Consider the following 72,089-nt stretch of genomic DNA (forward strand, 5'->3'; position numbering starts at 1 on the left):
GAAATACAGAGGGATCAAGGAAGTTGGTCATCAGGGTTTTCTGTGACAGCAAGATTTCTGACAAGTATTATGTATGAAGAAAGTATAGCAGGAAGATTTCTTCTTGTGTGGAATCCAACCTGGAGCTCACTTGAGCTTCAGCATTCTGGGTATATATTTTGGGGAAAGTAAATAAATAATATTTAGATCAGTTTAGGTAATTGTTTTTATCACTCAGTTGTAATGTATCTCTAAAAGAAGTTTATTTCCTGAAAAGTGTCAATATCTTGTATTTTAATATGCTATGAATGACATTGTAGGTCAACAGAAACGAGAATGCACTGGTAAAATATTTACTGGAAGAAAGGGACAGCAGCTTAAAAACCACATATCTCAGCTAACATATTACTCTCATAGGCATAACTGTTGATAATAACCATAAATGGTCCTAAACTGGACATAAGAATGGAAATTTTGACAGTAAAACCTGTACCCAATGATAATATCTTACTGTAAATACTGACATGAAAATAAGAAAATTTACCATATATATGGGTGAACAGTTGCAACCAACCCATGGGGTCTCATCAGTGTTAAGTTCTGTCAGATTCCTTCCTTCTCTTCCCTGTCTGCCCCGGTAAAAAAAAGGGTGGAAAAGAAACGGTATTAAAGTTCAGCGTATATGAGTTTGAACAAGTGACTCCAAAGTCAACCATCAGAGGACCAGGAATCTTCAAAACTTGACGGGTGCGGAGTCATTGAGTTATTCTTATAAATTAAAGATGAAGCTGTCTTCCTGCTGTTGGAATAGCCTTCAGGTTTCCAATTCCTCAAATTCTGCACTGTTCCTATGATTCTACTTGTTTTGCCTATTTCCTCCATTGCTATCTTGTGTTATGAAAAGAGTCTCACCTTAAATAAATAAATGAGGCAAAAGCAAATTAGTGAGACCATCAGACTAGCAGTCCCTCGATATATGAGTTGAACCAGGCACTGAGAGAAGCACGGGTGGTACCGCTGGCAGAGGCCCTCACAGCTGTAGTCAGAGGTGCCTCCTGAAACCCATGCCTCTGCAGGAGGGAGGAATGCCTGTTCTGTGGCGTTGTCCGTGGGATTTCTCAAAAGCTTTTGTCTCTGGTGAGCTGCCTGTGAGTCACTTTTCTGTAGTGTTTTGGTAGTTTCTTTCTGGTGGCTTAGTTTCCAACAACAAAAAGAAAAGAAAGAAAAAAAAAAAAGATAAGACCAGCAGTGAAGTTTCCAGTGAGTTCAGTGTGATCTGTGACTCCAATCTCGATGAGTACACTTTGTTCAGACACTGATAGATGAGGGGCAAATGGGACTCTCCCAAGACACAGCACAGGGCCCAGGCACTGGGGCATCTCCTTGGGGACAGGGCTGTGGGTAGCTGTAGACCAGACCCACAGCCCCTGGACATGACTGAGGACCTAACAGTCAATCCTGTGCCTTGGGCAGGACGATAAAGGCCTCAGTGGGGCTGGAATGGGTCTCTAGTACATGGGAGAGCTTGGCAGAGGCACAGATCGCTGGGCAGCAAAGCTAGTGAATGCCTTCAGGGCCCTGACACATGCTGTGTCTCCCTGGGAGCCCTGTCAGGTGAAAGCAGGCTTGGCGGTGTTCCTGCTTCCGTAGCCATGTGAGTAGTGCCAGGATCTCAGCGTTTTTTTTTCAGCTCCTCCTCAGCAGTAAGTTAAAAACTGTGCAATGTGCCTGTATGAGGTAGGGATGAAGAGGTGTCTGATCATCTGCCTGTAGGAAGGCTTGGAATTCTGGTGATTATTTTAAATGTAGCATTACCAATACTGAGCTGGATTCACACAGCGTGTGTGGTCTGAGTGACCTTTTCAGTTGTGGTTGTGCATGTGCATATTCTTAACTTCTAGAAGCACTGCTGACTCCTTCTCAAAATACAACGGGTGGGTAGTCAACCACAGAAGCTCAATTTTGAGGTCAGCGCCTTAGGCATCACAATTAATTTTGTATTTTGAAGCTTTAAAACCAAACTTAAACATAATGATTTGTACTACTTTGGCTGCTGCCAAATTCTGTAATGACTGTTGTTCAACAAGCACAATTATCTTTTGTTTTGGATTTTCAAAAACCTAGAAATCTAATGCAACTGTCTCTCTGATGTTCTCCTCGCATGTTTAGGAGCCTAGAGAAGGATGTCGAAAACAACTTGACACCTCAACTTTGGGTTTTAAAACTACATGGCTTTCAGAATCTCTAGCACTCAATGTTTTGGGAGCTTTTTGCTCCTGAGGGAAATGAGTATACACATTAAACATTAAAGCCATACATTTTATCAAGAGGTTCTAAATGCAAATTAAGTCAGACAATGGCATTTTAATAATCTGGTGAGGTTAGCATCACGTTAGTAAGAGTATTTTAGAAATCACATTATCTTTGGGCAATGTGGTTCTCAAGAGATTGTCTGTGAATGTGTTAGAGGGATTGTAGGATTTATGGATTCATTTCATGGTGGTTGTGTTTGTTTGTTGTTGTTTAGTCTGTCTGTTTTCTTTCCAGGCTTCCTCTTCCGCTTTTGAGCTAATGGTTTTGATAACTCCCTTCTCACCTACACCTTCATTCCCCCTCTTTTTTTTTTTTTTTTTTTAAGTGTTATGTGAAAATTTAAGGGATTATGGAATGTGTTTTTTATTAAGCAAATTAAAAATAGAAGGTAGTGTTGCTTGATGTATGGAAAGTATTGTTTTAGCTGGTAATGACTGAAAAACAGGCAAATCTTGCTTTATCTCCTTTGCTTGGGTTGTACATCTTCCCAGTGTATTAACATCTGCACTGACAATACTCTTCCCTGGTGGGTAGGTGGATCTTTCTGTTCCGTGTTCCATGCAGACAGTGAAGAAGAAAGACACACATTGTGTTTCAGTTTCTTTTGATATATGAGCTCAGACTGCCAGTTTCTGATTTTCTTCATCTTTGTAAAATGCTCAAATTTTAAAGAAAAAATGTGGGAACGGTAGGGCAGAATTCCTCACCACATTGGTTCATCTTGCTTTCAGCACGATACCCAGCAAAAAACATAAAATAGAAATCCATGGAGCTTTGCCTGATGTTTGTTCCTCATAACAGCATAAGATTAACCTTGTCTATGACTTGGTGCTACCTTTGTGAGATAGCTCCTGCTGACATTACAAGCTAGAACCCATTAGAAAGTCCTCATTAGATTTTAATCAGCAGCAATTAGTGATTTCTCAACTGCTCCTTCTGATTTGTAGCAGAAAGGTAGTGTTACTGCTCTAAGATTGTCCAGACGAAAGCCAGCATCGAGGATGCCTTCTCCAAGCATCAGCGTATGAAAGAATTGTGGCTGCTGCAGGTGGGATGGTGATGTTTTTTTTATCTCTTGAAGCTCTCAGCATTCTATTTTTCAGAACTTCAGGTTTGCTCTCCTGGTTTTCCATTTTGTAAGCTGTCCTGAAGCTTCTAAAAGAGACACTGAGCTGAAAGCACTTTGTGATGGTGTTTCTAAAGGGTCTGAAGTTTTTCGGGGGCTGGAGACGGGGGGAAGAGAGATTTGTGTGTGTGTGTTGTTTTTCTTCTCTTCCACACAATGGAGCTTTCAGAGAACCTCTCTTAAAAGGCATAGCTACAGCCTTTGTGTTGAAGGGTGTGTCTGCTGGCAGGGTTTGCTGATGCAGACGGGCTGGCTGGTGATTAACAAAGGTCATTAGACTTTGGAATCTGACAGGGGAGAGGGGTGGTGTGTCTTCTCCGCCGGGCAGGAGGGCTCCCTAGGGACTGGAGGCCCCCCGGCCACCTCGCCCCCCCCCGCCCCGAGCCCTCCTCCTGCTGGGAGGCTCGGCTCTGCTTTGCCTTTGCCTGTAGGACAGCTTGGACCAGAGTCTTGATGCTGTAATGCCGTGTTTTTTTGATTGAACTGTCACATTTGTCATCCATGGGACAGGGAACCAACCGTGGGAGATACTTGCTGGCGGTCTGCTCAGGGAGAGAAGGTGCTGCTTGGGCAGTGCAGGGGGACGGCAGCGACATGGTTTGGGGTGCAAGGCGTGCAGGAGAAGTGCAGCTGTGTCTTGGGGATGCTGATTTTTCAAGCATCACTCAAGGAAGAGGAGGAAAAAAGGGGAAAAAAAAGAAGAAAAACAAACGTGGTGTGCTTGAGATGAAGCTGAGATAAGTGAGGCCATGTTGTGCACGGGCGAGAAGCTATGAGCCTCTCTTTGCTGGAGTTGTCTGAGCTAAAATGGCTGCTTCCAAAGCTCAGAGGACTAGGGCAGCTTAGTGAGTCTTAAAGCTTCAGTGACGCAGGGCCTCATATCTCTTGAAAGTGTGATAAACACATTCAGCAGAGCTGTGGCTTGTTTGGCTGAGATGAAAGGACTAAGCTTGGGGGGATGGGTAGTGAAAACTGGATGATCTGCTTTTCTGTGAAGTGCTCTAAATGCAGGAGTTGTCTGCTCCATGGAAAAATTTGTTTTCAGGTCTAATGGACTGTGCTAAAGGAGACGTGGGGTGGGGCTTCACTCACTGCTGTAATTTGATCCAGAGCAGATAGCAACCTCTTCCACACAATTTGGTCTGGTGCTTGCACATAAAGGCTCGAGTATCTCGATTATTGTAACTTTGTTATCCGAATAGAAGCTGGTACAGCGTTCATTTTCTATATTGGTGGTGGGAGAGAGGGGGGTGGAGAGGGAGGAACACAGTGCAGCCTGCAAAGAACCGTAGGTAAATATGTGGAGAGCCTGTGTGCTCAGACTCTCCAGAATTTGACTTACTAGAAGTTTACTTTAGCAGGCTATCAGAAGAAACATTCTTTCATATAAAATCCTGATGCAATATCCTCTCTTATTTCAGTGCATTAATGTTTTGGAGCCTTCTCACTGTAGAAGTAGCTCTGTACTCTATACATGAAATAGACATGAAATTTTTAGAGTTTTGGGCTACTCTTGTACCTTGGACCTCTGGAATGACCGGATTATCCCCAGCCCAGCAGAGCATGTGGAAACTGAAGAAGTAATTATTTTGTTAACATCGGAGTATGTAGACACCCATTGCTCTGGTGCCTAAGTATTGCGTGAAGTAGGAGAGTCTAAGGCTTTTGTGTTGCTTGTGCTTTGTGTTTCCTCACCCTTATGGCAGTGCTTAAATATACAACTCTTGACACAGGATTAACTGTTTTACAAGCTGAACCTCTGTACTTTGTGTTGCCATGGCTTATGTTACTTGGTACTTCAAGGTACCCATGGCATATGGATAAATCAAGAAAGCCATAGTGTTTCTGGGATAAGTCTTTGTTACATGTTTCTATTGTATTTCAGCAATATCCCTATTCCTACTGCCTTCCCTATCTTCCTCCAGTCCTCACCTTCTCCCAAATATCTCACAAAGGTGATGTCTCCAGAATATGCTCAAATGAAGCAGTATACTTTTTACCAAAGAACAGAGATCACAGAATGGTAGGGATTGGAAAGGACCTCTGGAGGTCATCAAGTCAAACCCTTTCCTAAAGCATGTTCCCTACAACAGTAAGTTACACAGGAAAGTGTCCAGATGGATCTTAAATGTCTACAAGGAAGGAGACTCCACAGTTCCTCTGGCAGTTTGTTTCAGTGCTCTGTCACCCACACAGCAGAAATTTTTGTTCACTTTCAGATTGGGATCTCCCATGATCCAGTTCCTACCCATTGCCTCTTGCCCCATCGCTGAACGCCGCTGAAAAGAGCCTGGCCTTGTCCACTTGACTTTCACTCGTTAGACATCTATATACATATATGAAATTCCCTGTCATCTCTCACAAAGCCTTGGTGGAGTTGAGGCAGAACAAACCATTCTACCTTGAGTTCACAGAGTAGCTGTATCTCACCTTGCATTTGTGTCTAGATTTTCCACCAACATCAGTACTATCAGAGTGTTGAGCAGAAAGGCAGTTTTCTTTCTCTGGAGGCTTTTAATCTTTTGAAAGTAAAGCAGATGGTGCTTTTTCATCTTCCAAGATGTGTTAGAGTGGGACATAGATGCACAAGCCATTGTTTTCTGAATGTAATTTTGAATGTGTGATTGTTTAGAAGTAATTTGCTTTTTCTGTAGTGTACAAGTTCTGGTCTTTGAACAAAACAGACTTCTGTCTAGTGTAATGGAAAAGCCAAGGGAACAAAGTCCATTGAATCAACAGTTATTTGTCAGAAACTTGACTGTAGTGTTTAGTCAGCAACTTGTGAGCTACTTAGGTAGGACTTCATGTGAATCCTAACTGATTCCTTTTCTTGTAGTAAGTACTGATTGAGTTTTACACTTAAGTAGTTATGGAATCTCTGGAAACTACTGTCTTTACAAACATGACCTTACCTATTCTTAGAATTCCTTTAAATGGCACTACTGTAAAACATTTCTTCTTCACATCTTCTCTCTCCTGTAGAATTTTCTCATGTAAAAGATCATTCTTGAATCATGGAGGTGCTGCAGTGTGATGGCTGTGATTTTCGAGCTCCATCTTATGAAGACCTAAAAGCTCACATCCAGGATGTTCACACTGCTTTTCTGCAGCCAACTGATGTCTCTGAGGAAAGTCCTAGCCAGCCAAGGTCTGGTTCCATGAATGCTAGTAACCAGACTGAAGTTGAATTTTCTTCTGTAAAGGATGAATTTACAATTGCAGATGAAATAGCAGGTAAATCTCAATTCTAACCTCCTATTTCACATGTGGCTTACTTCAGTGTATATTTAGCTAATACTTTTAATTTGACTGTAAAACTTACATTATCCTTACTGCTGTGGCAACAAAACAGGTATTTAGCTTCAGGCATGTTGGTTCTGACCACAGCTTTTTCTGCAAGTACAAATATGGAGGATAGTTTTATTTCTTAGCTGTTCTTCATCTGTTGCTTCAAAATGCTTTTGTTCGTCAATTTTTCATTGCTCTTCATCACCATGAAGCTCCTCAGAGTTTTCAATTTTATTAGTATACTAGATTTTTTTTTCCCCCATAGAAGATGATTTTGGAAGTGGCCTATCCCAGCCTGCGCACAGTATCATATGTGTGTACATGTTCTGCACAGTCATCATTTTTCTGAACATTGCCAGATACATAGATCTCACCATAAATCAGTGAGAGAATCCTGGTGTGATTATTACCTGTACAGAGTGCAGTTGTATTCTTAAGCATACAGGGTGGGTGGAGAAAAAGCCTCTGTTTTTTTTTTATAATTTATTTATATATTCACCTTGATTCTCATTTTAGGGCAAAATGCAACAAGTCAGATGGGAACTGGAAGTTACTATAGCCAGAGCCAGACTTTCTATGGTCAGCATATGGCTCCAAATCCTAAACCAACGAACAAATTTTTCCAGTGCAAGTTCTGTGTGCGTTACTTCCGTTCCAAAAACCTCCTTATAGAGCATACACGCAAGGTTCATGGAGCACAGGCTGGGGGGAGCTCAGTGGGGCCACCCTCCGCTAGTTCCTTAAATTACAACATCATGATGCATGAAGGGTTTGGCAAAGTTTTCAGTTGCCAGTTCTGCACCTACAAGTCACCCAGGCGTGCAAGGATTATTAAGCACCAGAAAATGTATCACAAAAACAACCTGAAAGAGAGTTCAACTCCCCCTGCAGCTTCCACTGCTATATCTGAATCGACATCTGCTTCTGTGCCAGTGCAGGAACCCTGCAAGGAGCTGCCTGCAGAGGTGGTGGAGCGGAGCATTTTGGAGTCCATGGTCAAGCCCCTGACAAAGTCTAGGGGCAACTTTTGCTGTGAATGGTGCAGCTACCAGACACCTCGAAGGGAGCGCTGGTGTGACCACATGATGAAGAAGCACCGCAGCATGGTGAAAATACTGTCAAGCCTGAGGCAGCAACAAGAAGGAACCAGTGCACCTGATGTACAGAATAAGAGTGCCCAGAATGCCTCCCCAAACTCTAATTATATTTCCATGAACACAACGGGACGTGAGATGTCTAATGCTAATGTCTCAAACTTCAGGAGCTCTATGGGCAATTCCCTTATCAGGCCCAACTCTTCTACATCTTCCAAGTTTTCTTCTGTGTCTTACCCTCAAATGAAGCCTAAGTCACCTCACAACTCGAGCATAGTTAATTTGTCTGACAGATCCCGCTATGGAATTGCTGATATGACAAATTCTTCTGCTGACCTGGAAACAAACAGTATGCTAAATGACTCCAGCTCAGATGAAGAGCTAAATGAAATGGACAGCGAGAATGGCTTGAACTCCATGGATCACCAGACCACAGGAATGTCCGCAGAGCAGCTGATGGGATCCGATGGCAACAAACTATTGGAGACAAAGGGAATTCCCTTTAGAAGGTATATGAACAGGTTCCAGTGCCCTTTTTGCCCTTTCCTGACGATGCACCGCAGAAGCATTTCCCGTCACATTGAGAACATCCACCTGTCAGGGAAGACGGCTGTATACAAGTGTGATGAATGCCCTTTTACTTGTAAGAGTTCATTAAAACTTGGTGCCCACAAGCAATGCCATACAGGTGCAACATCAGACTGGGACACTGTGAATTCTCAGGCTGAAAGCATTGCCTCTTCTTTGAACGACAGCACAGTGTCATACGAGAGTGGAAATGTAAATGGTAGGAAGTCTGCTGGGATGATGGAACCAGTGCAGCAGCAGCAACAGCAACAACAGCAATCACCCCAGCCCCACTCACAGCATCCATACAAGTGTACAATGTGCAACTATTCCACCACAACTTTAAAAGGCCTCAGAGTTCATCAGCAGCACAAGCACTCATTCTGTGACAACTTGCCAAAATACGATGGACCACCATCCAACGCACCGCAAGAGAGTGAGGCAGATGCTCACACTTCTGCCAGCACAGTGAAAAAGAGCCAGACCTCAATCCTTGGGCTCTCATCTAAAAATAATTTTGTTGCAAAGGCCCCTCGGAAGGTGTCAAACGATTTCCCTTTAGATCTCTCGCCAGTGAAAAAGAGAACTAGAATTGATGAAATAGCGAGTAATCTGCAGAGCAAAATCAGCCAAAATAAACAGCAAGAAGATGCTGTGATTAATGTAGAGGATGATGAGGAAGAGGAGGAAGACAATGAGGTGGAGATAGAAGTGGAGTTAGACAGAGAAGAAGAGCAAACAGAACCAATGATAGAAGTTTCCAGTTCTTATGCTCCACAGCAAATGTGGGGAAGAGAGGCTAATGATTCCCAGAAGGAGACAAACTTCAGAAGCTTGCAGCATGATTACAATTCTGCTAATGGAGCAGAGATTGAGCTCACTCTATCAGAAGATGAGGAGGATTATTATTCTTCCGTCAGCATGAAGGAACATCAGAGCCCTAATGCCTCTGTTCTGGGGGGCCAGTCAAACATGTATGGTACTGATCAGAACAACGAGAATGCAGAGTTCAATGACTCTGGCAGGCTTTACTATTGTAAACACTGTGATTTCAGCAACAAATCTGCCCGGAGTGTTAGCACCCACTACCAGCGAATGCATCCTTATATTAAATTCAGCTTTAGGTATATTTTGGATCCCAATGATCATAGTGCAGTATACCGATGTCTTGAGTGCTATATTGACTACACAAACTTTGAAGACTTGCAGCAGCATTATGGAGAGCATCACCCTGAAGCTATGAATGTACTGAACTTTGATCATTCTGATTTGATCTATCGCTGTCGCTTCTGCTCTTACACAAGCCCAAATGTTAGAAGCCTGATGCCACATTACCAAAGAATGCATCCCACAGTGAAAATTAACAATGCAATGATATTTTCAAGTTATGTTGTTGAGCAGCAAGAAGGACTAAATACAGAGTCTCAAACACTAAGAGAGATCTTGAATTCTGCTCCAAAAACTATGGCAACTTCTACCCCCGTGGCTCGCGGGGCTGGTGTGCCAGCTGGCTTTAACAAAAGTGCTGCCAAGAGTTTTAGCCCTGAATGTGAAAATCAAAAGGAACCTTCAGTCAATAGTGTGGTTGTTTATGACTGCGATGTGTGTTCATTTGCAAGCCCTAATATGCATTCAGTTTTGGTTCATTACCAGAAGAAGCACCCCGAAGAAAAAGCATCGTATTTCAGAATTCAGAAGACAATGCGTGTAGTCTCTGTTGATAGGGGCTCTGCTCTGGCCCAGATGTCTTTTGAGATGGGAACACCCGTCTCCCCAAAATTGTCCAACTTGGCTTCTCCACCTCCCCCACCACCACCCCCAGACCTTGCTACTGAACTTTACTATTGCAAACACTGTTCATACAGCAACCGCTCAGTTGTGGGAGTGCTTGTCCACTACCAGAAAAGGCACCCAGAGATAAAGGTCACTGCCAAATATATCAGACAGGCACCTCCCACTGCAGCAATGATGAGGGCTGGTGAGCTGCCACCTGGTATACAGAGGCCACCAGTGTCAATGCAACAGTTGAGCCGAGGTGGTTCTGAAACCTCTGTGAATCCTCCCGAGAATGAAATGTTTTTCTGCCAACACTGTGATTATGGAAACCGAACCGTGAAAGGAGTGCTTATTCATTATCAAAAGAAGCATCGTGACTTCAAAGCTAATGCAGATGTGATTAGACAGCATACAGCCACCATTAGAAGCCTTTGTGATCGCAGCCAGAAGAAATCATCTGGCAGCGTGTCTGCTCATACCTCTAGCACTGAACGGGACAAGTCCAAGCTGAGAGCCCTCAAGTGCAGGCAGTGCAGCTATACATCACCTTACTTCTATGCATTGAGGAAGCATATTAAGAAAGATCACCCAAATCTGAAGGCCACGGTTACATCTATTCTGAGATGGGCATTTTTGGATGGCTTGATAGAGGCTGGTTATCACTGTGAGTGGTGCATTTATTCACACACAGAGCCAAGTGGTTTGCTTGTGCATTACCAAAGGAGACATCCTGAGCATTATGTTGACTATACTTACATGGCCACTAAACTCTGGGCAGGTCCCGATCCCTCCCCTCCTGCCCTAGTGTTGCCAGCAGAAGCAAAGACCTATAAATGCAGAGACTGCATTTTTGAAGCATCTTCCATTTGGGATATTACTAATCACTACCAAGCTTTTCACCCTTGGGCTATGAATGGGGATGAATCTGTGCTGCTAGATATCATCAAGGAGAAAGATGCTGCTGAGAAATCTGGCACGCAGTCTGATGAAGCTGGGGTCAGGATGGATTCTGAAGACCAGATAACAACCTCACAGATGGACCAGGAAGCAGAGTGTGCAGAGGATCCCAGCCTTTCCCAGGAAAAAACTGTGCAGCTGGCTTCTGCAAACCCCGCCATCTCCTCTACTCCTTATCAGTGTACAGTTTGCCAGTCTGAATACAACAACTTGCATGGACTTCTGACACATTATGGCAAAAAACATCCTGGCATGAAAGTGAAAGCTGCAGACTTTGCTCAGGATATAGACATTAACCCAGGGGCCGTGTACAAGTGTAGACACTGCCCATACATCAACACACGCATTCATGGTGTTCTCACACACTACCAGAAGCGGCACCCGTCAATAAAGGTCACTGCTGAAGATTTTGTGCATGATGTGGAGCAGTCAACTGATATTACTCAGAATGATGTGGAAGAGACGAGTAGGATTTTTAAGCAAGGCTATGGTGCTTATCGATGCAAACTGTGCCCTTACACTCATGGAACACTGGAGAAGCTCAAAATTCACTATGAGAAATATCACAATCAGCCTGAATTTGATGTTTTTGCCCAGTCACCACCAAAAGTATCTGCTTCCCTGGAGCCAGACATGGTGACTGAAATCAAGGCCTCTCCAGAAATTGCTGCTGAGGATGTTGGAGAAATCTCTGTTGCAGCGCCTCATTTCTCCAGTTCTCATTTAGTGTCTCACACAGTTTTCCGGTGTCAGCTCTGCAAATATTTTTGCTCTACCCGGAAGGGGATAGCCAGGCACTACCGCATCAAACATAATAATGTCCGGGCACAGCCAGAGGGCAAGAACAACCTCTTCAAATGTGCTTTGTGTTCCTACACCAACCCTATTCGCAAAGGGCTTGCGGCACACTACCAGAAAAGACATGACATTGATGCTTACTACACTCATTGCTTAGCAGCCTCCAGGACAGTAAGCGACAAACCCAATAAAGTGATCATTCCATCTCCTCCCAAAGATGACACTCCTCAGTTAAGTGAGGAACTGAGGAGAGCTGTAGAGAAGAAGAAATGCTCGCTTTGTTCCTTCCAGTCCTTCAGTAAAAAGGGCATTGTGTCCCACTACATGAAGCGTCACCCTGGTGTTTTCCCGAAGAAGCAGCATGCAAGCAAGCTTGGGGGTTACTTCACTGCCGTGTATGCTGATGAGCATGAAAAGCTGACTCCAGCTGAGGAGAGGAATGAGTTTGAGAAGCCTGAAGTGGAGAGTGAGACTCAGGAAATTGAGTGGCTTCCCTTCAGGTGCATAAAATGTTTCAAGCTGTCCTTCAGCACAGCGGAGCTGCTGTGCATGCATTACACTGACCACCACAGCAAGGATTTGAAGAGAGACTTTACCATACTGGGAAGTGGCACCCGCTCTCAGAATGCTGTCTACCAGTGCAAGCACTGCGATATGAAATTGCATAGCACAGCAGAGCTGACTGCACACTTGAATGGTCACAATGAGGAGTTCCAGAAACGTGCCAAACGTCAGGAGAGGAGGAAGCAGCTTCTAAGCAAGCAAAAATACGCAGATGGTGCTTTTGCAGATTTCAAACAAGAGAGGGTAAGGATCTGTGTCTGGTCTCTTTCCCTGTTCTCCCTTCCCTGCTGAGAGAGAAAAACAAAAACACTACCCTTCTGCACCCCAAGAGGCTGCCTGTTACTAATGCCCACTTGCATGTTCTGTTTGACAGCCAAATGACCACAGGCTAATGAATGACTCAGCTTGCCAGTTGAGCTCCATAAGTCAATTACACATTCTGCTTTAATTTCCTCATCCTTTCCTTCGTTTTCCACCCCTCCCTAGGTTCCGTGGGAGGCCCTGAGCTTTCTAACTGCTTCCTTCAATATTCTCCTTATCTTACTTTCCTCCTACCCTTCTGGAAGGCCATCTGGATCTCACGGTTCCTTGTTCTTTTGTTGCAAGGCAGCCACGTATTAGATTTTTTATAAAATGTCCCATTCCCATTTTAAGTGTATCACTGGATAACACTTTAGTTTACTTCGCAATCATGTTTATTATAGTAACTTTCTTTTATAAACCACTAAATGCTAGTATGACAGAAATCTGTCTGATGACTGAAGCTTTGGACAAGTGTCCCATACTCAGAAAAACAAATTGTGCTCTTTTATCGTGCTCACACACTCCATTCTTTCTGCTTTAGTGAGGAATACAGTTGCTGCAGAAAATATCTTCGCAGCTGCTGGGGAAGTAGAGGTGTCATGAAAGAGCACAATTTCAGGTCAAATTGCATTGTCTTCTGGAGTACTACTGTTATGCTGAAACTGAAAGTTTCAGTTGCGCAGATGTCCATCCCTGTTATTATGGAGACATTAATAGACATCAGCAAAAATTGACCTTGCTGTTTCTCAAGACTTGATTTGTACATTAAGCATAATTTCTCTCCAGCTGTAAAATCTAGTCTGTATTCCTAAAAATGAGATAGCAAAGCACTTCAGTGTATGAATTGATCTGTGCTTGTGTACTCAGGCTTTTGGACACCTGGAAGATGTTTCAAAACTTAAAGAGCGGAAAGTGGTTGGTTACAAGTGTAAATTTTGTGTGGAAGTCCATCCAACACTTCGAGCCATTTGTAATCACCTCCGCAAACATGTCCAGTATGGGAATGTCTCTTCTGTGTCAGCTACGGTAAAGGTGAGAATTTTAAAACTGTGACAGTGACTTTTTGCATTGTTTAAAATTAAGGACTCATTGAAAAGTTGTGGAGGCCTCTCGTGTAGTTGACTGTTATTCCAATTCATTCCAGTTATTCCAGTTCAGAATGATTTTTTAATCTAATTCTTGCAGTGCATGCTGTTTATTTTAAGATGTTTTAACTTTTTTCCACTCTTGATCTAGGGGCACGAAGACTATTTAATTCTCATTTCTTCTCAGCCGCAAAGGAGTTGATGTCGCTGATGACCGAAAGACTTGGTTTATGAGCAGGAGGCTTTCTCTCAGCTATTGTGGGCTACTTTGCTACTTAGTTAAACCGTAAAAGAGCTGTTTTTTTGTTTGTTTGTTTGTTTGTTTGTTTTTTTAAAGAAGAGTAAGTGTGCACATTCAGACGGATGAAGTTGCTTATGGTATGCCTTTCTACAGGAAATTTCCTTGCTGGCTCCAAACAAAACGTTCAGCTGGCCAGCTGACCCAGTGGTACCATTCAGGCTATTAGCTGTAAGAATGTCATTCCTTTCTCCCTGTGAAAAAAAGTTGTCTTCTGGAACATCTCCAAGGATATGCTTTGCATCACAGCCTGATTTCTATATATCATCAGAGACAGAGCAAGTACAATAAGGCTGTAGGAAGTAGCTGTGTATTCCTTCTCCTTGTGCTGCAGTTTGGTAAAGATTCCTGCTGCAAGTCTCAATGACTTAGGATGCTTTTTTCATGACACCAGCTATGATTTGTAAGGAAGCAGAATCCTTCAAGGCCTAGCTTATGCTTCCTCCAGAGAGCTTTCTTTGCCCTACAGCTGCCCTTCCTTTACTTTACCTGACAGTATTGACAGACTGGGAGGCTTCTCTCCTTTCAGACAATTTCCTCTCTTCCCTGCTTCTCATATGAATTTGATGTGGGATCAATGACATCTTTTGAATGAAAAGATACTATGCAGCTGGGAACAAAATCTGAAATCCAAGGCTAAAAGAACATGATACATACTCTTACAGGTTTTTTAAAGTTGCTGTGAAAGTATGTGCTTTGTTCAGAGGAATGAAAGGACAGAAGAGTTAAGAAAGTGAATAAGAAAATACTTAGGTTTATTTTTTTAAGAAGATTTCTAGAATCTTAGAGCACTTTCTTGTGAATTTGACTCTAATGGGCAACTACGTAGTAAAGCAGAGTAGACTTAGTTTGTAGAGTAGCTATACTGTAAAGCTATGTGAAAATGAGCTGAAGTGAACTTACTCCGTATCTTAGCAAGTTTTCACTGATCAGGTCTAGAAGATTCATGTAGAGATTATTGAAAGTTGATTCAGTTTCTTGTCTTTTTGCTTTATTTGACTATCAGGAGACTTTTATTTTCCCTCCAAGAGTAGGCCCATATTTCAGGAAGCCATTAATAGGGATATATTTAGAAAAATAGTGTAGTGGGAAAGCTAGGTATTAAAATGAGCACATGGGAAAGCCTGAGGGGCAGAAGGGAGAGAGAATTGATGGCTTTGGGGTGGTATGTGTTTTTTAGCAGGAAGCTGAAGATTCTTCAAACACAACTTTGGAGGGTTTTGAGGGAGCCAAAGACCCTGGCATTCTGGAATTTGCAGAAGCTGAATCTGGAGCATTCTTGGAAGATGAAACCAGACCTGGGGGCTACCACTGCAGCCAGTGTGACCGGGTTTTGATGTCTATGCAGGGTCTGCGATCTCACGAGAGGAGTCACTTGGCTTTGGCCATGTTTACCCGGGAAGACAAGTACAGCTGCCAGTATTGCTCCTTTGTCTCTGCTTTCAGGCACAAGTAAGTTGTGGCTTTTTGTTTTGTTTTCAAAAGAAGCACTGACTAGAACTACTGTTTCATAGGTTGACACTGAAAAGCACCCTCAAGCTGATTTTGAGCAACACTTGTCTCAGCATTTGGGTGTCTTCTGCACTATCTTTGTGTGCGTTTGCTTATAAAAGGACACATCTATATAGCCTGATTTTTTTTTTAAAGCCCCTTTCTGCTGCATGTAGAAGAAAAGCATGCAAGCAAATAACACAGCTGCTTTCAGCAGGTAAACTGTGAATCCCACCACTTATGAAACCCTGCCAAATGCATGTGACTTGGCAAGTGAATAAGAGTGAAGTATATTTCTTTTTAATCCTTAATATATAGTGAACTTCTGATGTGCACAACTATATTGTTCACAATGACTACAACTTTCTGACAATTGAATTTTCATTTCTCATGTTAAATAGCTATCATAAACTTTCCTTTAAAAATTGACATTTTTCTTCCTTAAGCATGATGTGCAGTTTTCACTCTACAAACATTTCAGTTTCATACCAGCATGGCATATGTGACTTCATCAGCCTGTTTCCTTGTCTCATTTTGCATAATGAAAATATGAGGTCATAATAAATAGGCAAGTTCCTTCTGATTTTCTTCCTAGCAATTGACTTTGCCATCAGCTTTATAATTGTATATAAATATATATAATATATATAGTATGTATAATTATAAAGCTCATATATATATATATATATAAACACTCATATATATATATATATGAGAATTCAAAAAAATATACGTATACGCCAAAAAGGAGGTAAAAGGGTCTTTTCTGAAGACATTTAGAACTGACAGTGTTTCCTCTGTGACACATCATACATGTGACAAACATTCTGTAGATTCTGGGAAGAGAGCTGCTTCCTTACTATCTTAACAGAAATACTCCACGTGGTCATTCACTATAGGCATTCATAACACCATCAGATACATTCTAAAATTTGGTGAATACTGCAATTAAATGCATGTGGGAGGGAAAGCACAGTAAAATGCATTTTTATACACCTTACATTAAAAACGGAGATTTCTTTTGGTATGCCATGGCAAGCTGATGACACAGGTTGAAAAGATCCATGGGATTGAGCAGTCAAGAGTGACAAAGGGGATGGGGGGGGGAAGGGAGAAAGAGTGGATACTACTGAGCATATTTCACCTTGCTTTGGCCAGGCTGACACTGAGAACGACCTCAGTAGGCCTGCTATTTGCCTAATCAGCTGGTTTGCTTTCAAAAATCAGACTTGTTTTTTGAGTTTTTAGACTGTTTCCTACCTTAGGAATGAATAAACTATTGTCCTATGAGTAGAAGGGTTGGTAAGCCAGGAAATGGTGAATGACTCACAGTTGTCGTCTTCATTTGATAATAAGTGTTGCTGCTGTTGTCAAGGTGGTCTTCATCTTTTATTTCTGATGCAATTACTCTCTTGGGAAATAAAGTTTATGAAAGAAACCAAATCAGTATTTAATTCATCTACTGTTCTTCTAAATCTTACCAAATCTTAACCTGCCTTTGGAAGAATGGTGCTGGCAATGTGTGTGATCATGTATACAGTTTTAAGTATTACTATGTAAAACACTTGAAGGTATGTATTACAGAATAGTTTGAATATGTATTGTACACATCTTTGTCAGATTGTTTAACTGTTCAGTAAGATCATTGGCTACTTAAAACATGCTTTTGATTTAAACAATAGCAGGTAATAAAGAAAAACTGGCTTAGCCCTTCCAACAACCAGTACCAGCTCAAGAGGAGCGTAGTTTTCATCCAAAGAGATACTGCAAGGCTCCACCCCTTCTGGTCTCTCATGTGCACTACTTGCACCTGAGCTCCCTGGATTAGCCACACCTTCCCACCTGTTGCTCAACCATTGGTTCAGTCTGTGACCTGGAAATTCTGCAACTTCAGATGTTCAAGTGTCTTAATATCTGGGACATTTATTTCCCCATTTGCCTAGAAAAGCTGTACATTTTGTCTTCCCACAAACTTCATCCTCAGTTTTTTAAAAAACTTATATTTGTATAAACTGGCCCTGAAAGGAGACACAAATTCATTTATTTATTTATTTTTTTACTGCCATCAAATTTTTGAATACAGAGACTTTAGCACTCTCGTAAACAGGGATTTTCTGTCTCAAGTGCTACAGTGTGGTACTAAAGATCCAATGACAATCTGTAGTGAGAGTAGGCTGGAACAGCCTACGCTTGACTTGCATGTTGATCCTTCATAAAAACATGATGATCGAAGTAAAGCAGAAGGAAATAAGCCTGAGGCGTGTCTAGAATTAAATTGGTAAATGGGGGGATAGTTTTTTCAAACGATCAGTTCTCCAATCTGCACTACCTTTTCATTCCATCACCACACGTAAGGAGACTGAAATTAACCATAATAACAAAACAGTAGTGTTTTCAAGGAAGAGGCTTTACTAGAAAAGTTTACAAAACAAGCTGAGGCTACCTGCCTACCACCTTGAGATTGTGAACTGAGGACTGTGATCCAAAATGTGGGAGCTGAAGAGCTCTGCAGGACTTACAATGAATTTGTTCTTTTTTTACAAACTGTGGAAAGTGCCCTTTTTCCTTTCAAAATTTCTCTAAGCTGTTACAAGAAGCTGTGGAGAGACTAAGTTGCGATCATACCCCTATATTCAGGCTGTCAATTTCTGTGAAGAAAGTTGAGGCTGCTCATGGTCACCCCTTCTTCTCTTGTTGAGCTTTGTTCAGGATCTCCCTCACTGTTATTCCTGAAACTGTGTTGCCTTTTAATCCCGGAACTCATCAACTGCAGCCTGCTGGCATCCTCCCCAGAGTAGGATCGCTAATCTGCTTTTGCTGTAACAAAAAGAAGGCTTCCTCATTAAAGCTGGTCAAAAATATCTTTTTTTTTATCTATATACCATCAAGAGGACAGAAAAGAGGCGTATTTTCACAAAAATGTCTGCCAGGAAAATAAATCTCTGTAGTGATAATTCTACTGTTCTTGTACACTTCTTGTTTCTATCAGCTGGTCTCTTAAGTCTGGATCAGGTATAATTTAATTTATACTAATCTTGTCCTAGAAGTTTATTTAAGTGGCTTGCTCTCTGCATAACAGAATTGGTGTTAGCTCTGCTTCTTTTCTTCAGATTAAATTCTGCTTTATTCTGTAGGCAGAACTTTGAGTTTAAAGAGATTACAGAAGAGCTTCATATTCCTCTTATTTAACTTATTATTGCTAAGTTTTACTTTGCATTCAGAGGAATAGCTTGAATGTTTTACTCTTTTATGTTTCCCTTTTCTGTCTTTCTCTTTTTCAAGTCTGGATCGTCATATGCAGACCCATCATGGACACCATAAACCGTTCCGTTGCAAATTGTGCCCATTCAAGTCCTCTTACAATAGCCGCCTGAAAACCCATATACTCAAGGCTCATGCTGGTAAGTTTTCTCTCTTAGTTTAGCAGTCCAGCAACAGAAATGGCCAGTGTATTCTTGTTGCTCATCAGAGATGCTGGTTTGAATCCCGAGTTTTGTCACCAAATTTGGGTAAGATTTTTATGGCAAGTCAGGATTGGCCAACCTATGCACTTACTGGAATTGGTGAAAGTTTGAATGTTTTTGGAAAGACAAGAATTTTAAACAAGACAAATAGTTCATAAATGGCCCATTCTATTTTCATTGTTGTAAATGATAAATGAACTTTTTCAGTCTGCTTACACCAGTGTCTTAACTTTGCTCTTTTATATTTATGTTTGTGCTTTACTTGGGAAAAGGCTTGTGAACTGAATGTTTTTTGGGGAGACTCTCACGTGGCTTTCATAGTAAAGCCAAAGACTGCAGACATCAAGTCTATATACAGCAGAACATCATCATTCTTTTACCACACATGGTAGTTCTCTGTGTTGTGTTGTAGAATACATGAATGCAAACATGGTGCTGATGAACCAGAATTGGGAAGGGGATGTGTCATGCAGGATAGGTCATCACAGAGTATTGCACCTTTGATTATTAAAAAGCTTGAGACTCAAAATTTCCTGGTAGATGTCTTGTCTCCTGTCCTTGGCCCTACACTCTTGACATCATCATACATCATGTGCTGAAGGCTTATTAGAACATTGGAGTCAAGAACTGCTGTCTGTGTTCCCTATTGTTGCATCTTTCTGGTTAAAAAAGATGAAAAAACTTTTCCCAAACTGCAGTCCAAACATGCACTTCAATACAAATAATAGGATACTGACTGATCTAAAAAGAACACGAACTAGACCAGTTGTCTCCGGTTACTCAGACATAGAAACTACTGGAACAGATGACACATGGGTAGAAGTATGTTCCTTGTCTTATTATTTGTCACACTATACTCTATACTCACTATAGTTGGAGTGGAGGAGGAAGGTATGAAAAGGGGTAGAAAAGGCAGGAAGAGTTCATAACTGTCTACTGATTATTTTTTTTAAAGAAAACTATCACCCCCTGATTCAAGGCATTTTTTGTTGACAAAATGTAGTGGAGATTGATGATCTTGGTTGCACTCAATTTCTGATACTGGTTTCAAATGTCGCAGAGTTAGTGCCAGGACCCTTTTCTGTACTTCAATGGGTGTTGTTGATTAGCTGGTCTGTTACCAGCCTCATTATGTATGGGACTATGGCGTTCTGTACTTTCTAGGCAGTCCAACAATATGCAGCAGTTCTTGTTTATAAAATCCCACATCCTGTATGAAGATGACACAGATCTTCATCTTCACCAAACAGAATGTTTCCTTTATGCTGTTGTAAAGTTGGACTTTTTGCATTACCTTGTTTGAACCTGCCTGAATTTTAGAGCCAAAGTTTGTGCACAACTGGTACTTATTTCATACTCCTCTTCATGTATTGTTTTATTTATTATGAATTCATGCTATTGAACTTGACTAGTGGACAGTCCTTGAAGGACCATATTTTGCATCATATGAGAACACAATTTCGTGGTTGCTTGGATAGTGTTTTGCACAATGACTTGTGTAATAGAGTTTTCAAAGACTTATGATCTGTTTCTGCCTCAGTCCATTTCTACCAAACAAATATTCGCATCACAGAAAATTACTTGGATGTTTTTCACTCAGTTTTGCTTTGTTGTGTTTTGAGAGTTAGTCCTTCAGAAATACATACTACTGAATAACACACAATGAAGAATATTCTTCAGATTCCCCAGTTTTTCAGTGATGCAGGGGTTTTCAAAACCTCTTTTGTTGCCATTTTTTCTCTTGTCAATCATCTTATTATCAGTTTATTTAGAAATAGAAATTTCTATATCCCTTCATTTATTTGTCTAGAGTCTCCTGGAGATCTTTAAAGTTCAGAAAAATTCTAAAGGCCAGAGTATTGTGGCCCTGCTCACATTCTGTGAAATCTGGAGCATAATACTCCAAATATATATCAGGTGTTGATACTGTCCTCTCCCCTCAAATTTCTACATGCATTTATTTGTGTGTATATTATTATGATTATTTTTTAAGTGCAAAACTAGCAGTTGAAAATGCACTCTAATGAGCAAAACTATAGTCTTGCCTCTAGAATAAAATACATCCTTTCATGCTGATATTCTGCTGAGCTGTTTTTGATAAGTAGTGGATACATGTATTAATTGTGTCCAGACTTCATAATATATAATCATCCTGTATTCCTTTTGATGTCTTCTGATGCTTTTAAGCTAATGGTTGGTGCTCACTGTTGTCCCACAGTTTCTTATTCTGACAAACTGTATTTCACTAACCATATATACTTTGGGAATTTCTTGTGGCCTTGTATTATCCTGTTCCATTAAGTAAGTTTTTGTATGTGGTATGCAAAATGTGGTGGTTTTTTTTTTCTGTTTGTATAAAACTAATATGTAACTCTGATGTAATATGCAGATGAGGAATACCATTTGAACACACACGAGACAATTTCTCATTTCGTCAGTTTGGACTCTTTCAGATGTATGGAAAGAGGCTTTCTGAGAGTTTGTGTTTTATCCCAAAAATTAGATTAATTTTTCTGGAAGAGAGATCTGAGTGCTATGTTTTTTGTATAATGGTTGCTGATCTTTTCAGGTGTGCTTACTCCAACTTGCTTCAATAAGCATGTTTACACGTTCCCTTTTGGTTCAGGTATTTGTGGTTGTCGGAAATGATGCTGTTTGAGAATCATGTTTGCTAAATTTATTGAGAGATGGAAAACATATTCTGCCTCATTCATTACCAGAGCTCTTGTTCTTCTGTTACTGTTCATGAATATTTCACTCCAATATTAGTTTTGGCTCTTTGTGTACAACTCATATGTGGCCAGTGTTACTCTTGTACACGGAAGTGGCACTTCCGAAACAATAGTTTGGCACCTGTATAAAATCACATTGTTTCTGCTGGGACAGTTTCACTTTGTGTTCCAATTGCCTCCATGCTTAATGCAAAACAAATCTTATCTAAGGATTTGTTTCCTTTTGTTTGCTGTCTCTGTAGCTTGGAATGTGTTCAAAATTAAATTCACTACCGTTCATTACTTCTGTTCCTTCACTTCTTTTGGTGCTTTTTCATAACATGCTTTCACATAGCCTCGCAGATATGCACTTTTCTTGGTATTGCCATGTTTGCTTCTTGTTGTGAACCGACCTTGACTTGGTTACCAGTTTTGTGCAGATTATTCCTGCGTAGTGGCAAGTTTTTTGTAAGGAAAATGTGTCCTTTCCCAAATGTAAATGCCTTTTTCTTTTTTCTTTTGCACTTCTTTTTTTTTTTTTTTTTTTTTTTTTTTTTTGAGGGACCTCTGTTAGCATTTTCTAGTCCATCTTGCTTCTTTAAGCTGCATGCAGAAACAAATGACTTCACCTTCTATAGTTGCTGTGCTCCCCAAAACGTTTGGAAAGGCTGTAGTTCAGTGACTCCATTTTCATCTCAGTCTGTTTTCTCCTCATACCATGCAACGCAGGCATGCTGCTACTTTGGTCTCTATTTTTTGGCATCGACCACTTTACAAGGATCTACAGCTGTCCAAGAAATGGAGCAAACTCCAGATTGTTCCTGCAAGGAAACGCACATAGCTTGTTCAGTCAGGGATCAGTCTGATGCTGAAGGAGTCCGTGTGAACTTTACTGCCAAGTTCAGTAGAAGTATGGGGGCCCCATTTTGTTTCTTTTGTGAGCTGATGACTTGCCTGTATTTCGCTCACCCAGGTGAACATGCCTACAAATGTTCCTCCTGCTCATTTTCCACCATGACAATCAGCCAGCTGAAAGAGCATTCCTTGAAAGTGCATGGGAAAGCACTGACACTACCAAGACCCCGCATTGTCAACCTTGCAGCCTCACACGCCCACCACACCTCCAAGAACCACACTCCTGCTGAAGAAGTGGAGGACTCTAATGGTAAGAGGTGCCTCAGAGCAAGAATTTAATTTCCTAAGGTGCCACTTAATATATTGATTGAAAACAACAACCAAAAAACTCCCCCCCCCCAGAAAAACAACATAGAGCAGGCAGCTTGTCCACAAAGCAGCTTCATTTGATTGTTAATAAAAATCAGAAGTTGCAGCAAAAACAGAAGTATGCATGGTATTTTAGGATGATTTTTAGATCCTCATTCGTGCATATCCCATTAACTTGTCCTGTCACCAGTTGAGTTTAGAATATCTCAGTGCTGGCTTTACTTCTTAACAAGATCTAAATTGCAGAAAATTTTCAAATGCAGAGCTTGTACTGGTAGCCAGTGGGAAAAGGATCATCTAACTCCATCCACACTCCTGAAAAACAGCCCTTTGTCTTGTTAGAGAACTTCAATGAAATCATAAGATTAAGATTAAAATGTGAATATGTAATGATAATAAAAGTAATTATTCCTCTTGCTCTCACTACAGAGGACAAAAAAAGTACATCTAGGTACTAAGCTACATCTGCAAGAAGGAGAATTTGAGAACTGTTTTCTTTTGTATATTTTCCTTGAAAGCTGTTAACACTTAGTGCTAGATGAATACCCAGAAGATACTTAGAAAGCAGCAAAGGGTGCTGTTAACAGGCAAAATGCAAACTCATAGAAGAGATTTTGTGTGGTACCATATGAAGTGTATAGACTTTTTAAGTGGTAGGTAATGAGGTATGCTTTGGATATCAGCTCCTGCCTAACAAGAAGAGAGCAGGTCTTTAGGCAAGAAAAGTATTGATTCCATACATGGAACTGTCAGACAATTGCAAAGACAATCAGAGAGCTGGAGCACCCTTCCTACGAAGACAAACTGAGGGAGCTGGACTTGTGCAGCCTGGAGAAGAGAATGCTCCAGTGGGACCTCACTGTAGCCTTCCAATATTTAAATGGAGCTTATAAATAGAAGAGGGATTGTGTTTTTACATGGCCTGATAGTGACAGGACAAGGGGGAACTGTTTTAAACTGAAAGAGAGGATATTTAATTTATATATTAGGAGAAAATCCTTTATTCAGAGGGTGGTGAGGCCCTGGCACAGCTGCCCAGAGAAGCTGTGTTGCCCCATCCCTGCAGGTGTTCAAGGCCAGCTTGGATGGGCCCTGGGCAGCTGAGGTGGTGGGGACAGCCCTGGTGATGGCACGGGTTGGGGCTGGTGGGCTTGGAGATCCCTCTGAACATAAGCCATGCTAGGATTCTGTGATTCATGGATGAGAATGTAGATGAAGCTGAAAAAGCTTAGACCTTTCTATGTTTGGGGAACTGCAATGTGTTAGAAATGGGGAAAAAACAATTCTTCCCAGAAGTGTGACAGAAGTTTTTGGTGGATTTTTTGTTCATTTTGTTTCTTATTAAAAACTATTTTTGTTTGCTTGTTTCTGGCAAAGTGAGGGAGTGTTTTAAATAGTATCAACAATTTTTTGTGGCATTTTTGGACTCCCATCTTCCCTTCTTCCCTATTTTGCCCAAAAAATAAGTGTAAAATGAGAAAGAGAGGAAGATAAGAAGTAAATGTTGCATAAAATGGTGGAAAGGAATTTGAAGAAAAAACTAATCAGCAAAGAAATACTTACTTGAAGAGAGAAATGAATAATATTTTTGTGGTTATGCAAGTCATTTCTGGAGTCAGAATCAGAATCTTATCAAAAGATTTTGACCAGCTGTTCTCGGATGCCTTTTGTGAAGAGGTTGTGTGGAACGGTACAGTGAAGACTTACTAACTGAGCTTTTATTTTTGCTAATGATAGCTTAAACTAATCCAACAAGCAGGGTACATCTTGTGATTGTATTCTGCTTTTTATTGCTTAAAAAAAAAAAGTTACACTGCTGACTTTCAATAAGCGGAGAATAATTTTTAGTGGCCGTTCTTTCCTATATGTTAGTGATCTCTGAATAGTAATAGTGGTGTTGAGACATAAAGAAGTACGATATTTGAATTTGGTAACAATAGTACACTTTCTTCTTTTCTTGCTTATCCCAGGAGCTCAAAGGCATGGTTAGTGAAGTTAAAAATTCAAGCGCGGATCTCTGTAGAGGATAATTTTATGGTCCTCAATGTAAATTATAGAGAAAAAAAAATCTGTTAACAAAAACACCTTAGGAGATTGACTCAGTTACCTAGATATGTATTGGAGCCAGAAATGAAGGCAGAGTCTGTCCCAGGTAGCTTGGTCGTCCTTAAACAGTTACTGGTTAAGACACTGACAGTAATTGAAGCAGCCCATTGTGGAGCTAGTCAGATGAGGTGTTTTAATAACAGTGTTAATGTTTTCAACCTTGTTTGAGGAAGGCATAAACTGTTTTAAGTATATATTGTTTTTTTCATGAGGAAGTTGGCTTCGGTTTGTGGTAATGGTGGAGGCTCTTAGGTCATAATTTATTTTGAATAAATCAAACTAGATAAAAGACTTGTCTCAGTAATAGGAAATGCTCATCTGTTTGAGCAGCTCTCACATACAGTTGGAGATTACTGGAAATGAGACTTAGAGTAGTGTAGCTGGATTTTGGTTTTGTTGCTGTGTATAAGTAAACTATACATTATAAATTAATTAACTTGGGATGTGAACTTGAGTTAGGGATGGGATGAGTGGCAGACAAAAGGATGCCTTGCATTGTTATGGGCCTGTTTTGTAGGTTGGTAGGTATGAAGCTGCTAGTATAATTGAAATGGCTGTAGAAAAGATTTGGTTCTGTTTGTGGATGAATACTGTAGTTGAAGTAAGAAACAGAGCAGGATGGCTTGGAGAGATTTGAAGAGAGAGCAGAACTCGTCGTTTAATGAGATAAAAAAGGGAAAGGGAATCAAATTGTAAAAGAGTCCATGTCTGAATGGAGCTGTTCTGGGATAAGATAAAAAATTGTTTGCCAAAGTGCCTTTCTCAGGACAATCCTTTTTTTTTTTTTTTTAATTTAATTTTAGATTTTGTCAGATTGATTCATTTATATATGCATTTATATATTATAATATATATAATATATTTCAATTTCTTTACCTTCTTTACCTTAGTTCTCTGTTGGTAGCAGTAAGCATATTTGAAGTGCTTATATCCTAGATGTTTTGGACAACACTGTCATTACAAACTGTAACAGCCACTTATATGCTTTTCTCAAGGCAGTAGTATAAAAAGGTGTCTGTGTCTATCTCAGTTGTATCACCTGTGAAGGCTTTCCTAACGGGGCACTGTTGGAAGATGCTGCTTTTTGTATCCCATCTGGTGTTCCGCATGTTGTGTAGTTATTTCTATATATGTAAGATACCCTGTTTACATTGTGTCCTAATCTAGGTAGATGTAAAACAGTCAATTATTTTTTTTTTTCTTTTTTTTTTAAATAAATGCCATGGAAGATCAGCAAATGCAGCAAATGTTGACCACTAGTGCAAGTTCTCTCTGTTCTTGAATAGTGTAGTGGCACTGAATGGTTTGTGGTATCCAATCATTGTTGAAACTGTTGCTGTTGGGGTAAATTTTTCTTCTGCTCCCCTAATAATTCATAGGTATTTTTCCTCTTTAGGAAAAAAAAAAAAGAGAGAGAGAGAGAGAGAGAGGAAAAAAAAGGTTAGCTATGATCTGACTACTTGCAGTTGTATGGTTGGCTTTTTTGTTTGGATTTACTTACATGTTTGCTCTTTACAGTGACATGTGGCTTTACAGTTTTGCAATCTAAGGGAGTAAAAATTAGATAGAAATTGAAAAACTGCAAACTGTTGGGAGAAAGATTGAGTAAATCACCTAATAAGGCCTATTTGTGTGTTCTTTCATGGTCTTTTTGAGAACGAGATTATATTCATGTTACTCTCTGCCCAGAAGAGCTATATAGAATTATTAATAGTACTGTCATGTTGTGGGACAGTGTATCTCACAGATAAGGGTTTCCAGTACTGTGCTGTGCAGAGTCAGCTCTGTTCTGTTGACTTGAGTGCAAGGCAGTGTAGTTTCAGTGTCTGCATTGACAAATCATATTAAGAGACTACTATCAGTTTCAGTAAGGAAGAAGTGAAAGCAAGGCAAACACAAAAATTGTTTAAGAAAGCAGAGTAGCAAATGTTATCTGCAATGTAATCGTCCCTAAGGAGAAAGCACATATGGGCACAGTTTATGTGAATACTGAGGTTATGCATGTCAAGAGCTACGGAGATGGTGGACTGCCTGCCTACCTTGTAAAAACAAGAGAAATCCATGAGTGTAGCCAGTTCTCGTGAAGCAGAATGACTCTACACGTTGATAAATTGTTTCATGTTGTCACTTCATGCCTAGCAGTAGCTTTTGGGAATATGTAGAAGAGTTGCCCTAAACTGACCTTGCAAATACTATTGCTTTTTTAAGTATATCTTTATTTTTATAAAAGAAACAACAAAACTCTTTGGCCTAGCTACTTTGTAGAGCACAGAACTTCTCTATGTTCATGTGGCTAGCAGATTTGAAGCCTTGTAAGTTTGTTTGCATTATGACTGTGTGCAGTAGATCAAAATAGTAGGTTTTTAGTTTTACTGATGAAGAATACTGAGTTGCAGAAATGGCATGTAAAAGATGTGGATGTGGCTTCTGGTATCTTCTCAGTCATGCTGCCTTTGTATCAGACCATTCCTTTTCAGTAGTAACCAGCTTTTGAAATGTAGAAAGCAGCACACTTTATGTGTACCCTTGAAATTCAGTAGTCACTTTTCACAGTAATGCAAACCAAACAGTATCTATCACTGATACCAGCATACATGGAAGGTCTGAGCTAGAAGATGTTTTTAGTTTCCTGGTGCATGCTATGTCAGTAGTTTCATCACATTGAATTACTTGAAGGATCAAATGCTTTGAAAATTGCTAAGTGGAACACCTATTGCACTGTTAAAGCTTCTTCTGAACTTTAGGCTTTGCCATTGGAAAAAACTGCTTCACTTAGAGACTGGAATAGAAATCTATCTGGTAGCTTTGATGGAGCTAAGTAGGGTACAAAACTGCTTGACTAAGTAGTGTCTCTGGGACTGTTGTATAAGAACTATAAATCCCTTCCTATTCTTGTACACTTTTCCAAAATAGGTAATGGGTAATCAGGATGTGTGTTTCCTATGCTGTTTGTCAGATGAAATCCTGAGGGGTGCTGAGCACCTTGAATAGGTTTCCTGAAACAATTTAATGTACTACTGGAATGAGAAGAGATATGTGAGGAAGGAGGCTTTTTAAGAAAATTCTCTCAGCTGGTACCAATGACAAAGAATTATTACAGTGGTCCACTGAGCCTAGAACCACTCAGCTTCCTCTTCCATCTCAAAGAAGAAGCAAAAACTTTACTTATCCTTACACATGCTACCCCTTACGTGTGCATATATTAATAAATATATAATTTTTTTTTTAATCCATACCTTAGTTTATACGGCCTTGCAGTTATATATTCATGTGCAGTGTTTCATTTCATAAGGGTTGTTTTTCTAGCCTCCTAACCAGGGCAGAAAGTCCCTCTTCAGCTTTGTTGCTGTTTCTGTCTTGTTGCTATTGTGTCTTATTGTTTTATGGCTACCACTGTTAGGGGAAATTACAGCATGTTAGAATCCTTACATCCTGGAAGCCTAATCTTAGTTCAGAATGGCCTTCCCTTTGTATGTAGGCTGAGATTTGTGGAATTTTGTTTTGAAATTAGGGAGGTTGGATTCTACTCCTTTGACGTTTGAGATCCTTCTACTTGCCTGTTGTCTGGGGAGGTGGCCAGCCTGCAGTAACTTCAGTGACTTCACACAAAACTTTAGTGCCTAAACTATTTAATTGCAAGAAAAGTTGGAAGAATAGCATCCATGTTAAATATGCAAAATGGTGGTCTGCATACTGCTGAAAAGATGCTTGTATTTGTGTAGTTATGGTCAAGGTTGCAGGGATGTTTCCCTGTTCTGCCTTTTTCCCTGGTTTTGTGCAATGTGTTAGTAGCACTGAATGCCCATCTTCTCTCTTAATTATCAGATTAATGTTTCTTTCCTGCAGCCTTGTTCTTTTTCCAGCCATGTTCTTTCTTCATCTGACCAAGAACTGGTTTTTATTCTCTCTCCTCATAGTTATTCTTTTAGGGGTATTCTCAGTGGCCACAATGCTTGCCAATGCTTGTTAAAACTTTCAAGCACTTGTTCGTTTGTCTTTTTTCTTGTGATCAGCATTAAACTAATTACCAAATGTGGAATCACACAGGAGGTTTTTTCCTGCATCAGACTGACAAGGACTGGTGGAATAAGTAAAGGGCTTGTTCACATCCAAGTTTACCAAACAAAGTCCCCCCTATTTCAAGGACTTAGGGTAATGGTTATGCCCTTGTTCTAAGCAGATTTCTTCCACTAGTGTATAGTTTTTTCGGCTGCATAGTTTTCATGCAGCATATTGAGAAGTTCTGTAGCAGATGCTTGTACTGTCATCAACTGTGTTTAGTGGGGAGTGTCAACTTGCTGTTTGTTGTGCTCCGTTCTAGCCCTTACCTTTTTGTATAAAGGCTGTATTTAGTTTTAATGGATGGAAACAAGAACCAGACAGCTGGGTGAAGAAGGTTGCTGCCCGTCTTTGAATGGATTTGGCCAGTCCACTGTGATAGAATTGATGTGATACTGAAAGACTTACCTAGGATGGAGAGAAAATGGAGTAAGTTGTTTGAATGGATTTGAGTAATTAATGAAGGAATAAGCATCTCTTAGATTTATTCATGTTAGCCATAGAAATAGACCCCTTTGTACATACAGGAAAGAGCAAGATACATATGTAGATCCTTGTATTTATTTCCTGAGGTTTTTCTTTTTTTCTTCATTCTGATTCTTGTGCTTAGCATAGAGGATGAAGTGGTAGGTGACACTCTTGTGTCCTGTCCCTGCAGAATAAATAGGATGCTATTGCTCTGAGGGGATATGTGGTATGACTTGACCACCGCTGTGCAAAAGAGCATTTCTTCAAGCTATCATTCCTACATGTTGGTAGCCTTGATGCGTAAGCAAACTGATATTCTCTCAGTCTACTGAGACTCCAGTTGTTTTCTGTTGATCTAAAGCCTGCTTGAGGGATTTGATGCTTGACAGAGAGGCAGAATTTCTTTGTTCATTTTAGCTGTTTTGAAATGGGCATATGTTTTGGCATCAACATAGTTGGCAGCAGAAGGTTTGACATTCAAATTGCTGCTTTTATTTTTTCTTTAAGGAACATCATTACTACGTTTCAGCAGGAATGTTTGAAAATGCTGCCTGCAGTGATCTGAGATCACTCAGATATGGGATAGAGATGAGGTCTTATGTTGGCAGCAGTAGTAATACTAATTTGTATTAGTCTCCAGAACATTCTAGAACTTGCCAAGCTCTGTGATTTTAATATGATCTCTCCAGAATATTTATTTTATAAAAATATATGAGATACATATATTACGTAAAGTTGGAGCTTGAGTTTAGCAGCAATTTGTCAAAGAAGTCAAACATTCAAGTCTTGAATGGATCATCAGCACCTATGTATCTTCACTGTAATAATAGGATCAGTTTTGAAGCAGAGTGCAAAAATGTAGCACTTGATGGGACTGAACTTTTTCCCCTCTTCATTTTAAGCTAAAGGGAGATGATAGCAGTTTCTTGTATTAATACTTACATTGAACATGTTTGTGATGGGAAAAGTAGGCCTTATAAATTTGGTATCCTTTTATGACAAGGTTACTCACCTAGTTGCAGTAAATGGTATAACAGCCAGTTGCTAGCATGTTCCTGAGGGCAGATTTAAGTCCTGTTTTTATGAGCGACTTGGGCAAAAAGTTGAGTGGACATTGAGTATGTTTACAGGTAATGCTAAATTAGGAGGTGCTGTTGACTCTCTTGAGGGTAGGAATGCCTGCAGAAAGATATTGATAAATTACTGTGCTAGGCAATTTAAAAAGTGCAAGTGCTAAATTGTGCACTTGGGATGGGGCAGTCTTCGATTATAAATAGATTGCAGGACAAATGGTTGGAGTGCAGCCCTGCAGAGAGTGGTATGTGATGTTCTGTTGATAGCAAGCTCAGTACGAGTTAATGCCTATGGCAGCCAGCCAAAAGGGCCAACCATATTTTGGGGTGCATTAAGCATGGTATAGCTATCTGGTCAAAAGAGATTGTCCCACTCTACTCTGTGCTTGTGTGGCTTGACCTTGAGTACTGTGTTCAGTTTTTGGTGTCACAATTTAAGGACACCTTAACTACTAAAGGGTGTCCAAAGGAGAGCTATGAAGATGGTGAAGAGGGCAAGATGTATGAGAAGCGACTGGGGTTGCTTGGTTTGTTCAGCCCATAGAATACAAGGCTGAGGGGAGGACCCATGGTGACTAAAGTTCCGCATGGGGAATGGAAGGTAGCACTGAGCTCTGCTCGCTCTGTCAGTGACTGGGCCTGAGGGAACATCATGGAGCTGTGTCAGGGGAGAGCTGAGTTGGGTATTAGACTGTAAGCAGGCAGTGGAACAGAGTCCCCAGCAAAGTTGTCATGAGCACAACTCTATTGCTATTAAAGAAGTTTGCAGTGGTTTAATGTGGGTTGCACTGTGTGGAGTTGGGTATTGGACTTGATCTGTATTCCTTTCTTCTCTTAGAGAGAGCACTTCCATTTATGAGATGTAATTTATCTCAACAGTGTAAGGAACAGCTAGAAAACTTTTCAGTTTATTTCTTTTTGGAAATTGGTAAACACATGAAGATCCCAGTGTTTGATGGGTAGAGAGAAGTCTTGATCTTAAGTGCCACCTTATACTTAGATTATGATATTTTATTTTTTTAATAATGCTTGATAAGAATATAGAGTTGAAAAGTGGCAAGTAACTTGAACTTTTTGGATGGCAACAGTCTCAGCCTGCAGTATTCTTACTTAAAACAGACGGCAGTGGATAAACAGACATAGAAGAACATGAACGCCCACAGCAGGAAAACAATGCACGGAACACATAGATCATCTCTATATTGTAATGGAAAGCAATGGGTGGGTTTGTACACTATAGTTACTTGGCACTATTGTTTAGGACATTTAAAATTGGTTGATCAGCCACCAAAGCAACACAGGCTTTAAGAAGATTTTGTTTATGACTATTAAGTGACCAAATCACCTGAAGAGCTGCAGAAAAACTTGAGATGAAGGCAGCAAATAAATCCTACTGGTAGTGGTGGAACAAAAGGGATAAATATAAATTAAATAGCTGTATGATGGAGGGTTTCTTGACACCTAGAATGGATCTTTCCAAATCAAAGCACTGATTGAATATAGTAAGAATTCAGGCAGTGTTTGTGGCCATGATGTGCCTTTCCCATTATCCTTGAGGATGTTAGTAGGAACTGGTAGTGTTGGAAATTCAAAATCAGAATGACACAGACTGATTGAGATTGAAAGGGACCTCTGGAGGCCATCTGGTCCAACGCCCCTGCTCAAGCAAAGCCAAGTAGAGCAGGTGGCCCAGGGTCTCGTCCAGATGGCTTTTGAATATCTCCAAGGAGGAAGACTACAACTTCTCTGGGCAACCTGTGCCATTGCTCAGTCACCCGCACAGTAAAGATGTGCTTCCTGATGTTCAGACAAAACCTCCTGTGTTTCAGCTTGTGCCTATTGCCTCTCATCCTGTCACTGGACATCACTGAAAAGAGCCCAGCTCCAACTTCCTTGCACCTTCCCTTCAGGTATTTATATACATTAATGTGGATATTAATTACTTCTCTAAAGAATCAAGTGTTAAGTAATGTTTTTGATTATGTATGACGTGAAGCTCTTGAACTAGTCCCTTGTTTGAAGGAAGGAACATGGTATAGCTTATTTAATTGATTGCATTCTTTCTTCATAAATTGTATATAATTCCTACCTTTTTTTCTTTGCGTCTTATTACACAGAGTATTATAATCACTTTCTTCTTGATCTCAGCTGTGAAATTTCAAGGTTCTTCAATAGACTCCATAAGAGTCTGCCTATGTGAAGGAGTTCCTAAGATAAAATTCTTTATTTTCTTCTTCTTAGGTCAAACTCTTGTCCCTTCTAAATGATTCTGACAGTAGCACAAGAAGCTGCATAGTGTTTATATATATATATATGTATATATGTAGAGTGTGTATATATATAGAAAGAGTATACAGGATATATATATACGCTATATATATATATCCTTTCTCGGTCCCATTCAAATATAGGTGCATAAAGGAGAATGCAAAATTAAAGAAGCATGGTTATAGTTTCTCTTCTTTTCTGAGTGAGAAAGACTATGTAGTCCATATATCTTTTCTTAAGCATGGACATATACTTATTTTTCTCTTAAATGCAAAAAATAGTCCAGAGTGACCCAAAAGAGGCTTTTACATGTAGTACTGAAATAAATTCCTCTGACAAGGCATTTTTAAAATTTTAAATGCTTAAAATACATATCTAGAATATTAAGTGGGTTCTTCTCTTTCCCTTGTGATTAGTGTTTGCTTCGATGTATGTGAATAAGGTTACAAATTTTGTTTCCTCTCAATCTCATTCATAACATCCCAGCAGTGTAAAGGTTTTTTGGTAAAAATCAGAATTAGGTTCATACTCTGTTTGTAAACGAACAACGAATTAATCTAGGTACAAGATTTCCTTAGCAGTAGATTGCCAAAGCCTCCTCATGAATATTTTTATGCATCCCTCTGAATCTTGTTCTGTCTTCCTCTCCCCTCAGTTAATGTATTGCCAGAACATTTCACCCTCCCACATATTCTTCCTTCCAGGTCAGTGCTGTATGGCATAAAGTGAACAAATGTGTGTAGTCTTGACAATCTTTGTATGACACTTTACTTTGTCACCTTCCCACTTTTCAAGCTGTTGCCATTCATGACTATATTCTTTCCTACCATTCCTGGAGTCAGTAATTCTGAGTAGCATTATGTTTCAGAAGGAACTTTGTTCTTAAATCTTATGAGCTTCACTCTTAGCCTTCATAATGTCTTGGGTTGGAAGAGACCTTAATCTAGTTCCAATCCTTCTGCCATGGACAGGAACACCTCCCGCTAGACCAGGTTGCTGAAAGCTACATCCAACCCAACCTCAAACACTTCCAGGATTGGATCCACAACTTCTCTGGGCAACCTGTTTCAGTGCCTCACCACTCTCATAGTGAAGAATTTCTTCCTCATATCTAATCTAAATATGTCCTCTTTCAGTTTAAAGCCATTACCCCATTGTCCTATCACTACACTCGTGAGTCATTCCCCAGCTTTCCTGTCAGCCCTGCTTTGGTATGGGAAGGTTATTATGATGTCTACCCAGAGACTTCTCTTTTCTAGACTGAACCTACGAGCCATAATTTAATCCTTTTAAAATAATTTTGACTAATAGTTTGATATTACTTGCTTATAAACATATGTTTTGTGGTTTTGCTGATTTTTTTTTTTTTTTTTTTGTAGTTTTGCATCTTGATGTGGTTTTTCACAAATACATTTCCATATGTTTACTGTTTTTCTTAATTCCTTGGAATTTCTCTGTCTTCCTTCATAGAAATCTTCCTTAGTGTGAATTAATTCAGAATAAATTAAATAACATTGCAATTATATTCTTTTTGGTCTGCTGAGGAATTCACAGGTCTATAATGTCTTAGGCCTATATTGTTATGCAATAATCTTTTTCCCCCATAGAGTTATCTTACTTAGTTACACATTCTATTTCAGACATTACTTTCTGCAGTTTCATTTATCTCTCGGAAGCTGATCTCTTTTGTCTTTGATGTTTCCATGTGAGTTTACTAGGAAAACAAGATGTCCTCATTTTTGTCTGCCTCTATCTTGAACTAAACATGCTTTCCAGTGTAGTTGAACAGTTGCTTCTCTTAGAACAATGCTTCTCCCTTCATCCCTCTTCCTGGTACACAAGCATATAAGTAGTTGTATCTAGCTGCATCTAATTTTGTTCACTCTGAAAGAACGAAGCAATGGTTGGATTTCTTTTCTTAAATAGGCAATTTTTCTTTCATTTCTCAACAGTTGGTCATTGTCTGTTGCATAGACTTATTCTAAGTTGTATTCTTATCTGTTTTTTTTTGTTTGTTTGCTGCAGTTGTCTTGTTTTTGTCCATTTTACTGTTGTGTTCATAGTTACTGATAATTCTGAAAATACTTACAAATAACTAAAATATCATTTTATTGCCAAGTAAGTTTATGTAACTGGATCAGAACCTTTATTTTCTTTTCCTTTCTGAAAAAATTTCAGTTTTCCTTTTTTAGGTATCTGAAACACATTAGATGCTGCAGAGGATCCATGAAAATTGGGTTTTCATTTTGTTTTTGTGGTAGGTTTTCACTGTATGTATTTCCCCCCTGTATGGTTTCAGAATATGCCGTATCTATCAAGCTGAACTTTCACCACTGCACTGCATTGTGATGTGGACTGCAAATGCCATTTAGGACAAGGCAGTAACTTTCAGTAGAGTTGACAAACCCTTTGTGTCTGCACTTTGGGTGAAGTTTTCAGAATGGCAAAATCGCTTACCTGCCAATGAAGCATTGTAGGCACTTCTAGAAATGCTGTCTTTCTTCCCCCCTTGCAGAGACAAGGAAACTCTTACACATTATAACTAGCACATGGCAGTAATTTAGATGTGGCTTTGTTGATGGGACACCATGCAGACAGTCATTTCTCCTGCTTTTCTTTCAAGTAGTCATTTTCCCATTTGGATATGAGAATGCCATTCTACAAACAGTGGATTTTATGGTCTTTTGGATCCACAGGTGCTGGTGTGAAGTCAAGTACTTGCTAACCTTGTTACTGTTCCTGTGCAGGTAATCTGTAGGTAGATGTGTTCAAAATTCTAGTCATGAGACTTGCAACATTGCCACTGTTCAGTTACTGTTAATTTTTTCCTCTTGACGTGACTATAGATGTCCTTTCATTTACTTCTGAACATCCCATGCTGTTAGCTTGCTTTCGGAGTTGCATAGCAAGGTCCTTCCATTCACTTTAGACAAAATTATTTTTAAATGCGTTCAACATGTGTATGTCCTTTTTCTTTTAAGTTATCAGGGCTATGTATTGTCATTTACTTTCTTGTACTTTGAGGCTGTTGCAGAAAAGAGAAAACATCATTCTTTTCGTTAACATGTAATCAGTACTTCCTGCCGTTTCATTTTTCTTCATTTTCTCTGCTTCTATGTGTTCTTTTTGGCTCATATTTTACATTACTTAGTTAGTACTTTACATTACTCTTCCCTTTGTTTATTTTAATGCCTTTCTTCTGTTTTCTGACTTTGATGTAGTCTTATAAATCCATTTTACTTTTTTCACACATGGATGCATAGGCCCAATTTCTGCTTCCAACCAAGCTTGTTAATGATTTCCTGGAGTGCTTCCAACGCTACGTACAGGAAAAAGGCTGAGGTGGGACAAATGTGTACATATAGTCATGCTTTGGTTATTGGGTATTCTGAGAGAAAAACTCTCTTCCTCTTTTGTTCTCCAGTCTTAACACCCAGACATCCTGTTGTAGCAGCAACACTGTCAGGTGTCCATCAGGTTGGCATGCCAGCTCAAGGCCTGAGTAGATGCAAAAATGCTTATAGGACTTGATTAACATCTAAGTCAGCTTTGCACCAAAGTACGCACAGAGCACTTTGGAGTACTAGCCTACACTTCCAGCAGAAATAGAGTAGGTGCACACATAGAAATGCTTTGCCAGTTTGAGGCAATACTGCTGTGCTCTTTGTTAAAAATCACTGTACTGTTGCTTCTTGGCTGTTTGTTTTTGTTTTGTTTTTTCATTTGCCTCCCTAGCCCTTTCTGCAGTTGCTGCTTTTGAAAATAAAAAATAAATATCCCAAGGCCTACATTGCCTTGTCTGTTAATTGCTCACTGTCCATTCTGTTGCTATGTGCTAAAAGGGGTGGTTGTAGGAAACTAAAGGAAGTGTTTCACTCCCATACCTTCACTCATTTTGGAGTGAGCATATGCACTGTGGTTCAGTGCTTGGTGAAGTTAGTAGGAAATCTCCCATGCCTTTAGCCAGCTTTGAAATTTGGATGAAGTCTTCCTGATGAAGCCGAGTTGCACATCCATGCTAGGAAAGCTGTCTAACAGGTTGCTTCTAAGAAACCAACAGAACGTCTATATATGTGTTAATATTGGTGTTAATCTTCAGGAAATGCTAAATCTTCCATATTAGAAGTATTGCAAAATAATGAATGCTTCTGCAAGGCAAAAGGGAAAGAATATACAGGCAGAGCCAGGGACCTGCGTCCCACCTTCGTTTAAGACTCTTCGTAAAAGCTCTTGAGTTGACTTTCTTCTGTAAATTTCATAACTACCTTTGTAAAAGAGCAATCCACTAAACACTGTAATGTGTAGCAATTTTGAACCCACATTGAAGTAGAGTTAAGAATTCTTGCACACTAGACGTAGAATTTGCTTTTCTCTATTCTGGATGACAAGGAGAGCTACCTTGTACTTGTGAATAGTCATATATTCCTTCAGTTTTCACATACCAGATTCCATAGAAGTAGGTAAATCATAGAATCATAGAATGGCCTGGGTTGAAAATGATCATCTAATTTCAACCCCTTTGCTATGTGCAGGGTCACCAACCACCAGAGCAGGCTGCCCAGAGCCACATCCAGCCTGGCCTTGAATGCATTCAGGGATGGGGCATCCACAGCCTCCTTAGGCAACCTGTTCCAGTGTGTGACCACCCTCTGGGTGAAAAACTTCCTCCTAATATCTAACCTAAACCTCCCTGTCTCAGTTTAAAACCATTCCCCCTAGTCCTATCACTATGCACTCTCGTAAATAGTCGTTCCCCTTCCTGTTTATAAGCTCTCTTCAAGTACTGGAAGGCCACAATGAGGTCTCCCGGCAGCCTTCTCTTCTCCAAGCTGAACAATCCCAATTCCCTCAACCTTTCTTCATGGGAGAGGTGCTCCAGCCCTCTGATCATCTCAGTGCCCTCCTCTGACCCACTCCAAGAGCTCCATGTCCTTCCTGTACTGGGGGCTCCAGGCCTGGACGCAGTGCTGCAGATGGGGCCTCACAAGAGCAGAGCAGAGGGGAACGATCACCTCCCTCTCCCTGCTGACCTCCCCTCTTTTAATGCAGCCCAGAACACAGCTGGCCTTCTGGGCTGCAAGCACACACTGTTGGCTCATGTCCAGCTTCTCATCCGCCAGGACCCCCTTCTCTGCAGGGCTGCTCTCAAGGAGATCTTCCCCCAGTTTGTGTAAATGCTTATTTGCAAGCTGAAGCTGGAATAATAGACACCAGACATCTTTTTTTAAACCTGCAGTTTTCTTTGGAGTAGACATCACTGAGGCCTTGGGTGGGAACACTGATGATGTGGTGGAAGTTTTTGATGCCTTTGTGGAGCAGAATGTAAATTACTAACTAGACCTTAATTTCGTGGGGAGCCTGCTTCAAACAAAGGGGAAAAGAAAAGCTTGATATTTGAGTGGGTGGAGCTCACTGTGAGCCCTCCATGGTGGGGAAACCTGCTGTAGAAGTGGTGAAAACAAAACATGATAAAAGTTGTATTGTAATCCAGCCTCTGTTCATGAGGCTTGGATAGGAAAGACAAAAAGGTATTTCATTTAAAAGAATCTTTCATGTTTGCTTTTGTTTTTGCTGTTCACGTGGAGATGAAGCTCAGGGAGCTTGGAGACATTCATTTCTAGCTTGTGCTTTGTTGGTGTGTTTGGATTTTCTGTTGCTGCTGGTTTGTTATTTGTTTCTCAGGCATGTATGAACTAAACTCTGTTTTGTGATAATTAATAAATACAGTGAGCATTTTGCTCATCTGAAGACAAATGGAGGAGTCCCCATGCTGAGTGCTGTATAGGACTGTTTGCCTTTTGTTTCTTCTTACTAATTGGTTATAATGGATGGTGTGTGTATATATATAGATACACATATGAGAATTCCTACATATCTAGCCTCAGGGAATTAAGCTTTGGAAAATGAGGTACCCATCAAAGTAGGAGTTGGCTGGTACAGTTTGTTTCCCAACTTCTCTTCTTTTTCTCTCTTCTTTTCTTCCTTCCTCCAAAAAGCTTAAGAAAAGTCTTTTGTGTTCTTTTCAGGAAAGTTACACTGAAATTCATCTGCTTTCATTTGTGCCATTCATGGGCAGCTGTGGGTTATATAGGACAAAGGAGATGAATTCCTGACCTCTACATTCAAGCACTGTATTGAGAAAGGTTCAGCACACACCCTGTCCTTTTTGTAGGGTCCAACTGCAGTATTACAACTTCTAGTTTCAGTACTGAGTTATCTCTGGGCTGTATTTTTCCACATGCCATTGAAACGGTATGATAGAGTTTACTTGGTTTTAGAAGGGATGTGTCTGTACAGATATATCCATAGAAAGAGGTCTTTTTCTTAGTTTAGCAGAAGTTAGTAACTTTTGAGGAAATGTGGCTTAGAAGTTCTCTTTACTGGAATCTGTGATTAAATATGTTTTAATTTTTTAATGATGACTTGATTTCAAACATCCTGAACTGAGAGTACTTGAATTTACTTTTTGTGAAGATGTCTTAAAATGTGACAAAGTAAAATTTTATCATTTTGTGAGTTAACTTTTGATATCTCTTAAATAATTCCGTGAATGAGTAGGGATGAGTATCAATTTATTTTTTTAATATTTTTTTTTCCGTTTTAGGTAGGATACTCAAATGTATCCTATGCCAGATCTTCATCTAGTATTAACTGGCATAAAATATTCAAGTGGATCCGGACAGATAGATGCGTGAAATGCCTAAACACTCAGCCATACAATTAGTATGGTTTACTTCCACAAATGAAAAAATCTTAAAGGAAGACTTCTTTTCAGACTACTTTTAAGTTAAAGCTGTCATTTCTTCTCCCTCCTTCTCCAATCAGATCTAAAAAACAGAATTTATACTGATCACCTTTCATACAGTAGAATTCACATTAGATTAGGAGAAGTGCTACACCTCTGCTTCTTAATCGCTTTAGAAAGTTGTCAGTGGATTTCAGTATGTTGGTCAAACACTTGTAAAAGTCAGTTGGTACTGAGAAGACCTTTTCAAATTTGCTGATCCACAACTTTTCTCTGTTTCTCTGCAGACTCTTCATACTCGGAGCCTCCTGATGTTCAACAGCAGTTGAACCACTACCAGTCTGCAGCGTTAGCCAGGAACAACAACGTCAGCCCAATCCCACTTTCAGGGAGTGCTGCAGGAATGGAAAAAACGGAAGCCATCCTTAACTGTGAATTTTGTGAATTCTCCTCGGGTTACATACAGAGCATTCGGCGTCACTACCGTGACAAGCATGGAGGGAAAAAACTTTTCAAGTGCAAAGATTGTTCCTTTTATACAGGCTTTAAGTAAGTACTGTGGAAAACAGATAAACTGAACTCACAAGGGTGTTTTAGCTCTTGAAAAGACTTCTGAGATTTTTGAGAGCTGGCTATAGCAGCAGAACGTGGCCACTGCTGACCAGAGAGAGGAACATAGGAAATGCCAGGCCAGATCACAGCAGCATCCATGTAATCCATTTTCCTCTCTCCTACAACAGCCAGTACCATCTGCTGCAGATGAAAGCATTGCAGCAGCTTTTCCTTGCTGGAAGAGATGGAACAGGTAGTGCTTTTCTTTAACATAAGCAGTTAGAGGTTTTTCTTTATCCTCAAGTATGAAAGTATATTCTACAAAAATAAGGTCATTTCCTGGATGCATAGGATAAGTAAGGGAGATAGGGAGATGGAAGAAATTACATAACCTTTCTCCCTTCTGAAGAAACTTCTCTCATGTAATTTTATTTCTTCTACTATTTATCTAGCTAGAATGCACTCTCCAGAGTTACTGATAACATAGAAAGGCACTTCAGCGAATTCAATTAGATGTTGCAGAATTTAAAATCTCAGCTGTCTTTGTGTGTGTGTGTGAGCTACTGTTCTCTAAGGAAAAACGTCTTATGCACCTATGCTCTTCACCATTTCCTCTGATGTGCTGGACCCTTGTGCTTATATCCCCAAGTTAGAATTCAAGGTCTCAGATATATCAACTTCTTAAGAGACTAGTGACAATATATAGCATGATTGGATACAGGAACAAAATGTTGAATAAAATGTTGAGCACAAACCTTCTCTCAGCAAGTGAATCCACACAAGAGCAATTTCTAGCTAACGCATCTGTAGCCTTTGTTGCTTCAGACCCTACCTGCCTCAGTGATACTGTTTGCTGCTTATGCTTTATGTACTGATTGCTATCTATCTTTGAGATTGCCAATGATCAACTCAATTCAATATGCTCACATCTTGTGCATTTTCCCAAGATGAAATAAAATCCTCTTAAATCAAGTGCCGATTAAATACGCTCATACTTACAAAAAAGTTGTATAGTTTCATGTGGTGTCTCAAACATGGCAAGGATTATGTCTTCTTTTGAAAGTGTACCGTGTTTTCTCTCTTAAAAACAAGGGCAGAAAAGCCCTTACAAATCCCCTCTTCAACTCACTGTGGAAACTTGAATGCACTGAGGTTAGTAGGAGTACACCTGTACAATTCAGACATCACTGGATTGTGCCTGGAGCCGCTTGTGTTAGTAAGCTATTTCATGCTCAAACTGACAAGCAGAACTTCAGTGTGGCAAACTCTCCACTCTCTCTTTACCCCTATTCTAAGCAAAAAAACTGACCACTTTCCCCAAGTTCACAGACATCTCTCATTTCAGTAGTTGAGCTAGCAGTCAGGTAAGTGTATATTACTTTCCTCTGTATGGAGGAGGAGTTACATGCCTCTTCCATCTTTTAAGTATGCAGCTAAGGTAATGTCAGCATGAGATTTTTTGTTCAGAAGTGCTGTATTCATTCATTCTTCTGCCTTAATAAGTGGAGTATTCTTAGTCTTGGATTTTCAAGTCCTCATATCTGATGCTTTAAAACAGATCACCTGAGCTCATGTGTGTTTCATTTCCTGAGTCCAAACATTTTAGCTGTTTTGGGAGTTATCTTACAAAGATAGAGGTGGCTAAGGATAAAAATCTGTATTTACCTCTGTAAGTTCAGAACTGTTAATAGATTTTATTCAAGTTACTAAAAGTTGAATGCGCAGAATATTTCCACTTGAAGATAAATAATGAGCATGAAAGATGGGGATTCTTTTGTTATCTTAACTACAGCAATGTGAGCTATAGAGCAACCCAAGCAAATGAACGTCTTGTCAGAATGTGTGTCAGTTATTTGAGGATACAAGCCTGCAAATACTCATGTGTTACTCATGTGAGTAGCCCTGCTGAAATGCCAAGTGGCACTATGAAGACAAGGCAGAGAGATATCTGTACTGTTTTACACAACACTTCCCTTATAGAGCTGTGACACCTCATCGTTCACGGCACAACTCTTCTGACTTCTCCCATCTCTCTCTCGTATTTCACAGATCTGCTTTTACTATGCACGTGGAAGCTGGGCATTCTGCAGTTCCTGAGGAAGGACCCAAAGACCTTCGCTGCCCTCTTTGCCTATATCACACCAAATACAAACGCAACATGATTGACCATATAGTTCTGCACAGAGGTAATGTGTGTCCTTTATGTGCCTGCCTGATGAGAGAAATGCTGAACAATGCCCTTGTCTTTCAGATTGGTTTCATTAAATTTTCTCCTCTCTACATATGCACAAGTATGTTAAATCAGCCATCAGCCATTCCATATCTTTTGTTCATTTCTGAGTGTACATCTTACTAGTTTCCTGTAGAGTTCAAAGTCAAGTGGTGCTGAAACAGGGCAGATTTAACCTCTCTAGAGAAAGACCTTAAAAACAATTTTAACAGTCTTCAAGCACCCACTTACTGAGAGTAGCAGTAATATGCAGCTTTGATCTAAGCCAAAATTGTTTCCTGCTTTTGTCTTTGTTATTGTATAGTCCTTGCTATCATAAACTGTGGAGAACACTGTATCAACTAGCTATCAAGTCCGCAGAATATCTCCTGATTGCTTGTTTGAATTTTTTCTCTTCATGATGTGTTTTATTGTTCTTAGGATCAAACCAAGAATTATCTTATTTTCATTTTTCTTTAAGATGTCAGTTCCTTCTTCTCTTCTCCCTTCTTTTTTCAACCTAGCTAAAAGTGGGATTAGGGATTTCTATACTATATTAACTACAGGCTTCCTAACTCAAAAGAGAAAGCTATTTGGGCTCTGTGGACTGGGATTCCTGCCCATAGCTATCACATTTGATGCTTGTAGATGGTCTATTGGCTGCCAAAATCCTAATCCATGTGGTGGGATGGCATTCTGCCTGCTTGCAGGTTGGGCAGAGTTTCACAGTCGGATACTGGTGGTGTACAAACACAAGTTTTGCATGCCGTCTTTTGCTGGAGGAGATCCTGGTGTGACAAGTGCTAATGTAATTCCTTGTAACATACAATTTCCCAGTATTGGTTACTTAAAGTCCTTCTTGTACCAAAAGAGTGATGTTGGCAGACTTGATGCAAATTTTTGTCTGTTAGCAGGGCCCTTGTGAGGAAATGTCTGGGAAAAAGTGACCTGCCAGTGATTCCAAATGCACATTACAAAGCTGCTTTGTTTGGTTGTAAAAGTTTGTCAGATGCATTTACTTCCTGTCTTTGAAGGTGTTGTAGTGTCAGATTTTGCCCAGCTTCAGGACATACTCCAGAATTAACTCACTTCAGAGGAGAAGAGGGTTTAGTTAATCCCTGTGCAGTGTGCACTGCGGTTTCAAGTGATGTCAAGGTGTGTCTGGTTTGTTACTTGCCAGAGCACCAGTGAGCACTGCTTTTTAAAATATAGATAGAGGGAAAAGCTGATGGACTTACTTAGGAGAGTTCCCATCAAACGTAGACTTTACACTGGGAGTTTCTTATTGCACAAGTAGAAGAGCACTTCATGAGCTTAAGAAGCTGTGCTGCCCTTACAGAGGTGTTTCTGATCACTTGCAGGAAGTTGTTTACTTTCTGAGTGACACCAGATCTGTTCTTTTGTTTATCTTTTGCTTCATTTGCACAAACCAGCCTTGAGTCCTTGTGCTGCTGAAACAACTGGTAGCAAATGACATGATTATACATCAACTAGTGCACTGGAAGAGGTAAATCAATAAAATAACTTTTAATAAAAATGGGAGTTTAGCTGGTAGAGAATCTATTGAAGGAAGCACAAGGATCTTATTAGGCGTCAAGAGTGATGGTAGTAAAGTAAGTATGGTCATCCTTTAAAGTTCTTTTCAGTGCACGTGTCCACAAAACAAAAAATAACCTTTTAGTTGTGTTTGTTGCTTGGCATCTGAAGCAGATGATTTTGACAAGATTTAACATGCAGTGTTAAATCCCCCTCATGAGAGAGAGGCTGAGAGATGTTGAATGCAGCATGAGATATCTTTCCTCTTTTATTGGTTATATATTTATAAAACAAGCATAGTCCTGAGCTGTGGTCATAAAGAGTTGATTTTTTAGGTAGATGGAGTAATGCAGCGTGTAAAATCAAGAGTGGAGGATTCAGTCCGTTTCATATTTAATTTTTATCCAGTGTAAAAAGACACATTTACAGAGGTGTAACTCTTACATTCTTTCCAAATTGTTGCATCTAAAGTCCTTGATGAAGTAATGTGTGTTTAAAATTGAAAGTATATGTATCTCTTAATTAGTAGCTGTGGAATTTGACTTGTACAGGGCTAAAGAATTATAAGCTGTAAGGCTGAATGGTGTGTAAGAATTACACAAGGAATTTGCTTCTTGTTAAGGATGTGGGGAAACAGAATGCGTCCAGAAGTCTTTCTGCAGGTGTAACCTATTCTGTTCAATCTGTTCTTTATCAATGTAAATGCTGTTCAATATCCTCTCTATAGGCATATGTGGAGCACAGGCTCCTTACCTTTTGGCAGGCTGTATCAAGGGATTGATACAGCTGGAAGGCTTGGTCCTCTGCTGTGTAGTCATGTGAAGAGATAAAGTATGGTTAGGCAAGCACAGGGACCTTCTATGGAGAAGAAAGTGAAATCTTGCTCCACAGCCAGCAGAGCAGCTTAGCTTTGACTGAGTCTGGACAGTACAGTACAGTTTCATTATCCCTTTTGGTACCATTCTCATCACACATTTTGAAACACATTAATACTTCTTCAAGTCTGATGCAACTTACCGAGATCACTATTATGTCTACTTTAAAGTCCTTGGGGTTTTCTATTTTCTTCTTTTTGAGATCATTTTACTCTCTTGCTGGTACAAATAGGGATTTTTTTTTCCTTCCATTTAAATGAAATCTCATCCATTTCTATTGACTACTAAATTCAAGACAAAAAATGTGAAATTTTCAAATTACTCTACCTCCCTCGAGGCTTTGTTGCTAAATATCCTGTTTCCATACACATGGTTGTTTCTGCTATTATACCTTGTGTACACATCTTCACTCATACATACCCCAGTGCTCTGCTTGCTTTTGGCTTATGGAACACAAAATGCTATATGTTAAGTGACTGTAACTTTGATTTACACTGATTATGGGCAAAAATATCTATGGACAAACACCTGACATAACCAAATAATTTGTAGGACTGTTTGTACTTGGTCTATGTTTAAGGAAAGGAATTGAGTAGTGTATGGTATGGTGTGTTGTTGAGTAAAGATTTTTCCTTATAACAAAGGACTGATAAAGCCATTGTCTTTCTCTATGCCTTTGAGGAAAAAAATATGTGTGTTCTCTGATCTGCTCTGGAATTAACCTGAATATTTCTGTCTAAGATTGAGTTTCTTAAACTGAGATTATGCTGTTCAGATGTTTATTTTCTTATTTTTATTCTTTCTTCCTTATACTTATTGCTACAGTTCCACAATTCATGGCATCTTTTTTTAATGAGGCATAGTGGACTGGAGTCCCTTTTTAGACATTGTTGAAGTCTGAAGAAGTTGACATCTGTAAAACAAACAAAAAAAACCCTAGATCTTTCAATTTGTGTAGGAACCTTTATGGTGTGTTGGAATTTTGCCAGTTGTTCACATATGATAAATGCATTCTGAATGAGTAATTAAATACAAACAACTTTATAAAGGCAAACCAGGCCTTATAAAATGTGAAATTCTGGGTCCAAATGACTCTGTAAGTTCCAAGTCATTTCTTGGAGGAAACTTACTACGAACACTCATGTAAAACTTGTAAATTATCCCCTAAAATCCTTCAGGCTATAATTGATGTTTACTTTTATCTTGTTTTTTTTCTTTTATGTTATTGTGCTGCCTTTCATTTGATGAGCGTATGTGTGATTGTCTGTGAGATAATAGGTTTCCCTGATGTGAGTTAGGAGATCCTGCATTGCTCCACAGTGGTAGATAAAATGTTTTTGTGGTGTTCGTTTGTTTTTAAATCTGTGCCATATGCTAGAGGAAAGGAGAATTTTCAGAAATTTTAGGTTTTTTTTCTTTCATTTGAATACTTAACTTGGCTTTTCCACTTTCGAAACTGGATGCTTTGCTTCCGTGAGGAAGTCCAAAAGCATACAGTGGCAAGAGCCTTCTAAAAAAAATTTGTGACCACAGAATCACAACTTTAAATTCTGTTGTCTTTTAGGCTATTTTCCCTTCCCTGCTTACCACACTGAAAGGGCACAATTCAGCATCTGTGTAGCTAGAGATGTTAGGGTAGAACCACAAGTCTTCAGCATTTTTCAAAGACATAGCTTTGGGAAGAGCTTTACTTTTTGAAGTGGCCAAAGAGGAGGCCATGAGGTAGGAAATCTTCAGTGTTCAGGGAGAAACTGAGGAAGATAGAGTATTTTGAGAGCATTTTGAGAGCTGTAGAACAGGTCTCGTAGCAGTGGTGGTGTGCGGGCTGGCTAAAGATGAGAGAATAGCAGAGCTTCTGCGGCCTTCCAGAAAAGCCATAAAGCAATCTGTGTTTCTTTAGTTGTCTTTGGAAGTGATATTACCTACCTTATTAAAGGGAATGGATCGTTGGCTCAGATCTGTACGGGGATTGCCCCTTACCCTTCACGTTAACTGAGTTTCTGGCCAATGTTTTTTTGCTCATTTGTTTGAATCTGTTGTTCAGCATGACCTGTATGAGAAGGATCCTCCTCTAATCTGCAGTCCGTAAGGTACAGCAGCACTAAAGTTCAGTGTTAATTAAAAAGGCCAGTTGAGTAACAGAAGCCCATAATTGGTCCTTAAAGGATTTTCTGGTGACCTATTGCTGAAAGGTTAAGTTTGGGATTTCCTTTCTGCACACAGCTTGAGAAACACAGTGGAAGGGTGTTACACACATCCGATTCTTACTCTGTAAAAAGATTGAAATTAATTACTGGTTTGTTAAATGTATTTTATCTGAGAGGCAAAGAGTTTAGAAACTCAGTGAGAGCATTTGCAGTACATGCCTATATCCTCGACCTGAACTGTGGGATGCGTGACATGACGTATGTCTAGATTTTGAGCCTAAGCTTTCTGAAAGTTATGGGTGTTTTGGGAGATTCTGCTGCTGGCTGGACTGCGTGGCCTCTTCTGGGAGAAGGCACTGCCTTACTTGCCTCCTCAGTCACCAGTGAGCAGCTTTGAATATAACATTGAGAATACCAGCTCTGATTTTTACAGCACTCTGCGCCTTCCATTTTTATTAGATTTCTAGCAGCCATTTCTGGCTGTTGTCAAGTGCTGAACCAAAATGGTCTGTTGATTTGGCTGATTTATATCTGCTTTTGAATTCCCAAGCTCTGCATCTTGGCTCACAGATGGAGTCTCATTCACCCCCAGATCTTCAATCCTATCCTTGTTAACCCAAAGAGCAGTTGCATCTGTAGCATTGAAGGATTAGACCTGTTGTTGCAGAGAGGTTATTTTGTTTTTTTTTCTGTGTGTGGTAGTCCAGTTTGGTTCTCACTCCTATGCAGGCAGACTTACATACCCATAAAGGAGGTTCTGGTCCTTGTGTGGGTGGTAGTTTCCACGCTGTTGACACATGTCCTGATACTTTGTAAAATTTGTTAAGTGAACCTTATCCTGTTCCTACAGAAGAGCGGGTCGTTCCCATTGAAGTCTGCCGCTCCAAACTATCAAAGTACTTGCAGGGAGTTGTTTTCCGCTGTGATAAGTGTACCTTTACCTGCTCCAGTGATGAGAGCTTGCAGCAGCACATAGAGAAGCACAATGAACTGAAACCTTACAAATGCCAACTCTGCTACTATGAGACCAAACACACAGAGGAACTGGATGCTCACCTTCGAGATGAGCACAAGGTAAGCTTCAAATAGTTTTATTTTGTAACAATCTCCATGTAAATGCTGCATTTATGGTACTTGCATGTACCCTAAATTACTCTGTATGCTCTGATTAGCCAACCTGCTTTCCTTCCATCCATCTGAAAACTAATTTCACATAGAACTTAAACTCCTGTTTTCTACTATTCCTTTTTTTTTTTTTTTTTCCCCTCAGAAATTCAAAATTGAGGGTTTCTGAAATGTTTAGGATGATCAGAATGGGCAGACTATTTTATGCAGAACGTGATCATCTGGAAAAGGCACTTGTTAATGTTATTTTATTTAAAGTGAAAAAAAAAAACAAAAACAGCAAAAAACAACATTATGAAACAATATTAAGGCTGTAATTCAGCCTGTCTAAAAGGCAGGAGATTCCAAATAAAAGATTGCTCTAGCAACTTCAGCAGCATGTCATGCCATGCATATTTTAATAACAAAAAGGGCAATGCATCTCTATTTATATTTAAGAAGGGAAAGAGAAACAAATATAACCAGGTCCTAGCTTAAGACTGCTTTGGTGTTTTTGTGGAGCTCAGTCTCTGGCAATCAGTTACAAGGCCTTCCGTAGACTCCTGTTAGCTTTGAATTTCTGTATCTGTAGCTGAGATACTTCAGTTCTAGAACTGAGATGTGTTTTGGAGTACTTATCAGAGTATTTTCTTATCACAGGTCCAGAGAGGCAACTGTTTGCCTCTATGTGTTAGAGGCAGTCTCCTAAAATTCCCACCCAAGTCTTCAGTAAAGCTCACTCCGACTTCTTTGACTGAACAACACTTTTCTGATCACCAAACATATTTATGCTGACAGTATTAGCAGATAAGAAGTCCAAACAAAACTCTACACACTGAAAAAAAGAAAAAAAGAAAAAAAAAAAAAAGAAATATTGTAGAAGCAAACTCTGTAAACTTAGGTTAGCCCGCTAATGTAGTTGCCCACTTCTTCGTTATTCTTTGAGAATCTTCTGCAATTCACATGATGTGTGAGATGCTCTGAATCTTCTAATCTCGCTGTATGCAGGAGGCATTAATCCTCATTCTTTTGTCAGTGGTCAGCCTGGGAAGATTATTCCCATACCTAGTTTTCTCCTCCAGCTTGGACCTACAATAATACTCCCAGTAGTGTAGGATATTTTTTTACCATCTCTCTTTGTAATTTATATCTTACTAAATTGTGTCTATGCTCAGATACAAAACTGATATATTGTGCCTTAAAGAGTTCCTGTGCATGAGGGAGTTGAATTAAGCGTCCTGCATATGGTCTTGTCTGTTTAAGTCTGCATGGGTAACAAGTCAAGTCAGAGAGCCTCATCCTGGCTGTATGAAGTGGCTAAGAACCTGATTACCTGTACTCCGCTGCATTTAGGATGGTTGCTATTTGGAGATACACTACAGTTTAATTCACATGCTCCTTTGGTTTTTTCACATTTCCTTTTCTGTAGAAACATTTAAGTTAGCCAGTGGGGGTTGATATTTCATTCAGTATCTTGCAGGGTGTGCTGTACTGCACTCATTCCTCTCTCTCTGTCCTCTCTGCCTCTGTGGCTCAGTGCCTGTGCTGCTGGAGGACTGTGTTTTTGCATGAAAGATGAATCCAAATTCCCAGCAGTGATCAACGAGCTCAGAGGGCGCTTGTCATCCAACAAGTATTAGCTGTGGTATCCTGGTCGTGCTCCCACAGTCTGCCTTCACTGTAAATCTGGACTGTTCCTCTGCTTTTTCTGGTGTATGTGCAGGAGTTCCTGACTTCTGTGCCCTAAGCTGTTGCTTTCATGCTGCTGCCCTGATCTGTTTAGTAGCTGCTGCATTTCACCCTTGGCTTAGCTGAGTTTGACTGCTGGATTAAGTGCTCCCATTATAGCCTATATATCAGTTTGCAAAGCACTTTGCAGCCGTTTGTAATGAGAATTAATCTGTTATTAATGAGTGAAAGTGTATGTGGCATGAAGCAGCCATGTGCTTGGTAAAGGACCCGTTCTTTCATGCGTGAAGCTGAATGAATCATTTTTCTTCAGTGCGGATGTGCAGTGGCAGTATTTGATACAGTAGTTGAATGGTCCAGTTAGGATACAACTTAAAGGGTTTTGCATTTCCTGGACTTTTTTTTTTACCTTCAATACCTTAAAACCAGGAAGAAATTAGGAGAATTTACTGAATGCCATTAATTTTTGAATATCAAAATGGGAAATACTGATTAAATGGTGAAAAAGCGATCACAGAAAATAAATGTCTGTTAGATTGATGGAGTCTGCATGTCACCTCTGGCTCACCAGGCTTTGGGGTATGCTGCATTTCATTTTGACATTTGTGTATTTTTTTCTGAGTAGCTTATGGTTATGCTAATGGCTGACAAAAGTGTTTCTGTCAAAGGTGAGTCGTAATTTTGAGCTGGTTGGACGGGTTAACTTGGATCAGTTGGAACAAATGAAGGGGAAAACAGAGAGCTCCAGCAGTGATGATGAAGAAAAAGAAGAAGAGTTAAGCCCCAAGACTGAAGAGAGAGGTCAGTACAGTTTTTTTCTTCTTTTTTTTTTTTTTTCTGTTTCTTCACAGTGACATGCTGCAGAAGTCCCACCAAGCAAGGTCAGCTGTTCACTCTACTCTACATTCTTTTAGACTCATGCAGGCATGCCAGCAGGAGCAGAATGCAGCTTTTGTGAAAAGACACCACCAATCCTGGGGAAATCTTATGTTTCTAATCCTTATCACACAGTTTTCTGACTGTTAAGAAAATACATTTCTTAATGTTAATGTTAAGAAAACACAAATAGGATCTTTGCCTTATCTGTCCATGCAGATAACAGATGAATGTCTTGATGCTATTCGACCTAATATTTCAGTCGTCTGTCAGATTTTCTGTGTTGGTAAGCAGTTTTTAGCTTCACCCTTGTCACTGTTCAAGCAGGGGACAAAGAGGTCATGCCCAAACTTTTTAGTTGGCTATTATTAACTCTCAGTCCAGCATTCCTTCCTTGTCAGAGAGTCATTCTTGTAGATGTTGCAGTTGGTGGCTCTAGAACTATGGTAGAACCATGCCCAAACTATTCCATTGTGTTTCTTAAGTATGAGCCTAAGTTTGTGTCAGTAATTAATTTCACAGACTTCAGCAAGGCTGGGTCATGTTCTTATTAATGAACAAATTTTGATCAAAGTTATGAGAAAGAAAGTCCTCCTGTAAATCAAACTATGTTGTCTTTCTCCTCTCCAATGTGAAAACTAGCTTACTGCAAGAATTTGGTCTAAATTGTTGTCTAGTCTGCTCTGATATTCAGTTTATCAGTTAAATGCAGTAAAAAAAAATGTTCACAACTCTTAAATGAGCCCTGTCATGCCTGAGTGTTGGGTTCCTGGGATGCCTTACCCTACTGGTGCTGATAACTGTAGTTAGGCAAGTATCTACATACTTCATTAAAAATATCCCAAGATGTTTGCCTTTTTCCTCCAGAATTTTCAGCTATCAGTAGAAGATTCATTTTAAATTCAGGACTAATTCACAAAAGAACAGATGTTTCCCCAAGTCCTCTGTACCTTGAAGACTAGAGTTTATAAATTTAAAGGATGTTTTCAGAACAAGAGGGGCTTAGATCATTTCACAATTTTAATAGCCAGACCCCAGTGCCTTGGCTTTTGTTTAGTGTGCCTACAAAATCAGTTCAGTCTGTGCTTATCACTGGCACTTCACTTCAAGTTTAGTTAATGATAGCTTTTATTTAAATGAGAAAAGAAGGTAGTTGGATAGGAAGCCATTTAAATTTTAATGTAGAGTATCCTTTACAGAAGTCTTAGATAGCAACAGTAGAGGAATCAAGTGATCTGCTAAAGAGATAGGCATTTCAAAGTTCTTAGATATTAAGTTGTTAGGAAACACACTAGGTCTCTTCAGATAGTGTTTAAATCCTCTGAGCTTCATGGCTGGAATGCTGACTGAATAATGCCTTGACTGCAGGACCACCCCCCTTCCTCTCAGTTGCAGTTGTAGTGTGCTGATTAATGTTTTGTATAGACCCACAGCTAGCAAGGGATGAAGAGTCGTGCTGTCCTTGTGAGGATTACTTTAGCATTACGTCCAAGCACAGGTGCTGAGTGACCTTGGAAACTGGAGTATTCAGAGCAAGGGAAAGAAGGTGCTGTCTGACAAGCCTTGCACATCCGTGTAAATGGGAGGGAGGGAGACAGCCCAAGGTGAAGTTCCTTGTTAAAATTATCTCTGTGATACTTGATTTTGTGACATTTGTTGTGCAAACATAGAAATATCACTTTGTACACTGGAGTTGTACATTCTCAGGGAAAAGAGATGAGTTATCTCTGTGTTTCATGTGAACAATAGTTAAGCAAGTGTCTTTAACAATTCTGTTTTTATTTATTTTTTCACATGTTGGTGTATTTCTTGACAGTGACTTGTATATGATCATTTATTTAAAAAAAAAAAAAAAAACAGCGTATTTTCTGGCTTGTTGCACAGGTGTTCTTTTCTGACCAGACCATAGAGGCAGTGTTTAATATGTGTTAATTTGCCTCCCTTGAGTCCATACCACTTGCATTGCAACATACTACAGTAGATAGAAAATGCAGGAAACATTTATACCAACTGCAAGAAGTTGTATTTGCTGTACTTTTCTTCTCAAGATGAGGATTATCACTTTAAGGTTCAAGATACAAAGTACACTTTTAAAAATGTCCTGGTGAGATAGGTGAAGGTGTGGTTGGATGCAGAGTTGTATGCTGACATCTTCTCCCAGTGGATTTACAGAAGTTACTTCTACCCTAGAAAATTTTGCTTTGTTAGCAGAAGACCAGACCTGGGCTTTTAAATATTGCCTGTCACCATGGCTAATGGTGTCACAGCTTTCAAACCATATCAAACTATGTAATCTCATATTCCACTTGGGTGCTTTTGACAATCGTAATCTTTGTGGAGTTAGCAGGAAGTGTGATTTGCTGAGAGTGTCAATTTGTGTCCCTGAGAATCTGGAAAGAAATGCTGTCTGAACCCTCTGAAGCCTGTGATTTTGGCAGAACTAGGATTTCTTTCCATAAGTCAAAAGAGCAGCCTAGCTTCTCCACTTCAACTTCAGGCTGGTATGCGAAGCTCTGAAGGTGCAAGGAAGAGAGTGTTGCTTTTGGGCAGTGGACCAAAGAAGGACTACTGCCCACGTGATCCTGCAGAGATGGGTATGTCCTGTCAGCAGCAGATGAACAGCTGTGTAGATGGGAAGGGAAAAGAGTATTTGGCTGCTGGTGAAGGAAAGCAAAAAATACAGTGAGCTGGGGTGAAGAAGGCAGCAGAGGCGGGAAAAGAGGGTGTCTGGTGTACAACCCAGAACAAAAAGCTGCCCTGGCTACAAACTGTGCCTCGGATGTCCTCTATCTCAACCTTAATGTCCTGTTCTTAGCAGAAACCAGAATCCGCTTCCACAGTAGAGGAAAAAAATGCGGTCCAGAAGTGCTTGTACCTGTTGTTACCTGCAAAAAAAAAAAAAAAAAAGAGGTCAGGTTGCTGTCTGTCATCTGTAGGCCCCAGAGAACAGGTTCTGATACACCTCTGGATTTGCAGATTTGCAGCTCTAGGAGTGAAAACTATCGGGGAGTGAACAATACAGTGTATTCTAAAGATCTGGTGGATTTACTGGAGTAACACTTGCTGTTCTTAATGGAATTGCAGATACAAATCCTCCCTATTTTTTTCAGCAAAATATCCCGTGTGGTGCGTATCTCCTTTCTTTAGAGGCCCAGAATAGTGTTCCTATTGTGTACTATCTGGTAAGCAACTTCTTGCAGAGAGCAGCTTTTTTTTTTTTTGCAGAAAAAACATCTACCCTCCACAAATAATTGATCCTGTACCATACTTGTCTGCGTGTTGCAGTGCAGTGATGAATTTGTGCCACGTGCTTGGGCAGTAAAATTCAGGAGGCACTCAAGGCCAGGTTGGATGGGGCCCTAGGCAGCTGAGCTGGTGGGGGGCAGCCCTGCCCACAGCACAGTTGGGCTTCGAGGGCCCTTCCAAAACCCAAACCATTCTGTGGTTCCACCTATGATTCTTTGTAAACTGAACTAATGGTATTGACTCCCTTTCTGGTGTTCTAGTGACGCTGCATCTAGTTTTGTGATACATAACCACATCGTAAATCACTGACAAGAAGTAATACGAAGTGACAGTTTTTCTTTCAGGGGGAAGAGACAAAAAGTGATATTAAGGACAATTCCATATAGAACTTTAGGAAAGAATAACTAGTGACAAATGTGTTACAAAAAAACTTTACAGAACTTTACATGCAGATAAAAGTGAATGTGTGGATAATTTTGAAATCCTGGGCTGGTCTTGAACATAGCAAGTCCAACAGTGAAGAAATCAAGTGAGCAGAGATCAGAACCAGAGTGAAGCAAAACCCTTTTTATTATGTAGTGTGGAAGGAGTCAGAAAGACATTCTGTTGATTTCTTGCTTAAGATAATCCCTGCTAAGGAATTAATGCTCTGAGCAGATGGTGCTGTCTCATATCCAGCAAAAGAATGAAGTGAGATAGTCCATGCAATTATTTTTAATGGCTTGTGAGGTGATCTTCTTAATTTGTGAGAACAAGTTTTGTCTTTTGTTAAAGCTGGCTGTGTTCATGTGGGTGTGGGTTTTCAGAAATACCATTCCAAGCTGCCAGTGGCTTCACTTGTATTATTGGGTGCTTGACACTCCCATAAATGAGGCCCCAAGCAGTTTGTGTGAAAGATTAGAATGGGATGAAAAACGTGTGCAGTTAAAATACTGGACTTTTTAGAGATACTCTATCTTGTAAGACTTCACAGTGAAGAGTCTCATGAGGGTCACATGTTAACTGTACATGTTTGCTTTCTAGAATTTGTACAACCAATGCAAAAGTTGCAGATTGGCTTTAGTGCTTTAATTCATATTGCTTTCAAGACATTTTTTACCATTAGCTTATCTCAACGCTGGTTTTAAATCAAAACTCGATGGTCCCTTCAGTTATTAAAACACAAGGACATGAAGTAAGTAACAGCTTTGTTACACTTGTTTGCAGATACACTTTAAGATTTAGGATGTGATTTGTTACTTGCAGTGTCGTTTTGATGTGAAGCAATTGTATTTCCACAAACTTAGTAGTTGATGGATAAGTCTTTTTGCTTCCTAAGGATACATCTTCCAGTTTTGAGCAGTGGGATGAATTGGAGCAGCATGAAAGTGGTCCCTTCTTGCCCTGACACTTAAAAATTCACAGGCTGTGCTTGCCTTTTCCAGATTCCATGATGTTTCCTGACAATGGTCCTCCAGAGAAACGCTTCCCATGTGAGTTCTGTGGCCGATCATTTACAGAAGGCTCTGAGTGGGAGAGACATGTGCTGAGACATGGCATGTAAGTTGGTTTATTCTCCTTTGCCAAAAAGCCAAAGGTGGCAGTAGATCTTGTGATGATCCCATCGTGTTTATCACCTCCCTAAAAGGCCTGTGTTGAAGGCAAACACTACTACATGAAGGAAGAATTCTATCTTAAGCATGGCTACAGTTATTGGATATCTCAATACGAGTTCACTCATTGTAACCCTGCAGCCCATGGTGGCTGTAGACTCTAGGTCTGTCCCTATAACAATACCACTTAGATGGCTCAGAATGATCTTCAGTGAGGGGTGCTGTTGTTTTTGCTTGCCAGACAACCAGCATAAAAATGGCAGAAAATTATGAAGAATGTTCTAGGAATGTCTTGAGCCTTTTTCTGTTTGCATTGTTTTGTTTCTTTGGTGTATTTGCAGCTGAACTTGCAGAGCAGTACAGAGAATTAGGTGCAGATAATTACCAAGATTTTAAAGAGAAATAAAATGGACCATTTTGAACTCCTCCTAAAATGTACTTAGTGAAGTTCACTGCAAAGATCTTTGTCTTTTTGTAACAGTTTGAATGCTGTGCAGTGATAAGCATCACAGACAAGATAGCTGTCTTTGGAATGCTTATTTTCCTTTCTTGATGAAGATCATGTCTGTAGCAGAGATGTCTCTGCTCACAGGAGTTTCTTCAAAGAGCAGATCTCATTCAAGGCTGCTGTCCTGCAGAAGGCCTTTGAATACAGTATTGTGGCTTAATTGTTGCAGGATGAAAAATACTACTTATGCTTAATCTTTTCTATCTGGATGAACGCATTTGAAGTATTGGAAGCTCTAAAATATTTAACTGGATCATTACTCTTTGGGAAAGGTACTCTTCTGCCTTTGTTTGGCGCCTAGTCGGTATCATTTACAAGGGAAGGGGGAGGGGGAATAAACTTTAAAAAGTTGCAAGTGAGGTTCTTCCTTCTTGTGCCATATGTGCCCCAGCTGAGAGGGAGCAAAGGCCCCAAAGGGAGGAAAGGAAAGCAAATTTCAAAGCAGAAATTTCATGGATCCCACTGGTGGCTTCATTCTGCTGTCAGCGCGAGGTAGCAGTGGTGTGGCTGCTTGTAGCTACTTTTTCAGGAAGTAGTCTGGTTTTATCCTGTGTGTGATAAACATGGATTGGCTTTGTTGTTCTCTGTACTGATGGTGCTTCTGCATTCCGCTGCTTGGCTTTCCAGGGCACTGAATGAAAGCAAGCACGGGACAAGTGAGGACAGCCAGCCGAAGGAGGACATGGAGGACACTGTTAGCACACTGCCAGAAGAAAAAGAAGGCATTGAGAAAATGGTGCTGGACTATTCTCACAACAGTGAAACCGTAGTCAGTGTGGTAACTCCTGACAAACCTCTCCAAGAGATCTCGGAGGCCAAAAATGAATAAGCATTTGGTGTGATTTTAATCAACGTACTTGAACAGTGATGAATGGGATAGGGAGGGCGGGCGGGGCGGGCAGAAGGAAGAAATAAAGCTGCTTTTAGGACTGAATGATCTATTTTCAAAGCACTGGTACCTGTGTGAGTGTGTGTATATTAAAGTTAAATATTTAAGTGATGGAATAAGTGGCTCCATTACATTGCTGCATCCTTTCTTCTGGATCTTGACAATGGGAAGTTACATTCATCTTGGACTAATGAAGAAACTCCCCATGTTCCAACATTACACAACGTGCTTTGCAATGGAGATTTGGATTGTTTATGAATGGAAGCATCGTGAGCGTGGAAAAAGTTAAGGGGGATAACTTTTCAACGCACAAATTTTGGTGCGTTTTTCTAGTTTTAATACATATTGCTTTTCCAGACTGAATGCAACTGCTTTAGAAAAGAAAAAAAAAAAAAAAGAAAAAAAAAAAAAAAAAAGAGAACAAAAACAGAAACTGCTTTGCTTAAAACAGTCACCTGTTTCCTAGTACCTCAGAATTAACCAAGGGAGATCTCTGCATTTGTCAGTACTACCTGTTGTCATTGTGGTTAAATGTAGAGAGACTGCTGGGCAAGGTGGTGAATGGAGGAAGAAAAAAGTTTTAAAGAAAGAAAAACAAATTGTGCTTAAAATCCCAGTGTGGGTTTTATTTCTTAAAATACTGTGATTTTTTTAATTATTTTAGTAAAAAAAAAAACAAAAAAAAGAGAGAGAGACTTTAATTCCTAGATAACTGTTTGTGAATTGTCATCCTTTATTCCAGGTAAGCTGTTTGTTAGTATTCAGTTATAATTTTAGGATTTGATAGATTTCATGTGACTGATTGTGCGGTTTTGTTGGCCGCGTTTATTTTCTGTCAGCCTGAGGTGTTACAAATACAGCACAATTAAGTTTCTCATGTAAAATGAATTATTTCTTTTCAAGGGGGACAGGGAAAGGAGACTAGATCTTGTGAATAGAACTTTTTGTTGCTGTTGTTGTTGTTGTTGCTATTAATTTTAAACATACGGAAATAACAAAGACGTTTTAACTTTTTTTAAGAAACTAAAGAACCAAACTTACAGCACAGCTATGCAGCTTGCGGGCCAAACATGTAGGTCCTCATAACCGTTCTGTTGCTTGTCATATTAACATCTATCAGTCTCACACCAGTAACTTTCTGTTAAGATTGGCTGCCTTTTTTCTTCTGTCCGTGGTGTGTGTGCTTTCTTTTTTGTTTTGGTGTAGTGGGAGGGAGGGGTGTTTGTTAACACATCTTTTTGCAAGCAGAGGTGAAATAGTTACTTACGATATTGAGCCTGGAGAAATACTTTTACTTGATTCAAGGTGGAGTTGCTGAATTTTTTTCCCTCCTCCTTAGCTTTTAGCGTGAGGGGAGCAGTGTAGAATGAATAGGAACCTGCATACCTAAGTGGCTGATCCTGCACTTTTCCTTGGGTGGAAAGCCTACCCAGCTCAAGGGGAATTTTGCCTGAGCAAGGAATACAGGATCTGGTGCCCATGGTATGTTCTGATTGTGAACAAAGAGTTTCTTTCCAAAAAGTAGAAAGTACTTGACTGAAACCTAGTTTTAGAAATGCATGTGTCTTTGTTTGTTTTTTCGTTTGTTTTGGGGGGGATCTATGGGAGGGGGAGGGGGGATAAGAGGAAGCTGCTGGGGAGATGATGTCCCAGAGAGCTTCATATGAAATTGATGGCAAAAATGTTGCATTTGTGGAATAAGTGCTACTTGAGAAGCATGGTGTTTTGCTTTTGGGGATTCATCAGTTGTGGGGTTGGGGGATTCCTTTGATTATTTTCTTTTATTATTGTTTTGTGGTTTTTTTGCCTTTTTTTTTTTTTGCCTCTTTTTTTTTTTTTTTGCCTTTTTTTTTTTTTTTTTTTTTTTTGAGGTAGGGAGGGGATGTCATGTGAAAAACACATTGGAGGGACAAGTATAAATACACATTTTGTGTCTGTATTTGTTTTTTAATTGGCCTCATTTCAAATGTATTTAAACAGTTCCATACCTGGATTGGGTGTTTGTAATGGCTACCAAAAATGAAAAAGAAAAAAAAAAAAAAGAAAGAAATGATTGTGACATGCTTTTATCACTACTTTATTTTTCAAATAACATGTAAATATTGTAATCCATTGGATTTTGTTTTGCTAACCTGTTAATAAAACATATGGGACCATTATCCTTTTAACAAGCCTAGAATGTCATATTGTTTTCCTTTTCTTTTTCTTTTCCCAAAAAATGTATACCTGATATATTGTGGACACACATGTTAGATGCATTATTATGATTCTGTTGACTGTAATGACATAGAATTGAAAATAACATTTTTTTCATTGTTTAATTTATACAGAGGACTTTTTCAGAGTTTGACAGAAGGAATTAAATAGCAAAATGCTAACCCATTGGCTTCAGCACTCGGTATTTCCTGATTTTAAAATTACTGCTTACTGATGGGGGATAGGAAGGGGATACTGAACTGTTGCACTGACGGGTTTGTTTTTTTTAAAAAAAGAAAAAAAAAACCAACAATGAAATTAATAAAAACTTTTTAAGAGCATTTTGCCTTTGTGTGTTGCATTCTGTATTGGCTACTCTCATGACAGGCTCTAGAAGTGTCTCTGTGACTGATTCTCCATTTAGCTTCTCTATGAGGGAGTGAAGCATCATTTTCCTCTCTGTACCCTTTCTTCTTGTACTTCACAGAGATGAAATTTGGGATTTAAAGATCAGGTAGAGCAGCCTCTAGCTCACACAGGTTTAGAACCTACCACAGTACCCTTGGGTATCCCAGCCCAGCATCCATCAGAGCCCGAGGGCTTACTGCCGAAGTTGACTGGCAAAGTCGCACCCAAACATAGAAATGAAGGAATTCTGCAGTATTGAAGTATCAAAATAGATAGAGACAGGCCGAGTGTCTGGACTATCAACTCAGTCCTCATAAGCTTGTATGCTCTGTGTTTCAGTATCAGATGACCTACAGGATCCAGTACTGAGACTGTGCTTAACTGGTGTTGAATGCACACCTAGTAACCTGAGGCAGGGGGTGTTACATTTTTCCTTTTTATCCACTAAAAACTTAAAAAGATGCTTTAGTGTTGCCTTGGAATCTTTTTTTTTCTTTTTTCCTAAAAACAGTTTTTTCTAAAGAACATTTAAAAGATGTCAGACATTTTTTTTCTGGATGTATCTTAATTAGATCCTGTTTTCAGTTCAAGCTGCTATTTGATTTTACTAGCACTGAGTGTACAGAATCTTAAACAGTTTAAAAACTAATCCCCTGATAGCTTTACAAGCCTCCACCTTTCTTTTCAGTCTCCCCATCAGCCAAAATAGTTTGTTAAAAGAATTACTTACTTATCCTCTGTTTTTAAAAAAATGGGGAAAATTACGTGTTTTAGTTAGCTAGACATTACTTCTTTTTTTAGTGGCTTCTGGAAATAGTTGTTCATAAAGAAGACTTGCAAATAGTTTGCAGGCCCAGAGCTGACCTGCACTTCCAGTATGTTCAAAAAGAGGAAGAGTGGCTCAGTGATCAGCCACAAGAATTACATTATTGTTGGAGTCACAGAATTACAGAAATCAGTAATTTTGAAAAAGACTCTACAACTGCCTACCTGGTCCAACCACCAGCCTGTCCCCACCACGTCCACCAATCATGTCCCTCAGTGCTACATCCACATGGCTATTGAACACCTCCAAGGATGGTGAACCCACCACCTCCCTGGGCAGGTTATACTAGAGTACCATCGTGCTTTCTGAAAACAAGTTTACCTTAATACCCAACCTGAACCTCCCCTGGCACAATTTGTGGCCATTTGCTCTCATCCTATTGCTGTTGCCTGGGAGAAGAGGCTAACCCCCACCTCACCACAACCTCCTTTCAGGCAGTTGTAGAGAGTGAAAGTCCCAGCTCCGTTGGCTGCTCCCCATAAGACTTGTGCTCCAGATCCTTCACAGCTTGGTTGCCCTTCTCTGGACACAAACCAGGGACTCAGTGTCTTTGTAGTAGTGAGTAGCCCCACACTGAACACAGTACTCAAGATGAGGCCTCACCAAAGCTGATTTTGGGCATGGTCATCTCCCTGCTCCGTCTAGCTACACTAATTCTGATACAAGCCAGGATTCTGTTGGCCTTGGCCATCTGGGCAAACCTTGTGATGATTTATAGAGATTTATTATTGTATATAATATACGTTATATTTCTGTTATTCCTCCCCAGTGAAAAGATAAATTGTAACAAAGCCTCCCATCTTCCCAGCTTAAGATTTCTGGCTCAACATGCCCATCTCACCTGTCTCGGGATTCCTGATCTGTATTAAAATACAACTTAAGGATTTGGGAAGTAGAAGAGGCAAAGGAAGTAGTTCCATCATGAGACATTACTCTAATTATCTTCCTTGCCAAACAATTCCCTTTCTTGTAACTGGGAGTCCTGGGCTTCATGCCATTGGACAACTGGTGCTCAGCACACGGTGCTCTCTGGCTCATTGCTTTTCCTTTTCTTAGGAAGTCTGGGTAAATGCTGCCTTACTGCTAATTGACTGCTGGCGTTTCTTTTGTCCTTGAGCATAGCTCTGGAGTTCTCTCCATGCAAAAATCTTGCTTCCATATTCACTCCGATGAAAAGGTTTTGCTGGAGTTGCAATGGCAAGGGAGACCACAGCGTCCTGACATCACTGTTGAGCAATCTAGGCTGCAGATTACCTGGAGCCTTAGGTTGAGGGATTGGCAAGGTCACAGTAAGGATTTTAAATCCAGAATTGTAGGGTTTCCAGTGGAAACTGTACCCTCTGCAAAGTGAAAGGGACTATGTGAAATGATACTTGCGGCACAGTTATCTTGGAAACTGGTAGTACGGAAGACTTTATGTGCACTTGAACAGCAAAACTCATCCTCCTGACCTTATGAAAATGTCTCAGTACAGTTGCAGGTATTCAGTACATTTCAATGAAAACTGCCACAAGTTTCTCCACTTCTCCCTTCTTGTAAGGGATTTTTGTTCAGTATTTTTTTTGACAACACACAACTTTTCTACCTGGAGAGCCAAACAGTCTGGCTTCAAAGCAGCCAGATTACTGTATAGGAAATGAGTCTGGGTAAGAACATTTTGGAAAAATGGAATATGTAATCCAAGATAGGCTTAAGATGTTGCAGAAATCTCTATTTTTGGAGTGGTTAATTCCATTCTTCCCATACCAAACTGCACTGGAAATGAGGATTTCAGTTTGAGCAGTCAGCAGTACAAACTTCAGTGTTGAAGACTACAGTCCTTCCAAGATGCAAAGAAATTAACCTTCTGATATAATTTTATCTGTCACTTAGCAAACTGCCTTCAGATAAACAGATGAACAGAGAAACCGTATGAACCAAACTTGGGGTTGGGTGGTGTAAGTAATACTAGCCAAGTCTTGGTAAAGAAGGCTGCTGCCTGCTTGGATCAACACATACTTGGAGAACCAAGCTGAAGGCACTGTCTTTCTTGCTGTGTTTGCTGATACTTAACAGTGTGTGGATATACAGTACATATCTTGCAAGGGTGGAAGGAGAGAAGGAAGCCTGGTTTATCAGTCATGCAGGTTGTATGTGCACGGACATAAAGGGAGGTTTGGACAGCATCACAGGGCAGCTTTCCTAATGACAGAGTGGAGCAGCACTGGAGTAGATCACCCATTGAGTACGTGGTATCTTCACCCTTGTTGATTTTTCAGATGCATGCAAACCCATGACTGATGCACTCCAGTGTTGGCCATCAGAAGTCCCTCTCAGACTCATTTCTTATTTCAAGATAAACTTCCCACTGTTCTCTTAACCTTTGATTTCTCCAGCTTGTCCCCAGCTTTTTGCAAGTCCATTTTGGTGTGAACTACTTTAAGGATTTGTTCAAAGGACTCCTCAACTCTTCTCTAGTTTCAGTTTTCCTATCTGACCTATGCACCCTTATTTTTTACCAGATGTGCCTTTCAAATGAATATATGTTTAGTAACATGTAATGATTCTAAGGCAATGATCTTCTGGCAAGGATCAAAGTCAACTTTTAACAGACTTTTTGTATGGGTTTATATGTTTCATTACTAATGGGCAGCACAGAACAGCTCTTAGATGCAGAATACAGATATCTATCAAGTAGGAGAAGATATCTATCTGCTTCTGAGTTTCATCTTGCCCAAACTATTTAATTAGTTCTGACTTGAAACGTACAGTTCTTTCTCCAGCAATCCCACAATATGATACAAATCAAGAGAAATGCTCCAAAAAACAGCATTTTGTATTTGCTTTTGCTTTGTTGTTTTTTTTGTGGTTTTCTTTTTTTTTTTTACTGGTGATTTAGCCAGTATTTTAACCTGTTATAAGTGAAGGAAACCTGTCCAAAGTTCTGTATACATTAAAAAAAAAAAAAAAAAAGAGGAAAACAGCAAGAAAAATAAGCAAGAGAAAAAAAAAACTTATCCATTCTGTAGCAACAAATGGACTCTGCAGCTAATGGTGAGGTAGCACTACTGGCCTTTTAATTTCTTTACTGCATGTGAGATCTATTGTGTCCCAGCAACACGCAGGCACTGATCAGTTCATGTCTTTGTCTAATTCCCCTAAACCGCCTCCTAAAGCGGGTTTCCTATAATAGGTCACACAGGAAAGTGTCCAGGCAGGTTTTCATTATCACCAGAGAAGGAGATTCCACTACCTCTCTGGGCAGCTTGTTTTAGTGTTTGGTCACCTTTGCAGTAAAGAACTACTTCCTCATGTTCATACAGAACTCTGTTGTTCAGTTCATGCCCCTTGTTCTGCTGCTGGGCACCACTGACAAGAGCCTGGCTCCATATTATTCTTTTGTTGCTAATGCAATATTAGCAACTAGTTAAGAATTCTAGTTGATTAATTTCAGCTGGGATGCTTAGAAAAAATGAAGTCAACTGCAGGAATGAGAAGACACGCTTCTTTTCTCAAATAATTTGAATAGTCTGGTATAAAAGCAGACACAGTTCAGCTTGGTTCTTTAATTATCTATTAAGTTTATACTTCCACTAATGAAGAGCTTAGCTTAGTCTAGCCAACTGCATATGCATGACTTCCAGGTCTGTGCAAAATGTGTTTCTCTGCAGGTCTTTTGCTGTGCTCTCAGTAGTGTCTAAAGAGAGAAATATGTTTACCAGGTATGTCTTAAATGAATTTAGCTTCTGTTGAAAATGGATCGAAATGTTAACTTTTCTCTCCAACTGAAATCATATTAAGTTACTGGGCCAAATAATGCTTTGAGTCTTTGTGAAGTCATTTAGGTTGGAGGCACCGAAGACTTCTATCAGAGATGTTGCAGTAAGAGAAGTGGTAGTTTTTGTCTCTATGAAACAGCGGATAATTAGACAGCAGGATCTGTAAAGCTATGAATGTTCTATGTTATTTCCAGAGAATGTTTTTCTCTGCTTAGACTCTTCAGGACCTCAGGCATGTGATTGCTGAAACCACATGATTTAAGTAATAATAATAATAATTCAGAAGCAGAAAGGAGTTGGCTTCCCATAGGTAAATAAATATATGTCATTAAAAGGATGTTGCTTGCGGAAAAGACAGTAATGACGTCTTTGAGGCACTTTGCTGCAGGTACAAGCTATTTCTTGCTGTTGCTATAGGAGTCTCCTACTGGAAAACAGGCAGAAAATGAGGTTAGCTTTCCCCTTGTTGCAGCCGCTCCTGCAATCACCTGTCCCACTTTCCTTTGCAGGATTACTCCTAGCGACCGGATGGTAAACTCTCGCCACACTGGAGCTTGCAGAAGTTGTGCAATTGTCTTTAGGAGAGTGAAAACACAATTACATTTGCTGCAGGAAGCCCAGGTTAGTGTATGGGCACAGCAGACTGTACAGACCCCATCCCTGCCTGAAGGGTGGAGGGTGTATCAAGGGAAAGCAGGCCTACCTCCTGGCCTCTGGCTGGGGCCAGACACAACACGCGTGGCAATCAGAAGAGTATCTTTGTAGCTGTTTCCATCGGTCCTTCCGATCTGTTCCAGAGGGAGCATGCAGACAGGACAGATGCTGTTTCAGCTCTCCCACAGAAAAAAAGATTTGAAGGAGTGAATGAATTTAAACATGCCTGACCCTGTTTTGAGGAACTGTTTGGTCTCCTGTCCCACCCAAAAAAGCAGGACAGCCAGTCAGCTTTCAGTGTCATATCCCATGTAATTGACTAACAGCAACAACAAAAGTGTAATTACATTTTTATTGTCACATTAAATGCATGTTAAGCTCAGCAATTAGGACCTCGTTCATTTCCTTGTGAAGGCATTCATGCTGTAACTTAGATTTATTTCAATATAATGGAATTGGAAAGTTGGGAAGCAAATGCTCCTCACATCAAGTGAACACTGACCATGAGTGGATGGGTGGCTCACAGGGACACTGCGCACAGCCGGAGAGCCTATGAGTGTGATGTAAAAGAGGAGTAAGGGGAAAGGCTCTCCAAACAATGCACTAATTACACACATAATGGCAACAGGAAGAAAATGCATTACTCCCATGCCAGCCTCCTAGTCTTTCAAAAGCTGAAATGGCAGTGTGGGGTTTTTTAAAGTTTCAGCGGGCCTGTGGGCACCTGTGTCATTTTGAAAAATAAGATGTGTGGTTTTGAAATTTAGAATGAGTGGTTTTGAAGCTAGAGGATGAACAGGGCATGCTGCTGTTCTCATCCCAGGTTGTTACAGGAAAGCTCTCTATTAGTAACAACATGGTGACTGGTTGGAGCTGACAGGCAGAGGCAAAAACTTCAAACAGGGGGCCCACAAACTCTCTGGGCTCACACTTGCACCTATATGGATCTCCTAAGTTATGAGAAGGCTGCCCAGACCTTTGGCCCTGCGAAGATCTGGAATCTAGAAATCACCCATGGAATTGAGGTAGCTGAGGGATGTCATGTGGGCAGATGTGCCCAACTTGATGATCTTCTTGAGAGTTGACCAGCCTGAGACAGTAGGTCACCAGGCTGAGATTGTTCAGCAGTCTGAGAGGGAAATTGATGCTTGGTGTCATGCAGTTGCTCTACGACAGTCCTGTTGTGGAGCCTAGCAAGGGGAGGGTGATAAGCCGGCTTCAAACCAGAGGATAAACATGAGCAGCATGAAGGGGCTGGAACCTCGACTCTGTTCAGGGCAAAAGGAAAAGCCTCCCCCTTGCCACTGAAGTCCCACTGGCTAATAGATTTCAAGCCCTGGTGTGGGTGAAAGAAAAGTTATGGACAGCAGCTTGGAACTGGAAAGGGGGTATGATATTAAGAAGGTCCAATGGAGGACCTGAATCAGAACCAGTGCCTCTAGAAAAAAAGCCAAAGGGTCTTAGTAATTGGAGACTCTTGGCTGAGGATTACTGAGGAGTTGGCTGAGGGTTACACCCATCTGTCAATGAGACAATCGGGTTTGTTGCCTGCTGGGGGCCCACATTAGGGACATCAAGAAGACAATATCTGATATGAAAAAATCAGATGACTGCTATCCTCACCTCATCTGTCAAGCCAGATCACATGAGACCATGACCAGGAAATTAAAAAGGATTCTGTGTGCCTTGGAAAGGTGTTGAAGTGGTCAGGAGTGCTTGTGGTGTTCTCAGTCCTCCCAGCTGAAGATAGGGATCTGAGCAGAAGGAGGAGAATTAATCAGTTGAATGACTGGTTGTGTGAGTGGCATCATGCCCAAGGCTATGGTTTCTATGCTTTATGTAGCACCTTTGACAAAGGGGGAATGATGATATGAGATGGGATGCAACTGACCACAAGATGCAAGAATACACTAAGCAGCAAGCTGGCTGAGCTCATAGCAGGAACTTTAATGTAGAGATGCTGGGGGAAGGGGATGTACCAAAAGGTGAGAGTAAAGAGCCAGGGAATGCTGTCATTCTAGGAAGCAGTAGGGGATTTGTCAGATTTGTCCCAGAAGTATGTGGGAGGGCTCCTCTAGGATGGCAGTGCACCCAAAAACCCAGCTGAAGTGCCTCTATATCAACGCACACAGCATTGGTCTACATAATAAGCAAGGGGAATTGGAAACTGGGGTAAACTTGGAAAACTTTGACCTTATTGCCATACAGAAACATTATGGGATGATTCACATAACTGGAACACCATCATTGAGGGCTATAAGCTTTCTTGAAAGGATAGGCAAGGTAGGATGGGCAGAGTAGTTGCCCTTTTTGTTAAGGAGTGGAGAGATGGCGACAAACTCCCTTGAGAAATATTCAGGAACAGGTGAAGAGCCTGTGGGATAAAATTAGGGATAGGACGAGTAAAGGACAGCTGGTGGTCGGAGTCTACTACATTCCACCTGGCCAAGAGGAGTCTGTTGATGAGGATTTTGTTGTCAGCTACAAGAAGTTTCATGCTCACAGGTTCCTGTACTGATGGAGGATTTCAACCACTCAGATATCTGCTGGCAAGACAACGTAGTGAGCTGTAAGAGATCCAGGAGAATCCAGAAGCCCATTGACAGTAACATTCTGGTTCAAGTATTGGACAGACCAACCAGAGGTGAAGCCTTGCAGGACCTCGTGCTCACCAGTGCAGAGAAGATCGTTTAAGATATGAACAACAGAGGTGGCCTGGGCTGCAGCAATCATGTTCTGATTGAGTTTGTGATCTTGAGGAATGTGGGTCTAGCAAGGAGTGGAGTCAGGACCCTGAACTTCAGGAGAGTAAAATTCAGGCTGTTTAAGAAATTGTTGAATGAGATATCCTCGAAAAAAGTCAGAGATGAAGGAGTGAAAGAAAACTGGCTTCTCTTTAAGGATGCCTCTCTCATTGTGAGAGCTTGAGAACCCTCACAATAAGAAGCAAGCAGGGGAGGATGGAAAACAAAAAGGCTTGGCAAAGACCTGCTGGTCAAACTGTAGGAAAAGATGGACAAGTGGAAGCAAGGACATGTTACCTGGGAAGAATAAAGAAATGCTGTCTGGACTTGCAGAGGTGGGATTAGGAAAGCCAAGACACAGATGGAATTGAATTTGGCAAGGGATATCAAAAACAAGAAGGGATTCTACAGGTACACAGGTCAGAAGAGATACCCCATCCCTGGGGGTGTTTAAGGCCAGGTTAGATGGGGCCCTAGGCGACCTGGTCTAGCACTTGACCCAGACATTGGCAGCCCTGCCTATGGCAGGGGATTTGGAACTTGATGATCCTTGGGGTCGCTTGCAACCCAAGCCCTTCTGTGATTCTATGATTCAGTGATAACTTCCAAGAATTGTACTTTCCATTGCCAGAGATGTGAGTTCAGGAGTATATATGGGAGTTTTTATTATAGGTGCGCTGGAGAGTGACAGGACTTCCTGTTACTTCTTGCTAATTGCAGGCAGGAAGGAGTCTACTTTTCACATATGTCTCATTTCACATATGTCACCTGGAACGGGTCTTTTAGCCTAAGGAAAAGAAGATTCCTCCTCAATGTAATACTTGAGAGCAAACTCTTTTATTTCATGCCCCATGTTCAGGTAGGAGCATGATCAGGTAGCGATGGCCATCAGACAGTGATGGAAAGTGCTGTATATACAGGTGATCGTCTGGGATTTCATTCAAAAGTTGAACCTTGAAAAAGATGGGCCTCCAAGGTTTCTAAGTTAAAATGATTGTATTTGGAGAACTCTTATCCTGCTAAGAACACTAGCAAAGGCTGTGAATGCCACAGCAAATACGCAGTACAAATGAGCTGTTCTCAAGCACTCACATGTTTTTCTGCCTTTATGAAAGTTTACTAGATGATTCTGTGTTTTAGTCACACTTTCTGCAAACAATAAGAGCATCATTTCATAGTCAGATATGCATTTGTGGATTGTTTGCCTTTTTATCATAGCTTAAGTATCTCAAGTCTGACCATTACGCTTATATTTTCCAAATATTTAATGTCAGCTGAAGGCTAATGGTGGAAAAGAAAATATAAACCCAGAAAACCATGCTGTAAGCTTGCTACTTAATTTTTGTCTCTCTCTGTTGTTACTTATGACTGCCATCTACACTGACATAGTGCTTTTCCTTACTGATCACACAGCAGTGGAGGAAGAGGTACAGGTGCTTCTTTTCAGCCCTGAGGCACCTGATCCCTTGGAGCTGAAGCTGGATGTAAACTACCCAATCAGATCCAAATTCTGCATAAGCTTCTGGGGAGTCACAATCTGAATAATGTCCATCTCTATAACTGGTTAGACTGAAAACTCACAGCATGTCTGAATTGATTGAAGTTCTGTGGCTTGAATCCATCTCTAATCTGAACAACTAAACGGATGGCTTCTAAATAACCTGCCTGCACAGATGTTTTATTGTTGTTCTGCACTGTTCAGCACAGTGTTTTCCAGGCATCTTTAGCATTCTGTGAACAGTGAGAAAACTTGGTTGCCTCTTCAACAGGGTATTTCCAGCACAACTTTAGTTAGTCCATATTGTGTCTAATCTCAAACTAGGACTTCTGAAGGTAGTGACACTGCACTCTTGACTAACTTTCCTGTGTTGTGAATAACATTCACTAAATCTCTACTATTTAGATTTTGAGTCTCCTCAAAGCAGGAAGAGTTGTACAAACTTGCATTCTGAATTCCTAAACATTAATTCTTGTTTATATTCCAATGACAGACAATGGCTTAAAACTATTTTTAAATGTTTTATATCATCATTTCAAAGTCTGCTTTATGGAGAATCCTCAGCACCAGGAAGGTTTCTGCTGTTAATGAAGTGTTTCAATTATTTTGATTTTTATGTTTCTTTACAGCAACAGTAGTTGTAACTTCAGCAAAAGCCCATATTTTTTGCTGGTATCCTTTGCCACCTGAGCACTTTCTAAGAGAGTAATTTATACTTAAAGGATGGAATAAAAGGACGAAATAAGACACTAGTCTTTCTGTACATGGCAACAGTGTACAGATATCATGCCACAGAAGTATTTCTCCAGTGCTTGCTGTAGAATGAACTGAGCACAAACCCTTCATCCAAACTCTTACAGTCCAAGGGACAAACAAGCTGTGGTGTTTAAGAAGAAGCAGACTTTAAAAGTGGCATTATTAGATGGAGAACTAGTATAGGAGGAAAGTCTATCTTAGCTGGGAAGTAAACTTTTTAAGTTGAGTACTTGCCTTGTTCTGTTAACTTTCCCCTTGTGTGTTTTTGTTTTTTGTTTTTTTGTTTTTGTTTTTTTTTTTCCCCCAAAATAAGTATGTAAAAAACAAAAGAGACCATCTGCATCATGAAACAAAGTCCTGCCAAAACCGGGCAGCACCGGTCAAGGTAATTCAATCCTGAAAATGTACAGAACATCTATGGAGAGAAGGATAATAAACTCACCTCAGGGCCAGGCAAACAAATGCTGGGTCAAGAATAAGCCCTCTGGATAAGGACTGTAGACAATATTCATTGTGTTGTAGTGTAAAAAAAAACAGTTTACTCCAAGTACTTGCAAAACACGTTCAGCTATAGGGGAAGGAAGGAACATGCTGCTTCCTCAAACTCTGTTTTCTTTCAATGGCATTATGTTGACTGAACACTTAATAAAGACCCATTTTTTTTAATTTTGCAAGGTTACGTGATATCAGAAACTAACTAGGCAAAACTAGGCAAAATTAGTGAGTCCTCCATTTTTTTCTGAAGGGGAACAGATCTGCACACTTGCATGAGGTCTGCTAATGGCATTACTGCAGAAAGGGGTACTTTTCCCATCTCATTCAGGTAAGAAACCACCATGGATAGACACGTATGGCTGAGAGAAGACCTTCACCTCTGGGATTTTCAACTTGGTCGGACACTTTGATACCTGCTCTGCAGAAGTCAGGGAACTGGCTGGAAGTCATGGTATCGTACAAAGGCTTAGGAAGGGATATATAGATTAAAAGCCTGTCTATTTTCACCTCAAAAGCAGGTCTGCCATGCACCTGATCAGGCTGCCCAGGGCCCTATCCAACCTGGCCCTCTCCAGGGATGGGGCATCCACAGCTTCCCTGGGCAGCCCATGCCAGAGTCTCACTCCCTTGTGAATGAAGGAATTTCCGTCTAACATCTAACTTAAATCTCTCCTTTAGTTTAAAGCCATTCCTCCATTCTCTATCACTCTCAAGCCATGTAAGAAGTTGGTCTCCCTTTGGATACTGAAAGGCTGCATGAAGGTCTCCCTGCATCCTTCTATTCTCCAGGCTGAATGAACCAGCTCCCTCAGTCTTTCTTCATAGGAGAGGTGCTCCAGCTCTCTGAGCATTTTCGTGGCCTTCTTCTGTCCTTGTCCTCCCATCTCCTTCTGCAAGCGGGAGAAATGCAACAGCACACTTCCCGCTGCAATAATAACTTTCCTGCTTCCTCCCATCCTGTTTACTAGTAGCTGTGCCTTCCTCTGTACTACCATTAGCAATCCCTCCTCTTCTCTGAAGCTCTGACACAAGTCCACAGTCCTCTGCAAATCCATCGGCTGCATACAATCACCTTCCACTCTTGTTTCTTTTCTACGAGTTTTCAGGAAAAAGCTGAGAGCCTCCATGAAGAAACCCATCTCTTGATTGCACTTGGCAGCTTCGAGCGCTGTTGCTGAAGTGTGGATATTATCTCGTTTGAAAAATGGAATTTATTCTTCTCAAACTCGCTGTGATGAGGATGGTAATGTCGGTTGGGACAGCAGATGGCTTTTTCAGGAAGACATTCTGGGAACATGTTCAGGTTTCTCCTTTCATGTGGTGTATGTGCATACTGGCAGCTGATTCAGACTAAACAAAGAGAAATCCTATGTTGTGGTTTCCTTCTGTCAACGTGTCGTGCGATTGGTTGAAGTTCCCCAAAACATATAATCAGTGATTATTTTCCTCTCTCTGGAATACCTATCAAACACTCATCTTGACATCAAGTCAAGTGTAAGGTGTTCCCATTTCCTGCCTCGTTAAACACCTGTTACAGTATCCAGTCACTTGCTCTCCTGGTGATGCTGGACAACTCTCTGATTTCAAACCCCTCTCCCTGTCTGCCAGTTCTACAAGCTTTGATATTTACCGCCAACCTTCTCTTCTCTGTGTGGACCTTCTACTGCAGACTGATTCTGCTCTCTTTTCTCTTGTGTTTGTAGCTAATGATGAAGTTATCTGTATCAGGATTCATATTAATTTATATTTTACTATCTGTATTTTTAAACAAAGC

The 72,089-nt window shown here is 40.2% G+C and overlaps 1 protein-coding gene across 1 annotated transcript; it reads left to right on the forward strand.

Moving 5' to 3' along the window:
• Window positions 1-6,432: 6,432 nt before the first annotated feature.
• Window positions 6,433-56,920, forward strand: ZNF462 (zinc finger protein 462; the record flags this gene model as incomplete). Its single annotated transcript, XM_079548528.1, has 12 exons — window positions 6,433-6,652; window positions 7,223-12,705; window positions 13,633-13,797; window positions 15,497-15,600; window positions 18,922-19,040; window positions 22,788-22,979; window positions 40,045-40,306; window positions 42,359-42,495; window positions 47,927-48,150; window positions 50,538-50,670; window positions 55,416-55,530; window positions 56,719-56,920. 12 exons carry the CDS (start codon window positions 6,433-6,435, stop codon window positions 56,918-56,920), a joined length of 7,356 nt encoding a protein of 2,451 aa, XP_079404654.1.
• Window positions 56,921-72,089: the final 15,169 nt, after the last annotated feature.

This window comes from Tetrao urogallus (assembly GCF_951394365.1).
Source record: "Tetrao urogallus genome assembly, chromosome: Z".
In the NCBI taxonomy this organism is placed as follows: domain Eukaryota; kingdom Metazoa; phylum Chordata; class Aves; order Galliformes; family Phasianidae; genus Tetrao; species Tetrao urogallus.